Source organism: Xiphias gladius, chromosome 15 (assembly GCF_016859285.1).
Source record: "Xiphias gladius isolate SHS-SW01 ecotype Sanya breed wild chromosome 15, ASM1685928v1, whole genome shotgun sequence".
NCBI lineage: Eukaryota > Metazoa > Chordata > Actinopteri > Istiophoriformes > Xiphiidae > Xiphias > Xiphias gladius.
The window spans coordinates 27610369-27681070 of NC_053414.1; the positions used below are offsets into that span (position 1 = coordinate 27610369).

At 39.6% G+C, this 70702-nt stretch overlaps 5 protein-coding genes and 1 long non-coding RNA gene across 16 annotated transcripts; 3 read left to right on the forward strand and 3 right to left on the reverse strand.

Moving 5' to 3' along the window:
* Positions 1 to 9623: 9623 nt before the first annotated feature.
* si:ch73-109d9.3 (zinc finger protein 263) lies at positions 9624 to 16535 on the reverse strand. Of its 4 annotated transcripts, none has more exons than XM_040146479.1 (5): positions 16448 to 16535; positions 15540 to 15807; positions 15308 to 15450; positions 14968 to 15076; positions 9624 to 11378 (listed from the first exon to the last, which is right to left on the reverse strand). In XM_040146479.1, exons 2-5 carry the CDS (start codon positions 15787 to 15789, stop codon positions 10180 to 10182), a joined length of 1701 nt encoding a protein of 566 aa, XP_040002413.1. In that variant the 5' UTR covers positions 15790 to 15807; positions 16448 to 16535; the 3' UTR covers positions 9624 to 10179. The 4 variants fall into 4 exon arrangements, with proteins under 4 accessions (XP_040002413.1, XP_040002412.1, XP_040002409.1 ...); XM_040146478.1 differs by lacking the exon at positions 16448 to 16535 and adding an exon at positions 16272 to 16427; XM_040146475.1 differs by lacking the exon at positions 16448 to 16535 and adding an exon at positions 16272 to 16427 and having other exon boundaries at positions 15540 to 15818.
* Positions 16536 to 18081: 1546 nt separating this feature from the next.
* On the reverse strand, positions 18082 to 23018 carry si:ch73-109d9.2 (uncharacterized protein LOC565042 homolog). Of its 2 annotated transcripts, none has more exons than XM_040146481.1 (4): positions 22023 to 23018; positions 20887 to 21017; positions 20538 to 20637; positions 18082 to 19693 (listed from the first exon to the last, which is right to left on the reverse strand). In XM_040146481.1, the coding sequence occupies exons 1-4, from the start codon at positions 22285 to 22287 to the stop codon at positions 18528 to 18530; spliced, it is 1662 nt and encodes a 553-aa protein (XP_040002415.1). In that variant the 5' UTR covers positions 22288 to 23018; the 3' UTR covers positions 18082 to 18527. The 2 variants fall into 2 exon arrangements, with proteins under 2 accessions (XP_040002415.1, XP_040002414.1); XM_040146480.1 differs by having other exon boundaries at positions 18082 to 19699.
* A 2-nt stretch (positions 23019 to 23020) lies between these two features.
* On the forward strand, positions 23021 to 33379 carry LOC120800395 (mucin-6). Its single transcript, XM_040146470.1, has 4 exons — positions 23021 to 23441; positions 24999 to 25177; positions 25261 to 28068; positions 28915 to 33379. The coding sequence occupies exons 1-4, from the start codon at positions 23171 to 23173 to the stop codon at positions 30925 to 30927; spliced, it is 5271 nt and encodes a 1756-aa protein (XP_040002404.1). The 5' UTR covers positions 23021 to 23170; the 3' UTR covers positions 30928 to 33379.
* Positions 33380 to 34396: 1017 nt separating this feature from the next.
* On the reverse strand, positions 34397 to 57225 carry vwa11 (von Willebrand factor A domain containing 11). Of its 3 annotated transcripts, none has more exons than XM_040146473.1 (18): positions 57093 to 57225; positions 42357 to 42549; positions 42126 to 42262; positions 41854 to 41998; positions 41514 to 41607; positions 40889 to 41017; positions 39925 to 40111; positions 39676 to 39788; positions 39288 to 39400; positions 39040 to 39156; positions 38783 to 38956; positions 38527 to 38659; positions 38274 to 38426; positions 37922 to 38014; positions 37087 to 37358; positions 36716 to 36849; positions 35198 to 35357; positions 34397 to 35018 (listed from the first exon to the last, which is right to left on the reverse strand). In XM_040146473.1, exons 2-18 carry the CDS (start codon positions 42540 to 42542, stop codon positions 34638 to 34640), a joined length of 2721 nt encoding a protein of 906 aa, XP_040002407.1. In that variant the 5' UTR covers positions 42543 to 42549; positions 57093 to 57225; the 3' UTR covers positions 34397 to 34637. The 3 variants fall into 3 exon arrangements, with proteins under 3 accessions (XP_040002407.1, XP_040002405.1, XP_040002406.1); XM_040146471.1 differs by having other exon boundaries at positions 39676 to 39845; XM_040146472.1 differs by lacking the exon at positions 57093 to 57225 and adding an exon at positions 54943 to 55153 and having other exon boundaries at positions 39676 to 39845.
* Positions 36455 to 42303, forward strand: LOC120800401. Of its 5 annotated transcripts, none has more exons than XR_005708980.1 (5): positions 36455 to 36637; positions 36728 to 36878; positions 37171 to 37384; positions 41845 to 42028; positions 42179 to 42303. It is a non-coding gene; the product is annotated as an uncharacterized LOC120800401 (long non-coding RNA). The 5 variants fall into 5 exon arrangements; XR_005708982.1 differs by having other exon boundaries at positions 36780 to 36878; positions 37032 to 37384; XR_005708981.1 differs by having other exon boundaries at positions 36780 to 36878.
* On the forward strand, positions 50149 to 51552 carry LOC120800400 (prostaglandin D2 receptor 2). Its single transcript, XM_040146482.1, has one exon. The coding sequence runs from the start codon at positions 50158 to 50160 to the stop codon at positions 51550 to 51552; it is 1395 nt and encodes a 464-aa protein (XP_040002416.1). The 5' UTR covers positions 50149 to 50157.
* Positions 57226 to 70702: the final 13477 nt, after the last annotated feature.

A 70702-nucleotide genomic window follows, 5' to 3' on the forward strand; every position in this document is an offset into this window, starting at 1 on the left:
AAGCTCTTGGATGGATCACCATGAAATTTGGTACAGATATTCATAGTGTCCAGAGGAAGCACCCTAATGACTTTGATGATCTCCTGACTTTTCCTCTACTCCCACCAGCAGTCAAGTCAAGTCAAATTTCATGTATATAGCCCAATTTTAAAAATCACAAATTGGCCTCAAAGGGCTTAAAGGTCAGAAAGTATTTGTAAGTATTCAGACCCCTTCACTTTATTTTGTTGTAGATTTAATTTTAAATGGATAAAATTGCCATTTTTGCCCACCAATGTACACTCAATAACACATTATGACTAAGTGAAAACATGTTTTTAGAAATTTTTGCAAATTTATAAAAAATTTAAAAGCGAAATCTCTCTTACACAAAAGTATTCAGCCCCTTAATTCAGTCCTTTGTACAGTAGAAGCCTCTCTCGCAGCGATTACAACTTCATCTTGTCTTGGGTAAGTGTCTACAAGTTTTGCTCACCTGGATTTGTACAGTTAATTCCATTCTTCCTGGCTGATCCTCTCCAGCTCTGTCAGAATGGATGGGAAGTGTCTGTGAACTGCCATCTTACCACAGATTTTCTATGGTAAGTCTGGGCTTTGGCTGGGCCACTCAAGGACAGTCAGAGACTTGTTCCGAAGCCCCTCCCGCATTGTCTTGGCTGTCTGCTTCAGGTCATTGTAATGGTCGAAAGGGGAAGCAATGCCCCAGTCTCAGTCACGTGCACTCTGGAGCAGATTTTCTTCGAGGACCTCTCTGTATTTGACTGCATTCATCCTTCCCTCTATTCGAATCAGTCTCCGTATCCCTGCCGCTGAGAGGCATCCCCACAGCATGATGCTGTCACCACCATGCTTCACCGTATGGATGGTATTAGCCAGGTGATGAGCAGCACCTGATGTTCACCAGACATAATGTTTGGAGTTCAGCCCAAAGAGTTAAATTTTTGTGTCATCAGACCAGAGAATCTTTCTCCTCATGCTCTCAGTGTCCTTTAAATGTTGTCTGGCGAACTCCAAGCAGGCTGTCATATGCCTTTTACTCGAAAGTGGCTTCCGTCTAGTTGCGCTACCATAAAGTCCTGAATGATGGGTGCTGCTGAGATCGTTGTCCTTCCAGCAGGATCTCCCATGTTTGCCTGGTTACTCAGTTTGGCCGCATTGCCAACTCTAGGAAGAGTCCTAGTGGTTCCAAACTTTTAGTAAAATGTCTTCACAATTATTGGATGGATTGCCATGAAATTTTGTACAGACAATCATAAAAGATCAATTATAAAAGATCACTTTGTTGATCCCCTGACTTTTCATCTAGTTCCATCACCTGGTCTATTGTGGTTTGTCGAGTACTTTTGTTTGTGACCAAGCACCTGCAAAACTAATACATTGCACTTTATGTTTCTTGTTAATTAGCAAATGTTTGCACGCTAACATGCTAAAATAAGATGGTAAAAATTGTAACAACATCAGTTTAACAGATAAAAGCTGACATTAGCATTTAGCTCAAAGCACACTCTCACAGTAGACTGTAAGCTCTTAATCTTGTTGTGAAAACTTATAGTAAAATTATTATTGCTCACTTTTTTTTTAATTGAGTATTTCCATGGAATACAATAATAAACTATATTGTACAATAATAAGTTTGATAACGCACTGTTGTCGGTATGATGCATCTATCATTGTGTATTTGTTTAAGTTATGAAATTAGAATATTTTCTTTTTTTTTACATTTTCAATAAAAATGGGCTTTAATAGAGAAAAATTAATGCAAAATGTTGAAAGTATCTTAAATGGACACCTCACTTGGATGGAGGCTTTAATTAAAAAGCCGTGTGGTCAGTTGAAAAAAACAAAAGATTGTTGTTAGTGCTGAAAGGAACTAAGAAATGGAAAAGAATATTTTTTGCAATATTTGGACTATGGTTGGACTATTAAAGGGTTAAATAAAAAACTCATGTGCAAAAAGGCATAAATATTCTGTAGCTACACACACACCCACTCGTTTAGTGCGCATGCAAAGGATGGAAAGGACTTAAATCGACTCTCTGTAAGTGTAAATATATTTAAAAATCACTACGTGTTCAGTAAAGGCAGACAGAGAAGTGGTATTTCAGCTTCTTGACAACGAGACAGAGAAAGCGGTTAAACAGAATAATAAAACTGCTGCCTGATGACAGTGGCGACAGGAGCCACTGTGTATTTATGTGCCTACAGCTAAACGGGGGGAAAAAACAAGTTGAAATGGCACTTTTCAATGTTCTGAATCCTCATAGTGCTGCTGCTACCAGTTCAAGATAAGCAATCCTATGCCTTGCTGAAATTGTTGCACCACAGGAAAAGGGTGCAGTGGTGTGTTGCAACTTTGTGACAATTAAATGCCCTCCCCCCAGCAATAATTGTTCACACCAAGGGTTTACACGGCAATAGTGTGATGTGTGTGGAGGGGAAACATGTGGCGGTGTAGATCAAAGGGGGGGGGTGCGAGGGTCAAAGAGGTGAGAGTGAGAAAACATGTTGTATGAAACAAGGGAGGTGGGAGAATACGTGGGGGTGGGGTGGGGGCTGCACAAATGAAAATAAAGAGGGAAAAACAAGAAAGATCTAGAGATGAAATATAACAGGCCAACAACATGATGAAAACACAACATAAAAAGGGACTTTGAAAAAACAGACTCACAAACACAAACACAACGACACAGTCTATCCAGTCCATGGGTTATATTACGTTGATTGCTGATAGGCATTGACAAACACCTGCAATCAACGTTGGGCAGAGGAGGTTTTCAAAAGCAACATCAGACAATTAACAGAGTTCCAAAGACCAAAAGTAGTCAATGCCCAAATTGCCAGGGATTGATTAGTGAAACTGCATAATTAGTCAGTGTGAAGAAGAACTGTCTTGACTTTTTTCAAATGCACAAATACTGTGCACGTAACCACATAAAGAAATTGCATCAGCAAAGAGGAACAATGGTCAGTCACAAAATTACAGCCTGATGACTGCAGAATTGATCCACAACGTCTCTAGCAGTGTCACACTGCACTGTACTTGTGTCCAAGCCCAATGCGTAAAGATCCGTAAATCGGAAGTAAGAATAGAACCGAGTACTGCGAAATATAAACGGGACTAAACAAAGTAAACGATTATGTTAAAAGCTAAACAAAGCTTTTTGCATGATCTTTATGGTCAAAGAATTATATCCCACTACTCAAGATTCAAAATTTATATGACACCAATCCAAGGTGGATGAATTTGTTCTGTTATTTTTAAATAATATTATTCAGTGGTTGCGGTGCTGCTTTTAAATGACGACAGTGGTCAAATATTACCTCATCTCAACATTACCCAATCAAGGCTGACCCACCAACCCCCGCAAAGTCGGAAACTTGTGCAGTGCCAGACTCTTAGAACCCCAAAAGATTCATCATGTATCAATTGTTTATACAGAAATTGATCGTTGCAAAATTGTTTTGGAATTTGTATCGATATCAACTAAGATGGGTCCTGCGTTATTTATTACCAAATCTTGTGGCCCTGTCTTGCCCTGTGTCAAAAAATATTTTGAAGAACTTAAAACTGCAACAGTTGATTTTTTTTGTCCACTTGGAGACAATCTCATATTATCAACTTATAAAGTTGGTATGGTGGATCTGTTAGTAAACAATTGCCTATAGTGTGTGCAAACCCAAAAGATATGGAGAGACATTATCATTTATTTGAATGAATTTGTCATGTTTCAGGCCATCTGACAAAGGTAAGCCTCCTTTAAGATCTGTTTTGGCCTTCACCAAAATGGTTATCCTGAGGAAAAAAATACGGTGGCTCTTTATGCTCCACCGTGTCCACCAGCTAGTTGTGTTTGTGGGCCTGCTGTTTGGTGCTGTGCAGGTAGTGTACGGCTTTGGGAGCCCTGTGGCTGGAAACGAGGTTGACTAGAGTGGCGAGACTGAACCACGAAAACAGTAGATCTGTGGGCCAGAGAGCTAAAACGGTGAGCTGAAAGATGATAGCACTGAAGGCGACTGCAGAGTGTGGGGACAACGCGCTGTGGGGTCATCACTACTAGTAACATAGAAATATTGAATAGTGCAACTTTAAAGAAAAAAGCTAGCATTGTCAATAAATCCCACGAAAAGACCAAAACCAACCATGTGTTAGTCCATCTCTCAATACTTAGCTCATTCAGTCCAACTGAAGACATTAATCTTTAAAAACAGGTCACAATAGACAGTTTTTTTTTTTAAAGGATAAATAATTTCCTAAAACAGCTAGGCACTGTAGTTTTTATTAGACATCACTCAAACAGAACTCAAACTCTATTTTTGCTATGGATTAATACAGATTTGGTGCAGTACTAAGCATTTGTGGCAGCAAAATTGTGTATGTGGGAATGACTCAAAATAGAGTGCTGATTTTCATCATAATGAAGGAATATGACACTCGCAACGGTGTGGCTCCTTTATGTGTTCCCAATAGTTTTTGGCCAACAAAAGAACTCTTATGGCACAGAGGAATAAAACATACCAGGCTGTGTGAGTTGTTGATAGAAAGAAAATATAAAATACAGGCCTTCTCCAGTGTCTGTTTTCTAAATTCCAAATAAAGTTGTGTTTAATCAAAATGCCTCACACTAATTCACATGGGGCGACTTAGTATTCCAGCAGAGTTCTTGTTAGTTTCCGAATGTTTCTGGGTTTCTGTGCAAATTATTTAAGCTGCCATTTAAAGGCCACTGTGTGAAGAAAACTGGGTATATACAAAATGCAGAGTGGTGATTGGACTGTGTGAGTTTCTTGCCCCAGGGCCCCCATAACACTTGAAACTGGCCGTAAGGCCAATAACACTTTACATGCATACAATTGTCTAAATAGAAATGTTTACTTAATCTTTAATTAGACTGCCCAAAACATTCAAGGACAAAATGAAATCACAGGACTGCTGAGGAAAACACTGTGGACTCTCAGATTCCTTGCTAACAAGGCTCTAGCCTGACACTGTGCTGCTCTGGCCCATGCCAAAAGGTTCTCTGTTGAGAAGTGTATTATAAATCAGACATGTAAGGCAATTAAAATCACTGGTACAATACACGTTTAGCATGTGAGCAGAGTAGGAAAGGTAGATTTTCTTCTCACTTTTTCTGTCCAATGTTGCTGCAAGACCGATTATGTGTTTTCAGAGGCTTCTGCCTGACTTGAAGGACACACAAGCATCAAACTGTGAGATTGGCAGGGGGAAAAGTCCAGCACAGCTATTATTACACACACATACGGTGATGAAAGATGTGCATGGCTGTCCATTGACAATGACAGTGTGAGCCCCACTAGTATGCTGGACTCTCTTTCTCTCTCTTTCTCAATAGACACACTTGTGCGCAAATAGATAGATAAATAGGCTACAAATAAATTATTTTCTCATAAATGAGTCCCATTGTCAAGTGGGCGCTGTCAGTCCTGTTCTCTGAATACAGAAGTCCTTATTTTATGACCCGGGAAAATAATCACAGTGTATTGTGTCTTACCACCGGGGGTTCTCCTGAATGGCACTTGAGTTAAGAGTTTGAGGAGGAAACTCATAACTCGGAACATTGAGTTCTGGCTACTGAGAGTAATATTTACCAAAGAATGAAGCATACACTCAGACAAAATGCACCTGACCTTGTTGCTCCTTGGTCGAGACCTTGCAAACCAAGGTCAGCTCTCGCTCAGGGAAGCTTCTGTGTATACGACCCCTGGTCCTTGTGGTGCAAATGAAAGAGAAGGCCAAGAGCTGTTTGTAACATTGCAAGACCTCTATAATTAATGAAAAATCTAAAGGAAAAAATATATATAAATAAGCTGAATAACGGTTAAGAGTGCTACAGTGTAGATCTTCAGGGAATAATGTTGGTGATAATTCAAACATTTCTAGACAGTAGCTTTAATTGAATTAAAACATCAAGAAACACACCAAAATTTCAATCTCGGACTTTTCAGTATTATCATATAATGATATAATAATCCAACTTTACCCTCTACATGTAAGCCTTGCAGACCCATGTGCACAGTGTATAATCCTATTTAGCTAAGAAAAAACAGGAGATCTGCAGTCATAACAACTGGCCAACATCTTAATCCATTTTAATGTCAATCTGAAAATTGTCGTCAATTTCTGTGTGCAGTCAGAAAGACCAAAGGGTGCTGAGTTCTTTTCATAACTGACCAATCAGAGAATCTGAATGAAAGCAGCGCACCTAGCAACAGCATCAACTCCACCTCCTCGAAGACATGAAAAGTTTCATAAAGCAGAAAGCCTAAGTGAGGACCCTGTGATTTTCTCTGAATGTCCACGAATACAGCCCCTGTTCAGAGTATCTGAGCAGAAACAAGGGAAGTGGTGCAGACTTCATAGACACACTTACTCTTTCATACACTATAAAAAGAAGGTGAAGGTCAGTTAAACCTCCGTCTAAATGGATTTAGTAGACTTACAAAAAATGGGAAGAGAAGTTAGAATGAAGCACACATCAAAGCTCAATTTCTTCTGCCTGAGCTGCTTTTATGAAATATGAAGGTGTTATGAATAAGGCACACTACCCGTGCAACACTTGGCATAAATCTTCCACGGAGCACCTCATAGCCTGTTAAGCACAGAATTTAATATTGGAATTCTTTGACAAAAAAAAGAGAAAAGACGAAGCTTCTTTTAAAGAATAGCTATCAAGTCAAGCAAGAAGAGACATTATTTCCCAAGTCCAGTCAGGCACCGCTAATACTACTGATAGCCCCGTGAATTTAAAACACAGGAGGTAAAGAGGGTGACAATTCGGTGTCTTAGAAGGAATTTCCGTTAAAAACTGTAAAGAAACTGTAATTCTTTGTCTTCTTATTCAAAGAGGCATTATCCTTTGAAACCTGTTGTCTGCTTTCTTTCTCGTCTGCCTGTTTTCTCATTTTCCATTGCCTCTCCCAGCTCAGGGAGACGTTAATGGTCTCTGTAATGAAAGGCAGTGGCTAAAATACACTAAACAGTTCTGGGCTGCGAACGTTACATATTAAAAAACATATTAAAAAACAGTGGGAGTTATGAAGGCAACGCCAAAACAAACCTTGATTGCGAACGAATACACTAGAGGTTTTTTGAATGAGGGGGGGCTTTACAAGCACAAGATTTATGTCTTTTAGGGACTGTACAAAAATTATTAGGTGAGGAGGGGTTGACAGAAAAGGGGGGTGGCATTGTAATTTTTATTTTTGCTGAAAGGACATCAATCTAACTTTTTGGGGGAGAACAGGAGAGCGTTATTAATTTTTTTTTTTCTTGCCCCATATTTCATATTTTTTTATTTCATAATTTTATATTTGAGATTTTTATGTATAAAAATTAGATCAAATAGTTACATCAAGAAGACAGTTTTCCTGTGCACCACGGAGGTACATTTTGCCATACGCGGAGGGTATAGGCTGGGTTAACAATACTACAGCGCACAAGGCCTTCAGCACAGAGCTGTTGCCGGTTTCCGGTTCACCTCTTTTGTGGCTGTCCTGACAGTTCATTTAGCAGCTGAAAAACAGACTGACTGGAATTTCCCATAAGTCCTCCCAGCTAAATAACAAAATACCCTTTTTTGTCCATGCCCTCCAGAACGTCAAATAGAAACGCTTTCTGATCTGATGCCAATATCAGCAGAACGATGTCAGAGCCTTTCAAAGCCGTTACGAATCGCTGTTGAAAAATGTTTAAAAGAACAACGTGACTCACAGTCAGACATGGGAAACGAAAAGCAGTCTCATGTTAAGGTCCAATCCATCCACCTCAAACCTCTACTTATAGAACCTCGTTCTATTCTAACCTCGGACTCCTTAGCACCGGTCATAATTACTACAGCCTACTCAAGGATTTTGTCACTTTAACATAAACATATGGTTTTTTGTTGCCGTTTTCTGGAACTTGCTGAAACAGCTGTTTCTGCCCTCATTCGTTTTCTTACCATTTTGTCATGTTTGAAACATACTGTACACTGTAAATTTATATAAGCTCTTGCTTTTTTATAAAACAACATATTACATTCTGTACCCCCCCCACCATCCTACTAGTTTTCTTACAGCCCCTTAAGTGATGTAATGTGCAGCATGACACGAAGGAGGCAGGTAGAGGTTCAGTATCTTCCTCAGGGATACTTTAATAAGAGTTGCCCATTTGTACAAGCTTGTAACAATATCTCTGTTCCATGACTGCCCAGATCTATCAAGTCTCTTTTTGTGTATAACCATTTCCAATTGTTTTTTTTTTTAATTAAACAATCCAATTTAACAGCAGCTCAGCGCAACGCAGCTTTTAGGTAGGGCCAAAAGAAAAGCCAAACAGACCTACCCTTCAAACACAGTCTTGTTCAAGACAATACTGCTTACTTTTTTTAAAGTAATAAAACAGCTGCATATTCAACTAAGTAGGTATTTTCTCGTTTGCTCTTGATAACTTAGCTTGTCATTGGGTTCATACATCAAAAAAAAAGATATCATCTTGAACAGAAGCACTGCTTTAATCCACATTCTGTGTGTGTGTGTGTGTGTGTGTGTCTGTGTGTAGGTGTGAGAGAGAGAGAGAGAGAGACTCTGCTAGCTTTTTCTCACCTAGAAAATAAGATTAAAATGTTATCGGTTGTAGCACCGGCACAGTCCTGCTCTGATTCTAAGTAGAAATACAGCACATCAAGCTTCATCCCAGACATGAGATATGTAACACACAGGCTCAGGCACACAGATTGACTAAAACATTGTCTACAGACACTTGTAAAAATGGAAAAGCTACTCTAATGGAGCGGTTTTCTTTAAGATTACTCCACCATTCCACGAATACATTAGCAGCCAGTTGAGAGGACTACAAATTGTCTGAAAATCTCGTCTACGGTCCTGACATTTGGACGAAGTTTGGTGAAAGGCTGACACCAAGTGGTCATTTAAGGTATTACAGTATTGTTGTGAAACTTGACAGTGGGGTTGTTGTTTTTTTCTTTGCTAAAGCTGTACTTGAATAATCATTTTTATCAATCAGATTATAAATTCAGTCTTCACTCATGATACATCATCTAAGTACTTTCAGTTGTTCAAAAGGTGACATTTTCAGGATTTTGGTACAGAAATCTTTACGGAAACAAATCATACTCAAGTTATAACAAAAACCACATACTTAGATCATCAATTGTGCAAAAACATTAAAAAAATAAATAAAAACTCCTTGAAATCAAAATGATATTTTGTAACCTGCAGCGGACTCTAGAGACAAGTGACCTGGAGCCACATTTACTAAACTTTTGAGAATTATGATTAAGAGCTCTAAAGATTCTATTTAGGAGTAAAACAGCTCTTCGTTAAGTGTGAAGAATAAGACACATTTATCAAGCTACTTACTCTTACTTACAGTTAAGTGCCGAGAGTTCACACAAATAATCATATGTATTCTCAGGGCAGGAATAGTCAGTAATTTGTTTTTGTTTTTTCATTAGATTTGCTCATTGAATCATTTGCATATTTGTCAAAATTGTAAAATCTGTTTAAAAAAAAAAAAAAAAAAAAAAATGCCGATCAGTGACCAGGACCACTGACCAAGTCTGGCCCACTGTTCATAACTAAAAAATAAATAAATAAATCTGCATTTTGAATTTTTTAAAGATCATTTCATGTTTTTTTTATTCCTTAATGCCTCCAATAGCTATTATCAAGTGAAATTAACAACAATCTCATATATTTATACTAATAAATGCATCAATAGGAATAAAATCATATAAAAATTGTTGGATATAGAAACAAAAACACAACCAAAAAAGTACAAAAAGGGGGTTTAATATCCATGGTTGCTAAGTGCTTTTCTCTCACAGGCATGGTGCAATTGATATAATGAAAGAATATTAGTGTTCACTGAATGAATAGTCTTTTATTGACCAATAGTGACAACTGGCCTATCTCTGCGCATGATATATTTCAAAACACACGGCTTTAATAACATTAAAACACCTCCAGACGTTACTAGATGAACCTTTCTGGAATGCACAGAAGAACTTGGGACAATCACTTCAAGAGACAAGTACACAAGAAGCATTATTGCAATGCATCACATCAAGTGAACTGCACTGCAAAGTAAACACTGTAGCATCTTAATCTAAAAGAAACAAAACACACCAAATGTGTCTTTTTGTCACTGGCTGTCCGTCATCATACATCCAGATGGATCCTCTGGTGACGTTTCAGGTTACATTTCTGGGTGAAGCGTTTGCCACAAGCCAAGCAGCAGTACGGTCTCTCTCCGGTGTGGACGCGCCGGTGGGCTTTGAGGTTGCTCAGCTTGGTGAAGCTGCGGCCACAGAGGGAGCAACAGAAAGGCCGCTCACCTGTGTGAGTCTGCAGGTGAGCCTTCAGGTTGCTGGGGTGGGGAAAGCACTTTCCGCACTGGCCACAGCGCAGGAGGTGTCTGGGACCAGTGTGAGAGTCTGAATGGGGCACGGGGTTGGCATGATGAGAGTTTGCACACGGATGCTGGGATCTGATGCTGACCCACGGGGCACCAGTTCGGTTAAGTGCTGCAGCTTGTTTGTCGCCCAAATGAACTCGCTGGACAGAGAGTGGAGGAGGTGGAGCGGCTTTGGATGTGGAGGGGATTCTGTTGAGGGGATTTAAGTTTAAAACCTGAGAATGAGCTATAGACAGTGCTGCCGTGGTAGTGTTCGAGAGCGTGAGAGAGGTTTTTTTCATCGGTCGGTGGAGGTGCTGTATAGCAGCCTGCAATCTGAGACCTGTACCCACTTTGGAATGCAGCTTCATAACCTCCTGCACAGTGGCTTTCTGGGAATTGTGGTTCTGTTTGGGTGCCTCTGAACTCAGCCTGTGCTGTTTCACCGAGCATGAGAAAGATGCCAGCCCAGACTTTGGCATTTCTTTCTTTTCCATATGCTCACTTTCCTCACATCCGTCAGAATCAACAATAACTTCCTGCTTTATCGTCACACCCAACGCTGTGCTGTTTTGCAGTCTTGTCTTGGGGGATCCTGAGGTTGAAATCGGTTCTCTGCCTGGAGTAACCTGAGCGTGAACATCTGCTGTGACAGAGTCAGACAGTTCATGTTCTGCACGCTTTAGAGAACCTCTAGTTTTTGCTGAATCGTGATCCTTTTCAGTCCCAAGTCTGTGATTCTGCAGAAGTCCAGCCCAACTGGCGTCCATTTCCAAAGATGAGACATGAGATGTATCTGTAGCCATATGTGTTTCCTCCTGTCCTTCCGAAAAGCCATATGAAGCAGATATCTGTGGGCCTTGCTTGATGATATTCCTCAATAATTCCTCAGTGTTCTCTTGAGTCTGTTTTGGTTGTGCCTCGGTCATATCAGTAGCACTGTGTGATTCAAGTCCTGCTTCGCCTAGAAAATGAGTGGAAACGGGGGTTAATGACTTCAACATACTTTTTCAGAAGGTAGACTTTAAGCAAAAAAAAAAAAAAAAAAAAAAAGTTGGCTGCTTTCACAGTTAATGAGGTCAGCCCAAGAAATATCTGAATACGTAGCACTCCTTCTACTGAAATTGTTTTTGAACTAAATAAGCCTTCCTATGTACGAGGATTGATGAACTAATTCCATTTATTAGAAAAAGCTAAGTGTAAGTGTTTTGAAGTAACATAAATTTTAGAAATTGCTGGCATGAGAAGATATTAACCTTTCTATCCACAAGCCACAGCAGCAAACACATTCTAAGGTCTATTTGCTGCAGGGGGAAAAAGTGTAAAAATGTTAAATATTCCCACATGCAGGGGACAACAGGCACAATGGGACTTTTATAAAGTGGTATGAAATGAAAAACTGCACATCAATTCAATTTCATAGGAATTACGGAGAAAATAGTCACAAGGTGGATTTAATGTGGTTTAGTGCTGTTTGAATTAAAAAAAATTATATTTATTCTATGAGGCTGAATTGCAGTAAATGGATACTAAGTGAAAAAAATGTTTTAAACATTTGTATGTAATTATTTCTATGTTACCTTGAGGCAAAATGAAGGGCTTATCAAGGGTTCTCTTTAAATTCTAAGCTCATTAAAATGCATTTATATTGTTTTGAATCAGGTTTTTTGCTTTCAATTTTTTTTTCTGTTATATTTATGAAAGTGGTATATGCAGTACAGTTTCCTTTACACAAATATTAAGTCCCAACATAATAATTATATTATTATTATTAGTGGTAGCAGTAGCACCAAAAGTGGTGTTTGCAATCCATCATGTTTCATGTCCCTTCACCATAGATAGATACTGTAGCTAACTAGATGGACAGATAGAGAGATAGGTAAGTGGGTAGTTAGGTAGTCACTCTCATAAGAAACTGACATTAAAGTAAGGCCCAATCAGCCACTTACCCACCTACAACATATTATATCTTGGGATTTTTTTCTATATTCTAACTTTGTTCCATATATAGGGCCAGACAATTCATTCTCCATGTGCACAATCTACAGACAGCTGACAAATTAAAGGAAAAACTAGCATGAGCCGCCAGAACAGCTTCAATGCTCCTTGGCAATGATTCTCCAAGTCTCTGGAACTCTACTGGAGGGATGGACACCACTCTTCTAAAAGATATTCCCACATTTGGTGTTTCGATGATGGTGGTGGATGGCGCTTTCTAACACGTCTGTCCAAAATCTCCCACAGGTGTTCAGTTGGGTTGAGGCCCATAGCCCCCCCCCAAAGCATAACAGAGCCACCAGATCCCCTCACTGTAGGGGTCAGGCATTCAAGCCTGTACTGTCCTCTTGGTTTACGCCACACATGCACTTGGCCACTTGTCGAGAACATGGTGAAGGATGACTCATCTGACCATATCACTATTTTCCACATCTCTGTAGCCCAGTGCCGATGGTTCATGCACCACTGAACTCTCAAATGTGCATTCATCTTTGGAATGAGCGGGTTATGCACTACAACCCTACTATAATGACCCTCTCTATGTTATTGTTGATGGACTGTTGTTGCTGACACAGTCTGATCACGTCCTGCATTGACATTCTCACTCTCCTGAGGAAGAGTTGCTCTTCTGTTTTTCCTTACATATCACACTAATGTGCCAGGGATCACGGTCATCAAATGTGCGCAGGCGACCACAGTTTCCAACCCTATTTACTGACGTCGTTGCCATAGATCTAAATGCAGATGTCACTTTAGTCACTGTTCCTACTGGAACAGCAGCCAGCTGAGCAGTCTTTGTGACTGAAGCTCCTGCCATCCGTGTCCCACTATGAACACTCTTTCAAAGTCACTTAGATCTTTTCCTCTTGCCATCTCTACAAAAACCAGAATCAACTGGGTCTGCTCAGCATTTTCATACCTGCCAAGAGAACTACTCACAGGATTGCTAGAAAGACAAATAAAAAGCCCTGTTTGACTGCAAAAGACCTTAAGGAAGATTTAGCAGACTCTTGAGGGGTGGTTCACTGTTCTACTGTGCAGCAACACCTGTAGAAATATGCCCATCATGGAAGATTCATCAGAAGAAAAGCTTTCCTGTGTCTTCACCACAAAATTGAACGTCAGAAGTTTGCAAAGCAACATCTAAAGAAGCCTGGTGCATTTTGGAAACAAGTCTTGTGGACCGATGAAGTTAAAATAGAACCTTCTGGCCGCAATGAACAGATGTATGTTTGAAGGAAAAAGGGAGCAGAATTTCATGAAAAGAACAGTTCTCCAACTGTAAGCACGGGGATGGATCGATCATGCTTTGAGCTCGTGTTGCAACCATGGGCACGGGGAACATTTCACGGGTATAGGGAAGTGTGGATTCAATGAAAAAGCAGCAAATTCTGGGAGCAAACATCACACCATCTGTAAAAAAGCCGAAGATGAAAAGAGGATGGATTCTACAACAGGATATTGAGCCTAAACACACTTCAAAATCCACAATGGTCTACCTCAAGAGGCGCAAGCTGAAGGTTTTGCCATGGCTCTCACAGTCCCCGACCTAAACATCATCTAAAATCTGTGGATAGTTCTCAAAGGCACAGTGCATGCAAGATGGCCCAAAAATCTCACAGAACTAGAAGCCTTTAGCAAGAAAGAATGGGCAAAATTCCCCAAGAACTAAAAGACTCTTAGCTGCTACAAAAAGTGTTTACACGCTGTGACACTTGCCAGAGGGGTTGTTACTAAGTACTGACCATGCAGGCTGCCTAAGCTTTTGTTTTGGGCCCTTTTCCTTTTTTTGTTTTTTTGAAACTTTAAAAGATAGAAACGAAAAGTAATCTTGTTTAAAAATATTAAAGAAAAGGAAAATCGGTTAATCTTTTAGGCGCTAAACTGTTTACAGTCACAGAAATTTTGATGTGGGGTGCCCAAACTTTTTCATTCAAAAATATTCAGACTCCTTCCGCTTATTCACATTTTGTTATGTTTCAGCCTTATGCTGAAATAAAAAATATATATATATTTTTTCCCTCATCAATCTACTCAATATCCCGTAATGACAAAACGAAAAAAGAATTTTATAAATTTTGTTCTTTATTAAAAAGAAAAAACTGAAATATCATATTGACAGAGGTTTTCAGAGCCTTTACTATGACACTTAAATTTAGCTCAAGCAGCTCCCATTTCTCTCGTAGACTTATGAGGGACAAAATGAATTTAAACTATTTTGGCATAAGGCTACAACTTAACATTTTTAAGAAGTGAAGGGGTCTGAATACCTTCTGAATGCACAGTTAATGCAAACAGTTCCTACAGGTGCCCCAGCTTCTGTTGATTACATACAAACCCTCTGTCTGAGCAGCGTTGGAACAAACTGTGTTACTACACCCTCTGATGTATTAGTAGGAAAAATACCGTACTGCAGGAAGTTGGACTGTACATTGCTGTCAGAATGGGGAGAAAAAGGCAAGTAACAGAGGAAGACAGACTGGTTGGTCAGGGGTTCTTCCTACAGCAAGATAACGACCCAAAACTTTACCCAAATGACACTTCACAACACTCACCATCCAGAGTAACGCTCCAGCCTCCCAAATGCATGGATGAACAAGACGGCTTATTAACCTCTTCTTCCTTCACATCCACAGCAGGCATCAAATCCTCTTCTTCTGTTACCTGAACAGGGCATAGAGCACTTCATAGAATACCAAGGACATACTGCTGTTTCAGTTCAATTAGCTTTCAGAACAGATATCGTATGCACAATCTCTTTTACTACAAAAATGATCTTGCAACACTTGATACGTTTCCTTGAGAATCTAATTTATGAATATGTGAAAATAATTCTGATCTTATGTCTGCATGGCATACTTCTGTTCTCACATAGTCATACACATTGTGACCCACCTGTGGTTCCCTCTCAGGGCTGAGAGTAGCAGTAGGACAGTCTGCCTCCTGTGGTAGCTCTGATATGACTTCTTGTCTGTGGCTTTTTGTCCATCTTTCCACAGAACTGCCCTCTTGTTTCACACCACATCCACTCAACACATCTAGGAAAAAAAAAAAACGGATGTACTGTAATGACATAAGACATCCCCTGACCTATTTCAACACTCATCTTATGTGCATTTGTTCTTACCGTCATGCTGGTCTTTCGACCTCTCCTCTGCAGTGTCTGTGGACAGGTCTACATCCTTCTTAGCACAGTCAACACACCTTCTGCTCTTCCCTCCTTCTTTCCCCTCTTGGCCACTTAATTTCTTTTCAGTCCACTGCAGCTGCATCCTCAGAGACTCCACCTCCTGGCTCCTGCGCTTCACCTCCTCCAAGAAGCCGTCCTCCACTAGCCTGGTGACCTCATACATGGCTGTCTTTACCACAGTCTCCATCACATCCGAGAGCTGGGTCTGAAACGTGACTATAAGAGTGTCCAGGGCCGACATGACAAACTGTGCCAGTGTCCAGTGTCTGACAACTGTTACACAACGGAATTCCGCGTGTTTGCGTAGAAGGTTAAAAGTGTGAGACAAAGTTTTCTTCTTGGAAAATTCTACCACATGTTGTTTAGGTGGTACGCCATTATCGCAGAGCAGTCTAGTCTAGTCAACTACACTACATGTTGTTGTGGCTACTTCATGCAATGAACAATAAACAGGTATTCGTTAAATTATAAACGTTAAAGGGTTGACCCAACGGAACCCAACCTGATGTTTACTGACATGAATTACCTTCATGTCAACTCCAACTGTCTGCTGAACAGCTAATATGACTCCTTAGCTTAACGGTAGCATTCGTATGCTAACTAACGTTAACGGCATCAAACGGTCAACAAATCGTACACAACTACAAATGATATAAACCATTGTCCAACCTAACGTGTCGAACGTTTTCAGTGTGGGCGTGGGGGTTCAACAAGTAACGACTGCTCACCAAAGCAGATTATTATATGTATTTATCATTTAACCGAGCTAGCTAGCTTTTAAACAATCGCTTGTGATCCTTGTTTTTGCTCGTGACGTCACACTAGACGCAGTACGGTGGCCTTACCTGAAGTCTGTGAATAACAAAACGCGTTTTAATACAGTGAAACCCATAGGCTGCGCCAAGCACATTTTAACTTAAGCTCATCGTTCAGTATAGGAATGCATAGGAAGGCATTTTAGCTATTTTAGCTGTTATGGTACCACACTACCATTCTGTCTTACAATCAAATTTATTGACAGGAGGTAATTTTTCAAAACCCACACCTATGATTGACATAGAGATCAAATATTATTCTCCATTTCCTTTCGTCTAAGGTTTTTGATACTAAAAGTTTGTGACACCTTCCACATCAAAACTATGTCTGATGTGAGATTATCAAAAGTTTAACTTTGTACTTTATGATCCTCCCTCCTTGTGGAAATATATTAGATGAATTTAGATTACCAGTTTAGTAGTTTGAAAGGGACAGGGCACCAACACTCGATAGAAAAACTGTAGAGAAGGCAGACTTATTCCTGAGAGGGTAATTTTTTTTTTATCCAGCCTGGTTGGCCAAATAGCAATACTGAGGTTTTGACCCATGCTAGCTACTATATTTAGGAACAGTGTACAGTCACAGCCCAGTGTCTGGGGACCAACTAAAGTTAGGAGACCACAACCCTAATATGAAAACGCATTTTACATATTTTGTAGGAATCCGAAAAAGCCAGAAAAGAAATTAATACAACTGTGGAGGGAACATGATGATTGATGTGAGGCAACACACACATCATATACGTTGCTTTAATAGTAATTGGTTGTTGAATTAGAAATGTTCCTTTTATTCTCTAAGGGTCACTGAGCAAAAAGGATTTGACAGGATCAGTCCTATTTCTGAGATGATTGCTGCTTACATATAAAGGTCCTCCGCTAACACCCTTAGGAACCACCTCTTACACATTATCGCCACTCAACAATCTTCCATGCTTCTTTCAGCAACAGTCGGGTTCATGATAAACCTTCAATTGAGAAATCAACTTGAGTCAACTGAGTATTCATTATTTTGAAGGATTTCCTGTTTTATCTTCCAAACTCTTGATCAAGCTTACCCTGATGTGATGTCACTGTCACTTCCCTCATCTGCAACAAGGCTCAATGCTGGTTTGGCCTTGCTTCTCGCTTTGACCAAGAAAACTTGTCCCTCTCATCATAAGCATATGCTCCCCTATATTTCCTGATTTGCTGGTCCAAATAACCATATGCATCATATGTATTTCGTCTGAGTAAGAATACAAGCTTAATGCATTAAAATATAGTTGTACCAATAGTTTCTGTACTTGTATGACTTACATTGTGGGTCTCTGTAATATAGGAATTTTTCAAGAACCACTCTTTGACCTTTTGCGACATGGTCTTCACTTTATAGAACTTAATTTTAGACTATAAAAGCCCTAGACATTCATGGTATCCATTACTTATTGTTTCAAATTAAACCTATTCTCAGCACTGTATGGGCCATGTAAAGAGCTGTGTTGGAGTGACATTTACATTCAGTTCTATATCTTACAAGATTTTTCCTGATCAAGTGTAATGGTTTAATGACCAAAATCTAATTTTCTAATAAAGTTTAGTCCAAGAAAAAATAAGTACTATAAGTAAGTTAATTAAATAAAAAAATGTAATTAGAACGTGATAGAAATGCGATTAAAACTCATGAATTTGGCCTCATTTGTTTTATTTACAGAAAATAATCAGACATGGGAGAGTATCCAATGATAAAAGAATGAGACCAAAAAATCCAGCACATTATTTAGTTTCATTTTGAATCTGTAATGTAATCACATGGACATTGTTACTCAGCCTTTTAGCCAATTTTACATAAAGTGAGTAATTTTTCAGTAACAAAATATGTAGCAATAAATGGGTATTTGATGTTATTTTTGTCGTACATTTTTCATACCAACAAAATTCTTGAATGAAAATCAGAGGATGTACACTTGAAGAGAAGAAAAAAAATGATCTGACCAAAAAACATGACTTTGGTTTGGTGCAATGTTGATGAGAACCAACAGTGCTTCACAAATAAAAACATTCATTTTCAAACCTCCTACTACCACAAAGAATCTTAAATGATCTGATGCTCCTTCCCCAAACTTCCCTTGTTTTATAGGTCTGTCATGTGTTTGCGCTGATGTGATTTCAGATGATCCAGGCGTTTGAAGCTGAGGCCACAGACAGTGCAACAGTATGGTCTTTCCCCCGTGTGGGTACGCTGGTGAACCTTCAATATGTCTGCCCGGGTGAAGCTCTTATCACACATGGTGCACCGATGAGGTTTTTCCTGCGTGTGAATTCTCCGGTGCAACTTCAGATTCCAGAGACGGCTGAACTTGTTCCCACATACATTGCAGCAGTAAGGTTTGTCACCTGTTTGGCCACATTTATGTGTCTTTAGATCAGAGAAAGAAGGGAAACCTTTTCCACAGTGGCTGCAGAGGTTGAGCCCCTGCCCAGAGTGAATCCTCTGGTGGACTTTGAGGTTACAGGCTTGGGTGAAGGTCTTCCCGCACTGGGTGCAGGAGTATGGCGGCCCTTGTCCGGTGCCTTTATGTGTCTGCTTGTGAGCCTTGAGAGAGGCAGAATCCGGGAATGACATGGAGCACTGGTTACAAGTGTGTCTCCTCCCTCCTCTCCCTGCTGCCTGATGCTGCAACCGCTCTCCCAGGTTTAAGGTATCACTGTATGTATCAGAGGCCCCATACATATCCTCTGTACTGTCTAAAGATGGGTCAATTCGAATGCCCTGGCCACGGTAGTTCAATCTGCTGCCTGAATCACCAGACACGTGTTCAGGGTACAAGATGCTCGGGTCCTGTAGATACCCTTCCTCATTAATCAATAAACAGCTGAACTCTCCACTTACATCAATGTTAGTCCTTGAGGGTGAGCCTGCAGGTGGACTGACTGTACCCTTTCTATTCCGTGGGAAACCTGTTTGGTACGCTTGATTTTCAGCTCCTTCAGGTGCTTCCACATCCCCCTCATAGTGCCCCATGTAACTCAGATCCTCACCCATGTGAGATGGCGATGCTTGTAACCCATCTAAGTTACCCATTTCTATCATGCTGGCATCGCCATAGCCAGTCTTGTCAAAGCCGCCCAAGTCTTCCATACTATACCTGTTCTGGAAAAGTGGTTCAGATGGGTCACCTGAGTGTCCATGTTGGCCGGATTCTGGCCTGTGGTCAAAGCTAACCTCCCAGTTCACATGGCACTTTGGGATCTTGTTGTCAATGAAACGTCTACTGGGCCCCGGCAGACCTGATGTGTCTGTTTCTGACCAATGAAAAGAGAAAAATAAGAGCTATCGGTATATGGGTACAGAAAGAACAACGACACAACTATCATATGAAAACTGAAAATAATGATTGTAAAGCCAATGTTGAAAATGCGAATCACCTTGTGTATACAGTAATTTTCCAATTAACGAGTAACCTTGTAGTAATGATCTATGTCTGAGCTTATGTAGCAGTGTGTACATTGCTACGCTAAAATTATGAACAGATCACATCAAATTCCTGTAAAACCCTATGTGGATTAAGGGAGACTTTTATTTAGAAGGTTCCACTGTTATATTTCCTATTTTTCCTACACTTTATATAGTGTTGTTAAAATATTATCATCAGAGATGAGAGATTCGTCATCATGTTAAATGTGTAAACTTTCCTATAAAGTGTATAAATGGGAATGTTCTGTTTTAAGTCACTAAAACTGTTTAGCAACCATTTAATTTTAGAAACTGTACAAGTTGCACTTCTGCTAACTTTACTTCTTCTTTTCATTCTGGACTTCTGCCTCGGAGGAAATGCATTTTATTTGGCTCTATTTACGTTCTGTGCTTTTGCTATATATTTGACGTGAAGTGACTTTAAAGTATAGCATAGTATGGTTTCCCTCGCTTTAGTATAAGGCATATGTATAAAGTGAGGTACTGATATTTTTACATTTTGGAACTAAAAATTTTCTTTATTTTCATTTGTCCACTGTACAACATAATGCAGAGTTAGATCCATGACACTCAAATGTGACTGAAATTACTAAGCTAGCAAAATGCTTAAAATTCCTTTTGAAAAATAGTGATTCAAACTATTTCAGTATCTGCATACAGACTGACCATCTAAATTGACTCCCCATTCCTCTTGGGTTTCTGGCGTGATGCGAAGGGCTTCCTCCTTGAGCAGTCTATCCAACTTTTCACCTTGTACACCTGGAGACTGGCAGACAAGCAGAATGACAACATCAATAAAGGGAGTTTAACTCTACACACCTCAAGAGCAATCATAAGCTTGGCATTTGATCAACAGGCAGGTTTAATTTAAAGCCATAGCTTTTGAAAGAAGAAATTTACGGACATTATGTTAAAAAGACAACAATAAAAGGCCTCTGGCCCTGCTTACTAAATATTTTTAAACATTGTAACTTAAATTACTGAAACTCATATAATGTAATAAACTGTCCTCTACCTGTGTTGCCCTCGTGGCACTGTGGGCCTCTGGTTTTGCCTCTTCCAATTCATGATCAGGTGTCTCTACATCAGTGCCCTGAGAGCTATTAATCTCCTCTTGCAGCACACTCTCTTGTTTCAGACCTTTCTCTGTGACAAAAAGGGATGATGTTTTTCAATTGGAAAATATGACTGATCTATTCTGCATTTGAAGGATTAGGAAGGCACAGACGTTGTACGGTATGTTCCAAACTGTCAGTTTTTTGCCAAACCATGGCTAATTTAATACACTGCTTCCATCTGGTTTGTGAATGTTAGAGCACCTGCTTCTACAAGAGGGAAGTGCTTCACACTCATCATGAGAGCGATTTCAGTGGAGTATCACTTTAAGATATTTAAAGCTGTATTGATTATTTTTTGGTTACTTTTGGCTAAAGACAACAGTTTTCCTTATTTTATAGCCAATATGTTAGTAATTACTTACCTATTTACAAATCCAGCAGACACAGTAACATTATCATTAATTTTGGAGATGTGCTTTTGGCCACATGACAAATTTAAGTCAAATATTCATTTTTGCTGTTCTGGTCTCGACCAACACCTGATGAAAAATATGTGGCTCATTAGCCCCTAAATGCTTTCTTTTGTCCACCGCTAACTTTATTTCACTACTGTTCGTTGCTGGACAAGTAGCGTACAGTTGGCTTATCTCAGCTTGTTTGATCAAATCCACTTGGTGAGACTGAACCAAACAGTAACACCATAAAACCAAAATAATGAGCTGAGACATTTTAATTAAGGTGATTATTGTCTATGGGTTTGTCACTGTAAGCAACACCTCTCACGTTATGCATAGCAATTTGATCCATTGTTAATATAAGAATATTGACTGGAGAGTACCTTTGTAGACTTAATTTAACATTAAAAAATTTTCTAAAAATATTTCCAATTTTTTTTTCATGTTTAATCACTACAGATGATTCTCATGTATCACCAAACATTTCCTAATCTTCCCTCACAAAAAAGTGCTCAGCCAGGTTGGGCAATCAGGTGAATTTTGTAATGTCATCATAAGACAGCAGATGTGCATTTAGTCAACCATTTCACGTAATGAATGGTGGCTGAATATGGAAGAGTAAAACCAGACAGACTCACCTGTAGGTCTTGGTTTCTCCTCACCAGACACCCCGAATCTCCCGCAGTCAACGCACCTCCCCCTCCTGTCTCCCTCTCTTTCCTTGCGTCGACTCTCCGACCACTTCAGTCGCCTCTTCAGGGACTCGACCTGCTCCCTGCACCGTGTCACCTCTTCCAAAAAACTATCTTCCACCAGCCGGGTGATTTCATACATGGCAGCCTTGAAGACCGTTTCCATTACACCAGAAAGCTGGGACTGGAACGTGACTATAGTCTCGGCCATTATGACAATGCTGTGTTATAACTCTGGACGGAAGACGAAACTGAAGAGAAGGCAGCTTCCGACCGGCACTTTAAAGCCTTTCGTGGAGTGACATTTGTTGGCTACAGCCAATGTCGGTCTCTTTAAACTGGATTCGCCAGTTTCTTAAACTCGGCTCTCAATGTTAGGCAGGTTGTAGACGTATATTTTGATGGTCCCCGTTTACCGTGTGGTTAATTCCACCAAACCAAACCTAATGGTAAACAAACTGTAGAATCGAGTGTAACGCCAGTGTAAGCTAACTAGCCTGCTACCTTAGTTTTGATTACGACCACCATCCGAAAAGCAACAATAGGAAAAATAAAAATGCCATATTTAACATGCATACAGGTCTTGTTTAGTGCAAGATGGGTTTTGTAGCTCACGTAATGCGATGGTTTAGCTGAAATCTACCGTTACAAACTGTTTTCCGTTGAGCTATCGCATTTCCCCTGGATTCCGTAAACAACCGCACTTCCGTGATTTTAAATACGGGTCGTGAGATGGGACAATCTTAATAAATTCTGCTGAATGGTTTTCTGTTGAAGAATGACGCTTGGTTGGTCGAAAATTGTGCATTGGTAATTAGTCACTGACATAAGTACCACTTTATCGCTTCCTTACCAATTGAACATATATTTTTGAAAAACGGGTTAGGTTTTAAGTGGATCACCTGATATTTTGCTGAACTTCCTTATTTAGTTCAGTCGATGTGCGTCACACAAAGCAGAGAGCGCGTCTGTCCATGGGAAGGAGCCATGTTGAACCAGTTCCTAATACCATGTTTCAAATAACGCTACAGTAAATCTGCTGTCAGAAGTGGACTCACGGCGAAACTCGGACAAACGGTAAGACCATAGCAAAAATGTCAGCGGACGACTTTCAGACCAAATACGCTTCTGTCATGGAGAGCATGCTCAAGAGTGCCATCGCAGAGACCACCAAACTTTTCGAAACTATGGTCGACGACCTGAAGGCAGAAATATCCAGAATCAAGAAGGAGAACGAGGACCTCAAGACAAGATGCAGCCAGTTTGAGAATGGGAAAAGCCATGCGACCGATTACACCGGAGAAAGTGAGCCTCTTCCACGGCCAAGCGACGGCTCTGAGAAACGTGACACGGCGGTTCAATGTGGTGAGTTGCGATTCCTGATTAAATAATTCTGCCAAATACAAATATTTTTTTTTTTTGAACTAATGTACTTGTCTGTTGGTGCAATATGATGTTCTTAGACGGTATCCCCAGTGTCTCCGTGTCACACGGAACACACGCAGCGTACGGCAGTTCTTGTCTATTGATCTGTCAGTAGCTTAGCCCTAGCCCGGGCTTGTCTAAAACGAGGGAAACCATACTACGCTATCTTGGGAAGCGGAAGAGGTTAATAACGGTGTGTTCCAGCGATAATGTCAGGATGAGGTCTTGTGGTTGCACACATCACTAAGCCGTTGACAATTTGTGTTTCTACACAAGATCAACCGAAGAAAATACATAGTAACTTTATTACCATTCTGACTTGTTTTTATTTTTTAAGCCTTAGATTTACCACTGTACTGTCAGATCTACGTCGAGATAAGATGGAGTGAAGATGACGTGGATTAGAAAAGATGTAGAGCACAAATGGGTGATAGTGAAAACTCTTGGTGAAACGAGCATGAAGCATTAAAAGGAGTGCTATGTCAAACATCCTGTACATCTGGCATTAACACGTGTCTTGGGTGATTTGAGCGCAAGTGGGCAGGCGAGACACATCACGATTTTACGAATGTTGCTATCGTGCGTCTCAAAAGTGTCCAGCCGACCACTCGTGTTCAGATTTCTCTAGTTTTATTCGGACTGAATCTCTCGCCCAAATGGAGATCAGGTGTCTTGTTTCGCTTGCACTCCAACCACGGACGCCAGTGCTCCTCTCCATTTTTTTCCAGCCTTGGCACGGTGCACTGTCACCCAAAACAACCACCATGTCTTGTATTTCTTACATATTTTCCCGTCGCCTCCTTGCTGGGGACGCATCAGGACCGATTTATGTTTACACTACACAAGATATGTGGTCAAATGCATTCCAGACAACCTCGGTAAGGGGTGATCGAATCACAGTGTTTCTTGGTTATCCTTTAAACTTGTATTTAGCTCTGTCCACTTGTGATCCAGTCACCCGAAACGCATGTTAATGCCAGGTGTAAACAAGTGGACTCTAGCTGGATGATACAATTTAGCCGTTTGTGTTAAGTGTTATGAATTCTTACAAAATGTTACATTTCCGCCTTCCATATAATTCAATTAGGAATGAGGTCGGTTTTTTTCAGTAAAACTGATTTTGGCATATATGTATTTAATGTCGAATTAATCATGTATCGAAGCATTGTCTGTAATGTGCTGCACAAATCATTATAGTATTGGGTCTTGAGTGGTCCTCTGACTCCCTATTTCTTCCAATGAAGCCACTTAATATGTCAGAAAACGTCACAGAATCTTGTTGTAATCTTGTTATGTATATGTGTATATGTATGTGTTTGTGTGTGTGTGTGTGTCTATATATCTATATATCTATATATATATATATATATATATATATATATATATATATATATATGAGAGCAAACTGCATTTTGGGATGATTTGAAGTTTGAATTATAACCACTTTTTGAAGGACATTAGTTTGAAAAATCACCAGTTATGTTTTTATGTTCACAGACCTTGTTCCTTTTCGAACCATGCGAGTGGAACAGTGTCAGCCATTGAGAAATTCATCACTGCAAAACCAACATAAACAATGCAGTTATGAGGAGATGGAGTACGGTTTGCATGAGCACAACTATGAGACCCATGGGGAGGGAAATTCTCAAATGGCATTTATACTTGTGAAACAGGAGGTACGTGTATATCTTAGCAGTAGACAAATTTTTTCTCTTGTTTATATCATCTTGACATCGAAATGTTTTTCACTCCTCTACAGGAAGCTTATGATGATGATTCTTTGCGGCCTATCTTGAAGCAGGAGGAGGTTGAACCCACTGATGTCTGTGGCCAAGTCTCTTGTGGAACTCAAAATGAAGGGCCTCTCATTAACATGGAATGTTCAACTAGAGAAGTGCCTGAAAAAGTTGAAGAGACACAGGTGGCTGTGGAACTACCCTTTTTGGGAATGAATAGTGATTTACAAGGAGCCCAGAACCAATCATCTGAACCAGAGCATTCACTGTTCATCTCATTAAGTGCAATAAAACGTGACACGGAAGACGCGACAGAGGGAGAACTTGTAATATCTGAAGAACAACCATTGGTGACTGCTCAGCAACAGTCAGTGGTTGAACCCCTTGAAAAAGAGCAACCATCAATCGTCCCCCAACAATGTCAAAGAGAGGGAGAAACATCAGTAAATGAACAAACTGATGTTACTCTGCAACAATATGCAGATGTGCGTTGTACTGAAGAAAAGTTAGAGGCCACATCACAAAACAAAGAAATAGCCTGTGAAGAACTAAAAAGTGGCATGGCAGAAGATGAGGCTAGTTCCCATCCAGTACACCATAGAAGAGGAAAGCCGCCAAAGAAAGTTAAACATCTACAGCAGCCAGTGAAAGAAATACTTGAGTTACCATGTGCTGATGTTACAACTGAGCAAGAGGTGGTAAATTCCCTTTCAGTAAGAGCTGAAGAGCTTGAGGTCTCTTCTGCAGTTGACACAGTGAAAACCACTGTATCTGAGTCTCTGCAAATATTTCCAGGTAAGCCTAAAAAGACTTCATCCATTATCACTCCATCGGTCCAGGAGAGAGCAAACAATGCTTTAGGAGATGTGGAGAACAGTAAGGTTGTTTTGCCTGTTTCAGTAGCATCTTTGACTAGAGGATGTTCCTCTGAAAAGGAAGAACCACCTGCCTCTCAACAGCTTTCCATGGAAATGGAATCTCCATCCACTGAAGTTTCATCTGCAACTGAAACACTAAACTCTGCACCAGCAGGGTCACCACAAGCACCATCAGTTCAGCTCAGAGCATGCTGCACCTCAGTAACTCTTCAGGATGCAATGCTACTTGTTGAAGCAATGAATCAGCCAACAATGGAAAATACAATCTCCTCTCCAAAAAGAATGGCAGCACCACTCCAAACACAATGTTCTCCCTGTGTGGGTACCTTACAAACTGTGGACCAGGTCCCAGCTGAGCAGCAGACACCACTGCTACCTACTGAAACTCTTGAAGCCGCAGGCAGTCTACCCATAGCAGGGCTGTCCACAGCAGAATCAACAGTAAAGACACTTAGCGCCAATTGTCATGTTATAGAATCCACTCCAACCAATGAAGCTCAGGTCCACTTGAAGGCCGTCATACCAAAACGGCAACATGCGGTCATTCCATCCAATACTGCTACACCACCAATGCGATCATTAACTGTTGCAACTCAAACAAGTGCACAGTCACAGCAGCACCTTCCCAATCCTCTGATAACATCGGTAGCACCATGTAAACCGAGTAACGCCTTACCTCATAAAATAATTGTTGTGCCAAGATCAGTACCCTCATCAATGCCTCATACAATTGCGGCACTTTCACAAACCCAGGTTCCTACTTTTGTGTCAAAGGTTGTTGCTGCAAAGAATAATAGTTTACGTCCCGCTTCTACTTCTGTAAGCTTACCCCTTGGAACAACTTCCTTTTCTTCTGACCCTCAGAAAACAATATATGTTACCTCCAGGAAGTTGCTTCCTGTTGTCCCTTCACAATTGACCGCCACCTCAACAGACCAGAAGTCACGGATTCTACCACACCCAAAAATAACAATTATAATTCCAAGACAGGTGTCAGCTGTGGCATCAAGGACACATCAGTCACAGACAATTGTTCTTACAACAAACCAGGAGTCAGCTGAACCAGCTGCTGCTGTTACAGTGTCATCGTCACAGTTGATTTCTTCGTCACAGGAGTTGGATGCACAAACCACATCAAATGAAGTGGCTACAATATCATCTCAAAAGAGGGATAATACAACTGACAACTTGGAATCTCCCAAACAAACTGCCTTTTTTTCTGGAACAACGGATGCATCTACAGAAACTTGTACGAGTTTAAAAATATCAGTTCCAACTGGGCTAGTGCCAGCCTGTGTGTCTCCATTGGAACAAAAACTCTCTGCAGTGGTCAGATTAACAAGGCTGCCATATTCAGTATCAACCGAAGAGTCAGTGTTAGTCTCAAGAGTGCTTTCAAATGCATGTTCTCAAACTCAGTCCGTTTTGAAAGACTGTACCACAGAAGAGAAACCATCATCTCTGGTCATATCAACACACCCATCAGAGATACCAGTGGTATCCACTGACATTTGTCACAGTTTGAAAGAAACATCAGTTTCTGTGTCTGTAAATAGCTCTCAGATGTCAGAAGAGCAAAATAATATTCAAGAGATGGCATTGTTATCCTCTGAAACATGCACCATTTTGGAGGAGTCATATATCAGCGGGTATGTGCAGCCATCTACACAACCCAAGGTTTCAGCACCAGTGTTGGAGAAATCATCAGTCGCCGTCAGCACAACGGAACCTTCAGCTGTTGAACTTACTTCTAATTTGCAGGAAATAATCAGAAATGCAGTGCAAGATTGCGCACTGCCTAATGATCCACCTACAGCAGAGAAACAATCAGCTGCCCTCATACAGCTAACACCCATCACGTCCAAGGACAAAACTGATCCTCATTTACAGATGACTAAAATCCAGTTCCTGGCGCAGCTGGCAGTGTCACCTATAGTTCATGCCCCGAAAAAGGTAATATTCTGGTAAATACTCCTCAGTCTTTTTAGCGATATGTTTGCCACTGGGATAAAATAATTTTTGCGATGGTTACCACAAATTCAGGCAGCCTGTACTTTGCGTAATGAAGAATAGGGCTGCAGCTAAGATTATTTTTAAAATGTGATTACTCTGACGTTTATCTTTTCGATTACTCGATTACAAAATAGTGAAAAAATGCCAATTAAAACTTCACAGAGCTGAAGATGACATTTTCAAATGTCTTTTTCTATCTGAACAAAACTTCAAAACTCAAACTTATTCAATTTACAATAATATATGACAAAGCAGCAAATCTTCCTATTTGATAAACTGGAACATTAGAAACCACGGAATTTTTGCATTATTTTTGCTTGATAAATGACTGAAATGATTAATAGAGTACCAAAGTAGTTGCAGATTATTTTTCTCTTTATTGACTAATCAATTAATCAGCTAATCATTTCAAATCTAATGAAAAATAATGAACCAGAAAAGGGTTTTTTTTTTGTTTGTTTTTTTAAACTCACCTTTGTGATAGGAATGTATACCTCACTGGCTAGGCTGTTAAATTAAAATCTTTATGCAATTTTCAAATGATTAAGTTGTTTTCAAACAATCCAACAAACTTTCATAGTATTGAAACTGAGTGAGTGAGTCAGGGATATGTATTATTAAAATTTATAGATCATATTGGCAGCATTAATTTTTCAAGTAGCATTGATGGGAATGATCATTTGCATGACTGCATTATCCTTCATATTTAACTGGAACTCCTGAAAAAATGTTGTGGTTGCTCTGTAATGTATTTTTTGCTAAATTCTATTCTTGCCTTTTTTGTAGGCCTCCTCTAATGACTTTGCGGATACCAGGGCTTCTAGTGCAGAAACCGGCACCAGTGGCAAGAAAAGGTTACAGAAAAACTCCCTTGTGGCCCGACTCCAAAGTCACCTCAAAACTCACGTGCAAACCAGAAGAACTAAAACAAGTCCAGAACCTTGCACAGAAACAGAGAATACTGTTATAAACCCTAAGAAACCTAGATTAGAGAATGACGGTCCAAACGATAAAAACACAACCAGTGAGCCTATTCCCATTAGCCTGAAAAAGCCAGGTGTGGTTGAAGATGTTACATCTCTTAATAAGACTACCGATGACCCCATTCACAATAGTCCTACGAGAACTAGACAATGTAAAGATGCTTTCAGACCCAAGAGGAGTGTTAGTGCACCAACTAGGAGGTCAAAGGCTACTAGTCAGTCCACTCCTGTGAATCCTAGGAGGTGTAATTCAGGTAGAGATGGTGCAGGCTCTAAAAATATTAAATCCACTTCTGTTAGTCCTCGAAGGTCTAAATCAACTAAAGATGGCGCTAGCCCTAAAAAGACTAAAAATGGTGCTAGCCTTAAAAATACAAAATCCACTTCTGTGAGCCCTAAGAGGTCTAGTTTGACTAGAGATGGTGCTAGCCTTAAACAAACTAAATCCATTACTGTGAGTCCTAAAAGGTCTAGTTCAACTAGAGAACGTGCTACACTCAAAAAGACTGAATCCTCTGCTTTTATTCTTGGGACTTCTAGTTTAAGGGAACGCGGTACATGCCTTAAAATGTCTACCAGTGAATTGATTTCTGTCATCCGTAGGAGGTCTACTCCCCGTCCAGACGGTTCGAGCACTAATCAGATTAAAAGGGAATCCAGTTCTTTAAGTCCTAGGAGGAGAACCACAGGTAGAGCTATCGCTAAAACAAAGAGCGAAACTGGTTCGACGAGTGGTAGGTGGCCTAAATTGGCTAAAGATGGCGTCAGTCCTAGAAAGACTGGGGAATCCACTCCTACTAAGAAGCCCAAATTAATTCAAGACAGTGCTGGTCCTAAAAAGAATTTAAGAGTTTTGAATGCTAAAAAGTTAGCTAAAGCAACAGCCAAAACAATAGGTAAAATTAAAAATTCCAATCAATCCAAACTGCAGGATGGATCTAAAACAAACCAGTTAGCAGAGATCCAAGCCAGCTGTGAGGCTGTGAAAAAATATACGGCTAAAGCTGTGTGGATCCCTCCCAGAATGCCAGCCAGTAAAACAGCGTTAGCAGGGGGAAAGAGGTCATCACTGTTACCAGTGAAGAAAGAGACGAGATCCTCAATATCCCAGAATCATACAGTAGTTTACCCCCCTAGTGTTTCTCTCCACCCCATACCTGTCAAAGCACCACCTATTATATCACCATTACAGCCTTTGTCGGTCATTGGTGGGCGTCTGCTAAAGAATCAGTGTGGGGAGTGTGGCCGCATACTCAGCAGCAGTGCTGCCCTTGAGAGCCATGTCAGTCTCCATACAGGACGCCGACCCTTTTCGTGCACGCTCTGTGGAAAGAGCTTCCCAGACTCCAAAGGTTTAAAACGGCATGGCCGGGTGCACCGCAATGGTAGGATCCATATCTGCCAGCAGTGTGGGAAGGGCTTCGTCTACCGTTTTGGCCTCACCAAACACCTCCGGATGGTGCACAGCAGGATTAAACCTTTTGTCTGCCAGATATGTAACAAAGGATTCTTCACAAAGCGAGATGTGGAAGCCCACATACGGATCCACACTGGAGAGAAACCATTCCACTGTAACCTCTGTGAAAAGAAATTCACAAGGAGAGTAGAACTAAATGTACATTTGAGGTGGCATAACGGAGAGAAGAGACACTGGTGCCCATTCTGCGGAAAAGGATTTTTAGATTTAAATAACCTGAAAAGACATAAGTATATCCACACAGGGGAGAAACCCCATTCCTGCCCACACTGCTCTAAGCACTTCACACAGTCAGGTCACCTGAAAAAGCATGTTAAAAATGTACATAAATTCCAGTGAGACAGGGATACAGACGATGCCACCCTGTTCCACTAAGAATGATAATTTTTATAATGAGAGATATTACGTCTTGTAATATGAGAATATATAAGGGATTTTTTGGGTTTTGCTTTGACGCAGTGTTTTTGTAAAAGAAATCCAAATGGAGAGTTTCCCTTGTTGTGTTGTTTATTAGAGGATGATGTCTTTTATTGTAGGTTTATAAATGCTTAAAGGAATAGTTCAACATTTTGGGAAATACTTATGCGCTTTCTTGCCGAGAGGCAGACATATCACTGTCATGTTTGTCTGTGACGTATGGAGCTGGAGCCAAAAGGCGATTAGCTTAGCAAAGACTGAAAGCAGCACATCTAAAGCTAATAAATGAACATGAATCTCATTTGTTTTAATTGTGAAAAACACAATATGTGGTGGTAACAGGTTTGCATCTCTGCTGGATGCCAGGCAACCTCACAGTGAAGATAATACTGGGAAACCATTGTGCCTGGCTCTTGTTTTACAAGACACTGTTGCAGTACACATGTTATTTGGTGATCCTTAGATGTGTTGGTAGGCACATTTTTGAGCTTTGGACAGAGAAGGGTCTTTAACCTAAGATGAGCTAATCGTCTCCCAGCTCCAGCTCCGCATTTAACATTAAGATATGAGAATGGTCTCTCCCAGCAAGAAAACAAAAGTGCGTCTGAGTAAATTGAAAAGTGGAGACTTGAATGACGATGATGTCTTACATCTCTCAGTAAAATAATTTCTTAAACTGAGGTTTGTTACTAAGGATATGTGTGTGTAAAAACAGCATTTTTTTTTTTTCTTTTATTGACTAATGAAAATTTATATTAATTTATTTGAACTAATAATTCCTTCCTTTTTTTTTGTTTTGTTTTTTTTTTTGTTTTATTGAAAAGGTGATATCACAAGACTTTTTAGATAACACAAGACCCAGCTTTAAAACACTGTATCTCTTACTAGAGAAAAATACTAGTGTTAATCTGACACCAACCTCGAGTAGCCTCTGTAATGTAAATGAAACCCTAAGCCTCTGAAACTAAAAATGGTCGAATATACCTAATATTTGAATATTTCACAGCTGTTACTGTGAGTTTGGGAACAATTAGTAAATGTTTGAAAAAAAATTTGAATTGTAAGTAGGTATTTAACTGTAAAAATGTCAATAGTTTGAGTTGTTTTTATAATTTAGATTACTCATATTGCTGTTTCTTTCGTTACATTGCTTTTCATTGCTGTTGTTACAAAAATAGCAATAAGGGTTAATTGTACTGCTGGTGCAATAACTTACCACCTCAAAAAAAGGTTATAAAGGTGCATTTACACTGGACTGAAGCATATTTTCATGTACAAATTTGACCACTGGAATGTTTTTTGCGGTCTATTTAATTCATGCCAATGAATCTGACTGTACAGTCATAGTGTGTCCACTTATGTATCTTTGTGCCTCAGACCAGACTCTGATTTACAACTTACCTGGAGCTGCAGACTGTCATTTTTCTCCTCACCTTCTGTACAGTCATGAAATGGAGGCATATAGTTCATATCACTCAAGTTGATATATTTTCAGTTTTGAGCAGACACACATTGGTCTCAGTTCATGTCGCCTTGAATAAATTCTTATCTGGTTATGTTTACATTAATTTGAGTGTGTTTGTTTGCCTTTAATTTTGGCTTTATGTTCAGTCTAAAAACACATTAAGAGGATGGGTCACTGTCCCATAAGTAGCACTAGGGTACAGCCTTAGCAGTGCTGTGTTGATAGAGCAAATTCAAAGTCTGACCAAAGATGGAATAAACATTATTTTCTAGTTGTGTCAGATTGCACAAAAGACGGTTTAGATGTCTGTCAAATGTTAAATGTCCTTTTTGTCTGAAAGACATGTTAAAGCTTGTTTCCCATTTTCTCAAAGTGCTAACTACATTCAAACAGTTGTTAAACAACACTAATCCATCCATCCTCTTATAATTCTAAAGCCTATTTAAGAAACTTCAAATATTATGGATTTATGTTGATTTGACCTTGATCATAAAGATGTATATTTTCTTGGTCCTGTCATTTGAGGAAACAGGTGATAAATGTAGAGAGGTCCAACTAATCCGCTTCTTTGCGCTTTTCTGTCAGAAAACATTTGATTTATTTTTTTTATTTTTTTTAATGATTTTTGATGTTGATCAACTTTGTCATTTTTCTTCTGTAAGGACATTGCAAATTCAGATCATTTATATTTCCACAAAGACTTTCTATAAGCTGTGATTAGATTTTATGAAACATGTAGAATTTAGATTAGTGTAGAATAATGCCCTGCAGTTAATGTGTCACAAACTAACCAACTAACACCAGTACTTTGTGTCAGTATTATTACAGTTCAGGTAATACCTTGAGATAAGGAGATTGTGGGCAAGCACATCAAAAGTGTTAAAGGGGTTGTTACCCCCAAAGTCACACAAAACACATAGGTACAGCCTTAGCAGTGCTGTGTTGATAGAGCAAATTTTGTATTTTCTAATCCATCCATCCTTTAATTCTAAAGCCTATTTAAGAAACTTCAAATATTATGGATTTATGTTGATTTGACCTTGATCATAAAAACAGGTGATAAATGTAGACTTTTCTGTCAGAAAACATTGATTTATTTTTTTTTTTTTTTTTTTTTGATGTTCTGTAAGGACATTGCAAATTCAGATCATTTATATTTCACAAAAGACTTTCTATAAGCTGTGATTAGATTTTATGAAACATGTAGAATTTAGATTAGTGTAGAATAATGCCCTGCAGTTAATGTGTCACAAACTAACCAACTAACACCAGTACTTTGTGTCAGTATTATTACAGTTCAGGTAATACCTTGAGATAAGGAGATTGTGGGCAAGCACATCAAAAGTGTTAAAGGGGTTGTTACCCCCAAAGTCACACAAAACACATTCTTGAGATTTCTGCCACCCTTCTAGTAGAATGGAGGTGAGGTGAATGTTGTTTAATAAAAATTACATTAGAAAACACTCCACAGCAGTGTGTTTTTGCAGACACAATGGTGGTCACAGACTGATTTTGTCTCTAAAAATTGTTGTAAATGAGGCATGTCCAATACATGAAAACTGATTGTTCTTATATATCATTCTTTTAATCCTATAGTAATTCTCACTTTACAGCACTTTCTCGATGTCTCTTCAAATCTGAAGAGACAATTTGAAGAGACTGTGTTTTTAAATGTGATTAAAAAGGGAGAATAATCTTGCTTCATCCTCAGATTATGCACTGATTTTTTTCCTGAAAGTATTACATCTATTCTAGCACCTTACAAGAAAAGTTACAGGCATGTCATTTTGCATTTAAATGGGTAAAAATTGCTCTCTGCTGCCACAGACCACATGTGCAGGCAACCAAAGATCCCAAAAAAGATCTTTCTTGTCAAAACTAAAACGTGTTACAGACACTAGAAAAATATTCGATCATGCTTTATAACTGAAGGGTTTTTTTTTTATTGAAAGCATTTTATTTCAGACAACTTATGCATACATTCATCATCCATCGTCCTTAATCAGTGCATTTTATTTAAGCAGGATAGATGACCATAACATGACCATCACCAGTAAAAAGTTTCACTCCGTAGCAGAGGAATATTGTTTTAAATCATTTAGAATTATAAACAATGTATCCAATACCTGATGCAACGTACAGACATGAGCAACCTAACCTATGCCCTTCAGGGCCTCTCTAGAAAGGCAGACAGCAGCAGGCACAACCATAGTGGTAGCGACAAGATTAAGGCAGGAGGGCCACCTGAACGAACAATTGAGTGATAGCATTTTCCCACATTGCCAACTTTATCTAAAGCCACAAACTCAACAATCTGTGAGCAGCAGGAAGCGTTGTAGTTCGCCTGGATGATGGGAGCACTCAGGGAGGTGTGTGACAGGGTTCCATTACCCTGTCGCAGGGAGATGCTCTCTATCCCTGTGCCGTTTCCGTCAGTAAGGTTGGCTGAGAGCTCCCACTGGAAAGGTCCACACTGAGACACATCTTTGGGGCAATCATCAGCCAGCACACTGACCACTTCACACAAAGGCTGAACAAAATCTGTAATCTGGACGGAGAACAGAAAAGAAAGGTGGGAAATTTCTGCATGAATCAAAGCAAAGGAAAATTTAGATCTGTAGGATACTTGGATAACTTTTAAAGAAGTGCATTTGTTCTATGGCTATGGTGAAAATTTTATTCATTTATTCACTCTTTCCATCTATAATCCAGGATGTGTGTGATTACCTTGGTAACAACAGACATTCTCAGAATGACGTAATTGGTGTCGACACCATTGGAGGATTTGGCTTCCAAAGTCAGAGTGACGTCAGTGCCTGATGGTGTATCGGCAGGTGATGTAATAGTCAACGTAGCATTTGTGTATTGTCCAGTTGTCAAGGTGAGGCTGTTGAGACAAGAGAGATGAATACCCTTCTTGGTTACAGGAACTGAATTGTGTGCAATCTATACAATTAATTTTGATTAAATTTAAAAATAGTAGAGGGTGAGTATTTATTGTGGTAGGCAGCTTGTGGTTAAGTAATGCCTTTGGGTGGATTAATAACACGTGACTCGCCCTAATCTTTGCTCCAATTGGTGGTTGAGGTTGCACATGTTCCTCCACACAGATGTAACTTTCCCCAAAAAACTAACAATGAGTGTGACTCGGCGTGGGGTCAACATAGCACCGACACAATACTGGGTTAACTGGATTCCAGTACCAATGAGTTGTTGTGACCCAGTGTTGGTCTTGGGGAGTTGGGTCACTGGATCAACACAACCCCTTATCTTGGGTGGTTTTCTACCCAATGTTGAGTCAGTTTTGACCCAGTGATTTTTAGTGTACAGGAACATAGAGATAAGACAACAAGAGATACTTTGACATTTTGGGAAATATACTTGTTCAATTCCACTTCCATATATAGTATTCACGGCATTTGTAAGGCTACAGCCAGCAACCGGTTATCTTAGCACAAAGACTGGAATAGGGGGAAGCAGCTAGCTAGCATGGCTCAGTCCAATGGTAGAGAGAAATCTGCCTACCAGCACCTCTAAAGAGCACTTATTAACACATTATATATCATTTGTGAAATCCACACAAAAATAGAAGTGTAAAAGGGATAGTTCACCATTTTATGGACAGTTTTGTGTGAGACTATTTCTTGGCCAGGACCAGTAACTTCTTGAAGTCTTTGCTGACTGTCTGGTAAATGCTCAGAGCCAAAAAATAATATGGTACGTAACCCTGTGTTTACACATTGGTTTTTGTGTGGGTTGAACAAACGGTATCACGATCTGCCCCTCTGAGTGACTTCATCCCTGGATTATTTCTTGTTTTATATTGAATACACCTTCCTTGTGCATCTGTTTGTTGTTTCACTTCCTGCCCTTGTGTGTTTCCCACCTTTCTGATTACCTGCCGTTTTCCATCCTCCCACCAGATGTCTCTAGACCTTTTTCTGGTTCCACTTACTCACCTATTTTCACTTGTAATCAACTAGCTTTCCTTGTTGTCTGTACCTGAATACCTGCCTGCCATCTTGTCAACCTGTCTGACTGTAAGCGTGTTTTAGCTTATTTAAAGCTGCTTCACTGCATTAGTCTGCCTGTGTGTCTGTTTGGGTCCACCTTGCCTGTGCTGCTTCCATCATCTGTGACAAATAGGATCTAGCTGTAGAGGTGCTGGTAGGTGGATTTTGCTACTGTTGGATAGAAGCTAGGCCAGGCTAAGTGTGGTTATGTTTTTTTGTTGCTTGCCCTCACCTGGTTGGGTAGGACATGGGGAAGTTTCTGTCATTTCTGGCGCTGATGAAGTACTGACCACCAGAACCCTGGGTCATTACACTGAAGGGGAACCTGAAGGCTCTTCCTGGCTCCACACGGTTGTCCACTTCAACCTAGAGAGAAAATGGTGCAAAAGAAACAGGTGAACAGGTGCAATGTCTCTTATACTCCACAAAAAGAATTCTGCAAAAGCAGTAATATTCTTCCATTTGTTATACTAAATAAACTGGATTTATATTTGTTTTAGATACAGGTATTCCTTTTTTCTAACCCCATGATTTCTGTCATCCATCAGACAAAAGTTGCATGACTGGGTACACATGTTGTGAGGAAGACGTGAAGCGACAAACCTGGAAGTTCACTTTGGAGACGGACATCTGGGTTGTAGACTGCCTCTGAAATTCACTGTTTGACACTTTGTCTGTTCCTTCCAGAATGACCAAAAACTCCCCCTTAGGGACCACATCAGCAGTCACCAGGATGTCTCCGTTGCCCATGTCAGTCATTGTGCTGTTGCTCATAGCATCAGGACCAGACACGGATACAAGGCTGACTTTTCCAACAGTCACTGAGGACGGACCTTTCCTTCCGATTACTGAAAGCATCATGGTGACTGGCTGGCCTGGGTTTCCAGAGTAGAGAAGCAAGGTAGGATGAAGAACGAGAGGGAAACTCATTTTTATAGCTGAAAGTGGTTGGTTGGTTCAGGAGTAAATGCTGTATAATTTTGGCATGAGTGGTGGAAAGAAGCCTTGGTGTTTCATCATTTAGTTAAATGTGTGATTGGTCCATGCAATCCCTTTTTGTAGAAAAAAAAACCAAGATGAGAGAGAAGATGGTAAGACAACTTGTAGAGTAAAGGGGAACTGCAGAGGGGAGCAGTCACTTAACATAGACCTTTTTTAGAAGTCTAATTGCTTTTTACCAATAGATGATGTAATGCAGAGACCACATAGTGGGCACCTGCCTCAGACAACACATGTAGGGCAATAAATTACACTGATTTAACTTTTTAATGTCTAGCTATCACATATCTCAGATAATAATTTTAAATGTTTGTTTGATATCATGACTATGATATACTATTTAAACAATGAGAACTTGATCCATGATTTGGGGTGGTGGGGGGGGGGTGTACAGAATATACTGCTGTTGTATGGTAAAATTGATTATATTGCATGTTACCTGTATGCGGATGCCCACTAAGTACTGCATAACCGGGGTGAGGTCCCTCGAATCGTTCCACAAAGTTATAGATAAACGTAATCGTACTCTGGCCTGAAAACACAAGCGCACACACTTACAGTAAATACAGATACACACTAAGAACTCAGTGAATCCCCAAAAAACTCTGGAAATTCTGAGTCTAGAAGAAGTATTAGTCTTCAAACTTCGCATGGACAGGAAGCAGTGGGAATAAATATGCCAGTGATAAACACTTTAATCTGCAAATCAAGCTATGTGTAAGAAGATATAATTTCAACAGTGCTATTATGCAGAAAGTGCATGTGTAATTAACAAATATGCCGTATCTGACCTGTGACTTTGAGAGTGTATGGTTCGTTGGATTTGATGTTGATCTGCCAGGTTCCTGTCTGCTTGTCAGCATTGAGATACATTCTCCTCAGGTTGCCCACAGTCTTAATGGTCCCTAGTTTACCATTGGCTTCAGTGTTGGTCTGGCTCACACCTGTTCAGCAAGCGTCATCGCAACAATGTTCTCAGCAAGAGAGAGAGACATTCAACAAGTCTCAAACTGGTGCAACATTACATTGAGACTGGCGAGCTACCTGCAGGGTTGGTCAGTGTAAAAGTAATGGATGGTCCTGTGACGTATATAGTGACGTTATGAAGAGATTCGTCCAACACGAAGGAGAAAGTCTCTTCCTTCCCAGGGTTTCCTGCTTGCTGAAGGACGGTCACCTAAGGCAAAATGGAGAGCGGGGTGGATGAATGATTTCTTTCCCCCATGCTGGTTCAACCACTGAAGGCCTGCTACACGCTTTAGCTTATACTGGATGAACTAGTTGAACTGCAGAGTCCTACCAGAGCTGAAGTAGAGGTGTCGAGGATGATATCTGTGGCCTCAGGCAGCTGTCTCTTGGACACCTGGATGGCCTGGCCTCCAGAGGCCAGAGCCAGGTCCTTGTAGTCTTCAAAGGAAGCAGCTCTGACGGAACGGCGTCTCCTCCTCCCGGCCTCAGTAAGAAAGAATAACACCTGTGGGGATTACACCCCCAGTTTTTCAAGTTACAGTCACATAAATAGACTGAACGTTAGTCATCACTGGTGTCAGTATTTACCGTTGACTTGGTGCTGCTGATGAGAGCAAGAATCGTGTCCTTGAGGGCGATGTCTTTGGCTGGAGCATCAGTGAAAACATAGATATGGGAGGAGGCTGGGGCACCAGTGAGAGCCAGCTGGAGAAATAAAATAAGGATCGGTTCATTCTGAATCACCAGTCTTTCAGAGATCCATTAAAAATATCTGAATTTTTGCTCAATTAATCACCATCTTAGTTATAATATTACAATAATCATAGCTTTAGTACCTGAAGTCCTGACAGACACATCTCAGGGGTATCACCCCCTCCTTTTGCTTTAAGTTTAGAGATTTCTTTTTTCATCTTTTCTGGGTCTGTTGTCCTGATCATAGGTCCAAAACCTACATTTAAAAAAAAAAAAAAAAAAAAAAATTTAAAGAAAAAACACATTTTTTCCACTTTTAACCCTACAGAACCACTGACTGCAGATTTTAGAATATGAACCACAATTTTCTTGATCTACTGTAAAACAGATCATACACTTAAAATATATGACTAGGATTACAGCTATACCGTCAAGCATTACATATATAACATGCTATGGCCTTATCCCATTGTAAAGTGTCTAACACTAATGGTTTCCTAAACATGACTAGTAGGGTAGAGGAGTTCATACTGGGGTCATTGAAGGGCACCAGGATGTACTCAGAAGGCTCATCCTGTGTTCCTTTTTTGGTGTCAATGATTTTGTTAACAACTGCCCTGGCTTCATTGATGTCGTCAGACATACTGCCAGTTGTGTCAATAACAAAGCACAGGACAGATGAGCGAGCAATCCCCATCATTCTGTGTGTGAGAGAGAGAGAATGTTTGTTTTTATTCTTCCAAATGCTTTCTTTCATTAATGCATTAATGACCACCATACCTCAGAAAGTCACTGTCCCCAGCAGCTAACCGGATGTCCTCCAGTAGCTGAAGGCTTGCAGCTGTGGCTGCATTCACAGCAGCATTGTGGAGGGCCATGTTGTCAGGGCGACGCTCATCTTTGTTGATACCACCACGAGGAACTGTTGTGACAGTCAGGTCAGCTGCACCGCCATGGCTACATTTACCTGGCACAGGACAGGAGGGTTAGGTCAAACTGGGTCATTTATAGTGCACTTAGGCCTGTCAAGTGTTCTTTTATCGATAGATTGCAATGCCTTATGGATGACTGGAGGTATTTATTACTGGTTTATTAGTGTTGCATGTGGATTTAGATGCCTTATTAAAACCCAATAAATACTGGGGGAACTTGAATGTCTGAGTAACAGAAGTGATGTATGTTAATTATTGGTTAACCATAATATTTAGATTCCCTGTAGAGTTTAAAAGGAATAGTTTGAAATTGTGGGTAATGTGCATATTCGTCAAAAGTCAGGTAAAAAGATTGATACCACTCTCATATCTGTACAATAAATATGAACCTGCAATGAGCAGTAAGTTACCATGCATTGCATAAAGACTGCAAACAGGGAAACAGCTAGCCTAGCCTAGTCCAAAGGTAACAAAGCTCACTGGTTAACAGATATGAAAAAAATGTATTGTAGGTTGTTTTTGTTTTTTGTGCCAACTTTAAAAAAAAAAAGTGTAAAAACTGGCGATCACAGGGAGTAACTGTAAGAAGTGACTGCTACATATTAATGGGACAGATAAGAGACAAATATAACAATTCAACTGACCCCCTTCTGATCAGTTAATGTAGTGGACTTTGATGACTAGGCATCAGCACACATAGTAGTGGTAACTTGTCAGTGACTATGGGCCTCTTAGCCTTCTGTTCCTTTGACTGTGAATGAATTTGGCCTATGTATTTGAATATGGTTTGGAGATGAGGTTGTCACTGATACCTTTAGGCTTGGCAGAAGAAATGATTCCCATGTAGCCTGATGTAAGTTTCTTCTCTTGAAGGATGTTTGGGAGGATGGGATTGGGGCATATTCCACTTGCACAGTCACTGCAGGTGGCAGTGTTGACATCTACACAAGCAAAGTGCAAATAAGATATTGGATAAGTAATACCTCTAACTCCAGACCAAGGTTTCTGTGCATCGCTTGATTTCATAACTTGCCAGCTGATGTTTGTCAGTATATCTTACAATAATCCACAAAAACCTGTGTGGCTGGGAGTGTTTTATTTTTCATAACCACTGAGTGGATTATTCCCCTTAGATTTTCCAAAAGTAAAATTTTTGTTGTTTGTAATTCTTGAAATGATGTTTACTAGTAAAATCATTAGAAAAGCCAGGTAAACGCACAGTAGGTAATACTTTAGTTTAATTCTAATTTAATTTTGAACAGATTGGACTACTGTGTCGTTATCTGAAAATATTGCACACCCACCAGCCAATCAGAATTGAGCGCTCTCCATGGCCATGGTGTAATGTCTACTTTATGACACTCTACTCAACCCCCAGAAATGTATGCATAGTTCTCCTAAAGGGTATGATAAATACACAAATGCTCATACACATACCTGCCAGGTTCTCCAGTGGCAGATCTAGGCGTATGAGGTTGTTGTATGGCTCAGTGTGTCCCAGCTCCACCCAGTTACTGTGGCTGTAGAAGTCCTGACAATACATGGAAACACACACATTAACATTTTTATACATACACATGGGCAGAATTCATATTCAGTATTTAAACACAGTAAAGTCAACATTTTAAATATTTTCTTCCTTTTGTAATCGCCCCCCCCCAACTTATTCTCCGCCTCCTTTAACCTTGATCATTCTGTCTTCAAGTCTGTAACTGTTTGTTATACCGGTTCCTTTTTCTGATTTTTCTTTTTTTAACTTCATGTCTAGTTGTCTCACCTGCAGTGTATGAAGGACTCTGCCCAGTGTTTCTCTGGCCACCCGGAAGTTCTCTCCGCGAATGTTGGCCTTAATGGCCACCATGCCCTCCGTAATTAGCCAACGTCCCTCCAGGAAGGTCTCTGAGTTGAAGTGGTACGGAGCACTGAAAGAATTTTTCATAAGTAATAACTTGGTAAGTGTTCAGGCAAATCATAAAAACTTTGCATCACACACTGTCCCATTACTTTATTGCTTTTTAATAACTGTTTTTGTTTCAATCTTTCTCCCACCTGTTGGAAAAGTCACGGTCTAACAATCCATTCTGGGTGTATATTTCTTGAAGAGCAGAGTGAAAATTGGCACCTGACACCTCTCCTGTTGCTGTGGGTCCTAGACAGGCCTGAACCAGCTCCTCAGGAGAAGAACCCTGGAAGCAGAAAAGACTGATTCCCTTAAAAATGGAGGGGTGTGGGGTTTTTTTTTTTTTTTGGTTTTTTTAAAATAAATATATTCCATCCTACCATGGGGTTGAACTCATGACCAGCTGCCTCAGCCACTGCCCGACATGTCTCTGTCACTTTTTGCAATAGAGCTGTTCCTGTAATGCTGACATGAGTCGACGTCCCACCCCCGATGGGTAAAAAGGCTACAGTGGGCCCTGCCAACAGGGCCAAGCCCAGCAGGGCTGTTCCCAGCATGGAGGTCATGATTAATCTACAGGGACAAAATAAATGACTCCTTATCAATTATCAGGATGGTTAGAGGACAAATCCTGGAAAATTACTGTTAATTAATGTGGTTCAATTGACCTATCTTCTGACTGTGTATGCTCATTTTGGCAAATGCTTCTGGAGGATACATTGGGGTCCAAAAGTCTAAGACCACTTAAATGGTCTCAGACTTTTGGACCCCACTGTACATAAGAACACAGGAAAAGGAAAATGCTCAGGAACAGATCGTTATGAGAATTTTTAATGATCAGCCACAATACAAAATATGTAAAGGAGAAGGTGAAAGAAGTTCAAATCATTCCATACAGCATATGCTGATTTTTAAAATTCTTTCAAATACTCTGGTGCTTTTTACAGAAATTAAGATTTTCTATTTTAAACCCAGGCAGATGGTGGCAGGTTAAGTTCAGTACATTAAACTAAGTCCATATGTAAAGACACACATTTAGCCCACGATTGTGTCACTCCCAACCAGACGTACTATTGCACTTTTATTTTGTCTTTTATTTGCTAGTCACACAAATTTCTAAAAACTGATTATGCAACTACTGAACTTAAAGCCATCTGGACAATGGGTTCCAACTCTCATAAAGCAGTATTTGCAACAAAATGCAGAATTTCATCAAATAAAACTGCAACAAACAATGGAATAAGGTGTTAATATACCAAAAAGAAAAACAACTTAAAGGTGTGTACAGTCCTGTACATAACATAGTTTAAATGAAAACTTTATTTTTAATATACTAACTATATATATATATTTTTTTATTATTATTTGATTCCCTTTCCCTTTAAAAAAAAATCTTTTTTTAAAATCAATTTCTAAGTCTACAAAAATATCAAATATTTAAAATTATTTTGCTTGAGAAGAAACACTTAAGGTAATTCGCAATGTCAGTACCTTATCAATTAAATTAACAAAATTGAACTTTGAAATACAATTTTACCTTGATGTTTCTCTGATATGATGACTTCAGTGAAAGTGTAACATGCAGCCCACTACCCCTCTACAGCTAAATATATACAATACGAGTCGTATGTGTATAATGGAGGGTGGAGACTTGAACATGTAAGAAGGAACCAACGTGTGCGTTTGTGTGCGCACATGTGTGCATGCTAACTTCCTCGTCACATTATTGGTCAAAAACAACTGAAATCAGATAGCAATGTGGTGATAATATTTTTATTGCATAAACAAAGGTGAGGCAAGTTAACTTCTTGCAATCCTCCCAGCATTCCCCACATTTTCTCAGTATCGTTTTTTCCTTATCTTTACTGCCAAAGACTTGTGTATTGGCATATACTATAAATAAAATTCAAACTTGTGAGTTTGTTTGTTCCTTCTCTCTCCATCATAAATACCACACAAGAGTTAACAAAATTTCTTGGGAGCATAGGTATAAAATTTACTTCACAAATTATAGATGAGTAAATTAGGTTCACAGCTTTAGTTTCTTGTTTTCATATCTTGCCAAATTACAAATGTTTCACTGAAATTATGAAGGTACAATCATCTTGATGTGATAGGCGCTGATTGCTTCTGGAAGTATGATGCCAGGTCTCACCTGGTTGATATGACATAACACAAATAAATTACTTTTCCTTTAAGTCGCACTAGCTTATCTCCTAGTGTTATACTTAAAAACATAAAATGAGGTTATGATAAACAGGGCAAAAAGTGTTTTATTGCAGCCGCCCAGAAGGTGTAGTTCCTTACAACATTCCTGAAAAAAGCCTGGTGCCTTGCCTTAAAACTCTTTTGATATGTACATATCAAAGGAATTTTAAGTCAGTCTTAAGTAACCTGACCTCCAGCTGTACCTTGCCCCATCTCCCCCCAGATCTACAGGTCCAAAGAGCACCAAGGAAGGAAAGAGAGTGCAGTGGTAAAGAGAGCAGGCCTATTGTGAGTGGCTGAAAAGGGCAGAAAAATGATTTATGTTGAAAATTTAATTAAAGTGAAAATGAAGGATGGAACAAGGAAAAAAAAGCAGAAGATGAAATAACAAAGAAGTGTAAGAAAATAGTATTGTATGAAACAGTATACAATTAAACCTGAAATTTTGGGAAAATATCTAAATGACTTTTACAGTCTTACCATGAGATAAATAGCTACTAATTTCATCTCTGTGCAATTTCATTTAGACGTACCTCTGTGAAGTGTATAGCCTAGCTTGGCACAAAGAATGAAAGCAAGGGCAGCTGGCATTACCCTAACTATGTCAAAGATGCATTTCATCACCTCCAAAGCTGTCTTACTTACACAATTAAAATAAAATAAAAAACACGTAATAATAGCAATCATTACGGGACCCTTCCGGTCATTGCTGAACCTATGGCTGTACACAGTATCTTAGAAGTTTTGACTGTGATCAGCTCCACACAAACTCATAACACTGATTCCTAACTGGACGCGATGCGGATGAGTGAGCAAGTGAACATCAGATTGTTTCGATTTTTCCCACCGAAGATGTCCTAACCTGCTCATGAGTCAATGAACAGGCTGAGCGACATGTCACTTGTTCGAAAAAAACGCTCTATTTCTGTGAAAGTTTCGCACACTTGCTCCACCTGCAATCTATTTTCATATCATGTTTTAATTTTAAATCTGCATTGGCTAGGTGGTAGCCAATAGTCAGGTAAGAAAACTGTTCTAACGGTAGCCTACCTGACAGTAACTAACAGTTAATCAACATCACTCTTTATTACAGCCTATATAAGGAGTCTATATAAAATATACCAGTGTACAAATCACAAAAAAATAACCATTCTGGTTAAGCAGATGATTAAATTTTGCTCATTTCCCGAGAGAGAATTCACAGAATTCACACAAGCAGAGTAAAAAACATCTCATCCCATCCTCTAACATGCTCCAATTGCTAGACACTTTTTCTGACATTGTTACGCATTTGATCTTCTGTATGTTAGAAAGAGTTGTAAGTCCGAATGAAATCCAGCTGGATTTTGGATAGATTGGTGACTAATTTGCTCATTTACAATCTGAAATGTGAATTTAAGACAGGTTTGTTTTTAGTTTGTTGTTTTATTATCAAATTGATATAGCATAGTTGATAAAGCACAGTTGTTAGCAATTTACACATCCTGCAGACACAGAGCAACATAAGAATTTTTTTGTGTTGTGTTTGTGTCCACCTGATGAATGTAAGTCCAATATTAACTCTTCTTTTAGCTCTGTTTCGTCTCTACCAACTCCTGAGGGAAATATATCTGGCTCCTTAGCTTCTAAATTCTTCACAATGTTCAACAGCTAGCTTAATCTGCTAACTTAATCTGTCTGCTGTTTGGTGCTAAGCAGGAAAAGTGGGTTTCAAGAGCTTTTTCATTGAAAATAGCTGCCTGCTGCTGGAAAGGAGGTTGATGAGAGCACTGAGAATCAAATGGTAAAGTTGAGAGCCTCTCCAACCAAAACAATTAGCTTATAGTTGCTAAAATGCTTCCTTAAGATCAGGGGAGCTGTGGATTATGATGATAATTCTCTGTGGGTTCGTCACAACGAGTCACATTTTTCACATACACAGTAATTTTTTCAATTGTTTTTAAAATATATTGATGGGTACAGATTTAATCACAATCATAAACTACATCGATGAGTCGTCTTTTGCCGACTACCATGTAGTAAAATCTGTCAGCTATACAAGATGTCTGGAAATGGATATTTGAGTTTTCAAACAAATGTGAGATAACCGGTGGAGCCCAAATGAAGCCGTCATGTTTGTACCTAAATTGGGTGCACTGGTCAAAAACTGTAATAAATTTTAATCAGCCAAAGGATCCTCTCAGGAAGAATCCATATTCCTTATTAACAATGAGAAATGTAGCTACACAAGTACTGTGCTTAAGTCAAAATTTGAGCTATTTGAACTGAAGTTTTTCCTTTTTATGCTTTTTTTTACTTTTCAGAGGGCAATATTGTACCATTTACACCACTTAAACTTACAATTTCACATATAAGGAATTAACTTACAAACCATGATGCACTGTTATATTGTATCCTCAATCAGCTACAACAGAAAAATGCTGCTAAGACATTAATACACCAGTAATAATAAGCTACTAATTTAATACACAATAGTAATACTCACAGTTTTATTTTTGTGAAATTTGCTAATAATATTTATGTACTTACACTTAAGGGAATGTTCTATGAGGGATTTTCACTTGTAATGTAGTATTTTTATATTGCATATTGCTACTTTTATTTATGTAAAGCATTTGAATACTTCCTCCACAACTGCTCATTAGCACTATTGTTGAGCCTTGAAAGCAAAGAACTCTGAACTGCTTCAGTGGAGCTGTGCAGTACCCTACAGATAAACACTGTTCAAGTAACACATAGTGACAGGGAATCATCATCTTTGACCTCCCCTGTACTAGAAACACACAAAACTGGCATACTGATGGAGAGAAGTGTTTTAGCAGTGTTCACCAGCAGATGGTGACAGAGACATTTGTAACCACGAAGCAACACGCAGTTCTACCGTCACACTTTGCTCTAATAGATACAATGAGCTACCAAGTAAATAGTATGCGAATGTTGTTGTTCTAGTTGAAAACAGATCACGACTATTTGTTTAACGACACAAAGGATGTCTGTGTGGGAAAATTTCCATATATAGACTGCACTTTGTTGATGCAGTTTATCATCATGGAAATTACAGCACAGACTGAGGTGTCGGGAACAAGTTCACACAAGTCCAGGTTTGGCATGATGACGTAGGACAGACAAAAAAATTTGTCACACGTCATATTTCACTGACCCAATCTATCAGCATATACAGAACTGGAGGGATGAGTGTCTGTAACAGTAAGACAAAGAGGAAGAAAGCAAAATTTTGACTTTTGTCTCTTCTCTGTGGGTGTTACCTTACATCGAGGTGAGTGTTACCTAAACTTGTAAATGAATTCAGTTCACAGTATTATGATGTTTGAATGTGGTTGTGATCACATCAGCACGAAGTCTGAAGCTTTTGAGAAACTATAATTATTGCTCTAGTCATCAGCATGTTATAATGATGACTGTTATGGTTTTGATCTTCCTCTTGCCTTAAGGCGCTGTTCGTGTTTTTTTTAAACATTTTATTATACAATATACTATTATACATTACAAATCTTATACAGTTCTCATTGTTATTCATATTTTGTTGTTGTTGTAGGCCTAAAAGCACCCAAAAAGCAGAGCGGCTAAAACAGAGCAATTACAGAGTTAAACACAAGTAGAGATAGAGAGCCAACTGCAATTTTAATGTAAATTCCAACAGTAAGTGCGCTTCTACACATGGAAACATGTACAGTTGGCCAGGCACTAAAGTTAGCAAACTGAGCCATCGTACACAACTCAGTGTTCATGAAATTCCATTTCTAAAAAGGAAGTATTAATGAAAATAAAAATGAACATTTAACAGTGTGGTGCTTGGAGCAGCAGTTGTGCTCCTGAGTGGCTCAGATTGACCTTTATTCCTTCTCTACTGTATGGTCAGTGTTTCCCACAACCATCTCCTTCTCAGGTTGTGGTTATTCACGTTCTCAGTGTTTAATTTTAAAGGCAGCTGTCACACCAAGACATTTACAACTCAAAATTTTTTTAAACAAAATCCACTGATTTATGACTATATATGTAATTTACACTTGAGGGGGAAGCAGTGACATCAGCATTGTGTCATGGATATATTGGCCCACATGTTTGTATTCAGGTGCAGACACAGTGCTGTGTTCACCTCATCTAGGCAGTCAGTGTAAGGGGATGTCACTAAGTAAGTGACCATGGCTGTATGTAAGAATAGATGTAACATTTAATTTAAAGAGTCAAATTTTTATTCTACAGTATTTAGTGATAACTAGATGCTCCACGTGTAAGCATGTCCTTGCAATTAACTTTAAAACGTACCCCTATATGAACCTGTTTTGATGCTATCATATCACCTGATAATGTGCTGTGTAGGTCAGCTGAAACAACAGGCATATATCTCCATATTAGCTTCGCTAACGTTAGCTCACGTTAGTGCTGCTAACATGCTACTGTAAGTAAATACCAGTAAATCCTCCAACCTAAACGGCCATATAGATCGTTTGTCCCTACCCTCGGATACGACCATTGGGAGCTTACTTGTGACATGTTTACTGAACGTTTGCCGTCATGGTCACAATAATAAACAGGAGGTTAAGGCTGTGGAACGTCACAGTTCGGTAAGGTTTAGGCACAATACCTACTTGGTTAGGTTTAGGGAAAATTCGTGGTTTGGGTTAGAATAAGTACATCCATAAAGTTGGAGGACCTTCATTGTCATGGTTACAATAGTAAACAAGTGGTTAAGGTTGGGGAACGGTCATGACTAAAAGAGACAACACTGACTATTGGTTTCACGTGGGAAATAAAAAGTGGCTACCTCTGTTAAAGTATCGCCACCTGACTTCCTGACATAATTACTACTGCCGCTAGAGGTCGCCTAACAATACAATGTAACTATGAGTTGTAATGAACTGCTTGCACACACTACCTATAGTTTAATTTTTTTTACAGGACAGTCTCACAGATACACTTGCCACTTTTATCAACTCAACTTCTGTTGTTTAAAGTTCTCCTCTTGTCACATGTTACGCTCCCTAGTACTGGTGCCAGAATCCAACAAAACGTTACTGGTTCTCTATTTTTTATGCGGCGGGTGAGCTTAGTTGAGCTAAGCATTATTATACCAGCAGAGTACAAAGTATTCTCGTTCTTGTCTTGTTCTTTAGTGTTGTGTGTCTCAGAACAAGAGTTCAGAGGTTTTTTTCTCAGTTAACGGGACTTGCAGCAATGAAAACAGTGTGACATACAGTCACTACCAACCATGCAACCCACCAGGTCAGTCTTCATAATTCTGGCGACTTACCCGCTAATCAGTGCTGCCAGCTTCAAATCTAATGCCAACTAAGCTAATGCTTATAACCAATAGCCTTGCTATTATATTAGTTCATTCCTGACTTATTATTTCCTTAGTGACAAGCAGATTTTCGTTTCATCCCTCACTCTTTGGAGACACTCTGGGGTGCTTTGCATTGGGTGACAGGGCATTGATAGGTTTTTCACTCTTAACAGATATGGCATGCCCATATCTAAGCACTACATTCCCAGACTGTACTGCTTAACCAATTAATTATGTGTTTAGACCACAGCAACAAGCTTTGACATGTTTTTATCAAAAAGACAGACAGACAAAAAGATTTCTTTTCATTTGATTTTCACTGATTTTCACTTGGTTTTCCAAAGAAACAAAAGAAACACAGTACACCCATATATTATAGTGTTTTTAGTGTATTGTGTCAGATAAGGGCGCACAACTAATTGCTGGTATGTGAAACAGTTTCCACCTGAAAAGTCTCAATTGCATGTGTAACCCAAGGACAGCTGTTATGTTAGTGTGTCATTATGCAACTTGAAAGGCTGTACTATAATGTTCAAGAGTATTCGTCATCTGTAATCATGTCAGTCATGTTGTTGTTTTAATTTTTGTGATTACCTTACCAGTACCTCTGATCAGTTCTCCATCTGTGTCATCACTGTTTTTTTGGGGGGGGGGTTTTCAGAGCACGAATGTCAAACACAACCAAGGGAGATCTCCTCTGCCCCCTGCTGCAGGACATGCAGAGGCACAGCCTCAACAACAACAGAGAGGCCAATTGGGCAGTGGTTTGCATCCACGGTCTGGTTTCCTGCCTGGGGATTTTGGAGAATGCCCTGATCTTGTGGGTGGTTGGCTTCCGCCTGCGGCATCGCACCGTAGCCTCTGTCTGGGTGCTCAACCTGGCCATGTCTGACTTCCTGGCCACCCTGACACTTCCCTTTTTCACCTCTTACCTTTACTACTCCCACAGCTGGGAGCTCGGCAACCCACTCTGCAAAACACAGGCTTCCATCTTCTTCTTAAACATGTTTGTGTCTGCCTTCCTGCTGGCAGCCATTTCACTGGACCGATTACTTCTGGTCGTCAAGCCAGTGTGGAGCCAGAATCATCGGTCAGTGGCAGGAGCTTGGAAGGTGTGTGTATTGGGTTGGCTATGGGCAGCAATTAATACATTGCCTTACACTGTATTCCGTTCAGTTACTAAGAGATCGGATGGGGGTAATTTGTGCTATCATAATTTTGCCTTGATTTTATCCTCTCAAGCCACTCTGGAGAGAGATTGCAAAGTGAGGCAGGCAGCAACAGCCGTCTCCAAGTTGCTGCTAGCATTCCTCTTTCCCCTGGTGGTGATTGCAGGGAGCTACATCCAAATAGGTCTCAACCTGAGGAACAGGAGCAAGAGGAGGAAGCAGAGCACCACCAGACTAACTAATGCAGTGACTGTGTCAAACAAAGACAGAGCTTCAGGAACTACAAATACCCCTACAACCACAAAAAATTCTAGTATCTTTCTCAAGCCTCTGGCCTCTAATCCATTTTTAACCTTGACACCTACTACCTTGTCCACCACCACCTCCAATCAGACTAATCAGGGCCAGCTCTCCCAGAGCTTCATTAAAATGGTGACATTTGTGATTGCAGCATTTGCACTGTGCTGGGCTCCATATCACATTTTCTGCACGATTGAACTGACAGCCCAGCACTGGAGGAACAATCTTAACTTAGTGGAAGTGGGGCTGCCCCTAGCTACAACCATTGCATTCTTGAATCCAGTGTTGAACCCCATTCTGTATACCTTCAGTTGCCCGCACTTCTGTGTGAGAATACGACAAAGTCTGGGAGCAGTGTTTGACGGACTGGTCGAAGAGGACGGAGGGTTGCCGATGGTCCCTGGGAGGAATATAAAAGCTCACATTTGGCGGAAAAGCAGTCGAGATATGAGCCTTGCAACACCAGGACCACCAAAGGGTTCATTTTCAATCCATAATTCACCTGACATCCACCCCACCTTTCCACCACCTTTGGCCTCTGAAGACATTGAAGACAGTCATATGGAGAGTACAGGACAAGAATCAAAAAATTAGATGGAGCATAGCTGTGGTACTACTGGATTTTTAGCTTTATGTTTGAGTCGGTGGAATTCTTGATTTATCTTTAACTGTGTCACATATGTCTTGGTTCACATGTACTTTAGGCTTAATTCAATAGAAGTCCTCTGACCTAACGCATAATAGCTGTGGCCACCACAAAAAGTATTTGTGACAGGAAGTAGTAGTATGGTTTAATACAGTATTTCTAGCCTTGCTAGTGGCATGGCTCTAAGGATAGTAATGTTGATCTGTCAATCGGTTGGGCCCCCAGTTTGGTCTGGACTAAAATATCTTAACAACTAGACGATTGATTGCCACGAAATTTTGTACAGACATTTGTGTTGCCAAGAAGATGAATTGTACTGACTTTGTTGATTCCCTGACTTTTCCTCTAGAGGGTTGCTCTAGGTGCTATGCAAATTCTGACCACCAGAGAGCAGTATAGCACTAATTTCATAAGAAGACATGAAATTATATGGTAGGGTTGTGCTTTTCAGGTCATGTAATCCAGGAAAACTTCAAATCTGAACTGCTGAACGTGTGACCACCTTTCTGAGTGATTGGATTTGATCATATCTGATATCCATTTTGATTGACTGTCTCATCACCGCCACCGCAATTGTCCGGTTCCATTGCACTCAGTCAGACACACGCACCCACGCACAAACACAGGGTGAAGTGTAATGTAGGCCACAGCAATGTGGGATTACCATGAAGGTAGTTGTAATTTGGAGAGAATATTGGAGAGTGAAGATCCAAAATATAAAAACAGCAAAGGATTACATCTAACAGGTCAGACTGATAAAGTTCTATTTTCCTCTAAACCATTCAGTTCCAGCAGATTATCTCTCTCCTTTCCCCCTTTCTATTCATCCATTTCTATTTGCCTCTTGTCTCCCTTGTCTCTTTTAATTGATATAGCGAACTAAAGGAAAGACAAAGGAAGAGGAAATTAAGGAAATAAAAGTGTCACCAGAGGTTGACATGCATCATGTGTACATTTCACTGAAATGTTTGAAAATTGGCAAAGTAAAACATATGGATTATAGAACAAGAATATGTTGAAAATGTTTTGAAAGGATCTTTTAAGGGACTGTACAGTAATTATTAGCTGGGAGGTAGTGGGTCAGGATTAGGTGATAGCTCATAGGGTCAATTTGTCAGTTTTGACAAACAGAATAAACTGCATCTTTATGGGTATAAATGATTATTTATAGACAAAAAGTGTCATATAAAGGGAGCCTATTATATAACTCAAGTTCAAGCATGACACGTTATGCCAAGTAACAACTGATCATTTAGCAGCTCTTTGATAAAAAAAAAATATTTTTTTTTTTATGCCTGCAATTGCAAATTCCATGTCTAGTATACGATTTTTTTGGCTATGTAAAAATTGCTGAGTTGAACCACTCTAAAACTGTATTTTGACATGTTGTGGAAGTTGTTGCAGTTTTTTCATCTTAAGGAGATGATCTAAAGAAAATAATAACTCTGGAGCAGGTGTTGGCTTTTTAGAAAAGTGAAACATAAGATTTAGTCCCCCACACCGATAATTTTCATACAGTTCCTAAGTAATGGAGTGATGTGTGCACGGAATGGGTTAGAAGTTCCAAAGGACAAGCATCTGAGACAAGGCCAACAAACCTATGCGATTGAACTAAATAGTCGTAAGGTTACATGGTGTAATTCAGAAAACCTCTCCAAAGAGAGGTTATTAGGTTACTGACAACTGCTCAACTGCAGAAAAGACAAAAGCACCTTGATAAGATAAAACATAATCAAACAGCAGGAGAACAGTGACACTACTGACAACATAAGATGATGAAAACAATAGAGCCAGAGAAAGCACTGTGTAAAACAGTTTGTACAGATGAGAGCTAAGGAAAGAATGAAAGAGAGAGTAGGGGGAGGGAGGGTTGCTAAGTATTGCTTTAAAGGGGTTTAATGCACTGCTACAGTACTTATAGCTGACAGATGCTAGCTAGAGAATTAAAGCCAAATCGCACATCAGTGATTTTCTTTTGGCCATCATGTACTAAGTACACACTCATGCATTCACACATATGGTACAAAGAAGAAGAATATGCATTTGTTATAAACAAAAATGTTTTGTTCTGCACATCAGTGATGGAGAGTAACTCAGTTTACTCGAGTACTGCACAGTTTTGAGGTACTTGTATTTTAATTGAGTACAAGTACCTCAAAACTCCCACTAAATTAATTCTGCTACTTTATTCTTCCATATTCTAATATTTCATAAAGAAATCTCATACCTTTTACTCTATTTCATTTACTTTACAGCTGCAATTGTTTACTACTTTGCCAATTAAGATTTTACATTTAAAACACAAAAAAAATGTATGTCTCACATTTTCATTGTTAAAGATTAATCCAGTGGTTTGAAACATTGTGGTTTCGTGACTCCTAATAAAAGTAGTGTGCAGTTGGGGCCCCTTGTCTTCCTCCAGATGTCTATAAGTTGTTGGTAGTTCCAACGCCCTCTTATCTCCCCTGATGGTTTCATTTAAATAACTGGCCCAACGAGGTTAATGTATCCAATTTTTCCGAGAAAACAGCAACACTAGAGATGTTTTCAATGAACACAGTTTTGTGTAGTAGAACTCAACCTAGGGGTCCCCTAGGTTGAGAACCACTGGACCAAGCAACCTAACTGTATATAAAATAGTTAAGACAAACTCCACCTCGAGCAGCTACAACAGTAAAATACTGCTTACATACTGATGTCTCAGTTTTAATATTCTAATATTGTCATATATAATAATATATCAGTCACAGGGGCATTTTACTGTAGACGCACTAGTTCTGCTTTTGGTAATTTAAGTATATTATGCTGATACTGTTCCTTTACGTAAGCAGAATTTGCATTTTAATATTAAGAACTTATACTGTGTAGTGGAGTATTTTGAAACTGTGTTAATACATCAATGCAAATTTAGCCAAACATATATAGTAAAACATAGCAGGCTGTGTACACACAACTATGTTCATATATTATAATGTTTAATTGTGTATATAGAAAGAAAGATCTAATAAAGTTATGAACATCTATTACGTTTGTTCTGTAACTTCTGACTGCAAGTATTTTACTGGTTGATATCTTTGACTTAGAGTTTAATAGACCCCAGAATCCCAAACTTAACAAACTGGTTGATACGTGTATGTGGTTTTAATATAAAGTTACTCAGAATTAATATCACACCATTGACTAATGTCCATTTAAACAGAATTTTTTATTCAGTTAAACAGAGGTAAATGTGTGAAGAAAACTAACATCTACATATTAAATGTATTGATATAAGATCACTTTAAGCTGGAGAAAGTAATAAATCAACTTCTTGTTATAAATGTCAGTATTGTACTCACCCCTGGTTTCCCAGGTAAGACCAGGATTTGTTCTTCAAGTTTGTGACGAAATTCCAGTAAAACAGGGGTTGTTTGCTGTCAGATAATAAACATAGTCGTGGACGTTCTGGAGCTGAAACCTCAACTAGTTAATTCTTTTCTTTTCATATAACATACCCGAGGGCAAGATTTGCTCTTTGTGAGCAGCTTTTTAATGCTGGCAAGATTGCTATAGTGCCTTGTTACAGCACATTCAGCCATGTGCTAATTTGTTTGTTGCTGTGATTTCTTAAATACATGGTTGTAAAGGAAGTGGGAGTGAATGTGGTCAGTACATTGTCGTTTTCTACTAACTGAACTTTTGGATAAACAGTTATACAGGACTACATTATGCTATTGCAAATAGATGTTTCAGTTATTGGCATCCGTTCTGCAACTGTTGTACAACTTTCGGAGTGCTACTTATGGATTCTTGAGTTTCTCAAGAATCAGTAGATATAATCACTTGGGTTGATTTGATAAGTGTATTAACCTGTGGAAGTTTTATTGCCTATGACTTCACCTTTTAATTTGTAAAAGGGAAAATGTTTTATTTGTTCTTTTGAAAGTAGTCTCTCTGACAACTTTCAGCGAGTACTAAGCTTTTCATGAATTTGTAGTTCCTGATTTTTTCTTTAGTAACTGTCTGTACCCAAACTGGAATTTTTTTACCTTATTGTGAAATGTCACTGCTAAGGCTGATTAAGTAAAACTTCAATAGTTCCGCCAAGACAATGATGAGCAGAGTCTGAGACTTCCTCAAATTTTCACTGTGCAGAGGGTTTAGGTAAAGTGAACCATTGTAACTTTTGCTAAAGAAAAGCCGTGGCCACAAAAGTGACCTTTGCTGCATGTCACCCCCCTCGATCTCAGATGATGTGAGGAATTGGCCAGATAGTAGCAAAATTTCACCTGCTCCAAAGTAAACCAACATAACTGAATGAAATTGAAATTATGATACTGACTGCAATTGAATTGATATTGGGAAATTACTTTGCCCTAATTGTTCTTAACCTAAAGCTGTTTTGGTTTAAAGTATTGACACGCGCTGCTGCCAAATCTTCGAACCAGAAGATACAACATTAAAAACACATGGAATCCAGGGCTTCCCTGGTGTCTTATGTTTCCTGTCTCACTCAACACTACCGCTATACTGTAAAACGGTGAAATGGCAAAAATCATCATCATTATCATCTTAAAATTAACATACAGAATCCAAGTTCTAATATCAAACAGTACATTCAAACCTAAAAAACTATAAGAACAATTTATTGTACTTGGCAAACTGGAAAATCTGCCCTGCATTCTTACCCATTGTGTAAATGAGCTTTGAAAGGTCTTATTGTGTGTGTATAACCTAACCAACAACTCTAACCTATATTTGAGCCCATCATCATAAAGCCAGGGGGAAAAAGCTAATGTTAAGAAAATATGGAACAGGGAAAACACTGAAAGAGGATGCAGCTAAGTGCTTTACAACAATAGATATACGGTATTAAAGGTGGGCAGTGCAATTGTAAAATATTTGTGTTGCCAAACTGTAGATTGTCACAGCCAACATTTTGATTTATCATAGTAGAGTGCAGGTGTTACTAATAACATTACCAATACCTCGGTTCCATTTAGTGTTCTAGTAAGCTGTAGAGTTGCTGTAAAACAGAGGCAGTCCTCAAATTTTTGAGGGTCCTATTGTTCTATTGTTACCAGCCACATCCCCTCATTAAATTTTGACAGGTCCTGTTGATATATTGTTATCAACCTAAGCCCTGTTTGATACACACACACACACACACACACACACACACACTCTCACACACACACACACTCACACAACCCCACCACCACTCCCACCAACAAACCAACAAACTTTTCTCACGCAAACACACTTCCCCCTCCCTTTCAGTCCCCTCTCCCTCCGAGCAAGTGGTGTGAAAGTATATCAGTAGAAAAGCATCTTATTCCTTATACCTGTAATGTCACTTTTGTTCTTACTGACCGATTAAAATAAAATCAAAAAAATCATTGCCGCCTTGAGAGCGTGAATTTGATTCAACCGATGAGCAGATGGGTGGGTGAGGCGCTCTGAAAGCTCTGCGTCCTCATCAAGGGTAGAAAAACCAGCGACAACTCACCATGCGTACCGGACCCGCCGCCTCCACGTGGCTCATTGGCGAGACGCCTGTGACAATCTACAACAACCAAGTGACAATGCTCGGCGACGCTCAACCGAACACTCCCGGGAAAAGCGCGATGTACCTGCGTGGTGCCCAGACGCCCCTGTCACACACAACCCCACACGCCAGCACCCCCCACCAACGAACCAAGAAACTTTCTCACACGCGCACTTCAACCTCCACTTCCAGTCCCCCCCTCCCTCCCAGCAAGTGGTGTGACAGTGTAGAAGGGCGTCCTCCTTCTTTCCTTAAGTTGCCAGCCGTCACAGAGGGAAGCACCTGAAAAGACAAAAAGAAGCGTCTTAATTTAAAAATTCTCTCAGACACTCAACCACAACCACACACTCCCCCCCTCCATGTTTTTCCCCTCTCCCAGCACAGAGGTGTGAGGGTATATCGGTAGAAAAGCATCTTATTCCTTATACCTTTAAAGTCGCTTTTGTTTTTGTGGCTGATCACAAGCCAGTGCATGCTCGGGAAAGTAGAGCCGACACCTACTTTCTTATTCATATATTTCGCTACCTGTTAATCTACAAAGAATATGCAAGGTATAAAATGTCCCATCTCCTAAGAATCCCTCATAGAATTCACTATAGACGGGCTGAGACACAGACTTCATGAGTGGTAGTATGGAGACTTTAATCCCCATATTTCGCCTGTTTCTCTATTTCCTTTTAAAAATAGAAAGATTTAAATCTAGCATTCATATATTATAGAAATTAGAGTCCGCGCGGAGATTCATCCTCCTCCAGCCAACGCACCTCCGTTTGACGGAGCGGACTATTCTTTTCTCTAATACAAGATTTCTTAAATACCATATCGATGCGCGAAAGGTATTGCTGTGAGGTAGTAATACACATTCATAAAATTTTTTTTCTGTTTTTCATAAACAGATCCTCAACCGTCATCTTCATCCACGCGCCAGGCCTGTGACACAGCCACGTAGACCTGTTAGATCAAACGGACAGGCATCCGTTGCGAAGAGACTGGTCAGAGGTAGGTTCTGTATAAATACATATATGTACATGTGTTTAAACATAATCTATAAGGTAACCTAAATCACCAAAGCTGTCATGTAAAAGCTAAATATATAATTATCACACACACACAAACACACGCACACATGGACGCACACACAGATTTTAATTGACAATTCTTCTCATTCTCTTCAAACATAGTGGCAGCGCAAAGGAGACATCTGATTCACCAGCCTAACCCAGGAGTGCAACCCATTCAAGGACCTTCCCCTTGTGAAAGAGCTGCGATCCTTGGTGTGAGCCAGAATCTTTCTTGTGCTGTGTTAAGGCGGTGTGACATTTTCACGCGTATCACGAGTTGGACTCGAGTGCTTTTTTTGATCAGTGTCAGTCAGATGTAGTACTGCTTCAATTAGAGATAGCCGCTGAAAGGCTCAACCATTACACGCGCTTTTAGGATAGAATTAGATGTTACCGCAATCGTAGATGAAAATTCCCCCATCCTGACCTTTTTAAAGAAGCAAATGTGTTATGTAGAAAACTATTTTCAATCTATAGAAGATGCTCGCATAAATCGACCACCATCGTCCACCCGCTCACTTCAAAATGAATCCGTCTCTGCAACGCCGAGGTCATTTGGTGCAGGAAGGTGAGCTAACTCCAACCCACTCCTCCCCCCTCCTCCCCTTCCTCCGGTAAAAATCAGAGTGAGCAGGTAGAACCAAGTCCGCGCTCATTTTAACAATATGCAAATAGGAAGGTTGTTAAATTTCCCCCCTGCTGGAAAATGTGCCTGATCATGCTTCATTTTTCTCCAACGTCATGGAAAACCTTCACGATCTGGCTGGCTGGGCCTTTTCGGATTTGATGCAGATGGAGTTGATAGGCAAAAACACGCAAAGCAACATCTCTGTCACCATTAACAACGAAGATGACACCGTCTTGTCAGCTTTTTCAAGGCTTACTAGATCGTTTAATACAACATGTCTCTTATGACGGACGCTAGTGTAGAATTAGTTGTTCAGGTGGTACGGAATCGCAGAGGCAGCATTAAATGGAAGGTGGAAAAACTTTGGACAGTGAAATGCTAAAGGTGAAAAAACGCCATCTGTATGTCATAGACAATATGAGAAACCAGTAGACATTACTTCTCTGGGCCCCTTTGTTAACTGCAACTTTAGGTCACCCTACCATTATTTACAGAGACTTTGATGATCCCCAAAAGTACTTTGGCTTAATTAGAGTGGTCGTCTCCCCGCCTCCTGGGTTCTTTTTCCCCAATTTACCTTATAAAACATCTTGAGGTAAATTAGTGTTCACCGTCTGCTGTACCTGTACTCAAATCAATAATCAGAAGGGTCCCTGCAGACAGGGCGATGAGGCTAGAGTGCTGATGGTTGTCTGGGTCACCGTCGAATTGAACAAGGCCTTGGAGCTGGGGTACAGAGTAGCCAAGATCACAGAGGTGTGGCACTTTGATAGGAGTAGCGATTCCATTTTTGAATGCATGCACACTTTTCTGAAAGGTAAGCAGGAAGCATCGGGGTATCCCCCTGAGGCAACAGATCCCGAGAGCAGAGAGAAATAGATCAGAGACTACCAAATCAATCAGGGCATTCTGTTAGACACTGACCAAATGAGGTGAATCCCGCTAAGAGACAAGTTTCTAAACTGTGTCTCAACAGCTTCTCGGAAAAGATTGCGCAGCGTAATAATCTGTCTCAGACCACCCTCGTCAGTGAAACCGAAGAATTATTCAGCTTCATGTTTTTGGGGAAATAAAAAGTTAAGTACTCTGACTTCCTCAACGACAGAACCGCTATGGTTCAATGGAGCTACGACAATCGCTGCATTGTGCATCCTAGCAGGGTGAATAACGTGTTCATAGCCACATTCACCACCGTTTATGCGCATTTGAAGTTGTACGGTTATCTGGAGCAGTTACAAGAGAATGTTCTCTATACAGATACTGACAGCTTGATCTATGTGGTAAAAAATGGGCAGATTCCCCTGAAATTGGGTAATTATTTGGCGGATTTGATGGACGAGCTGGGGAGTGACATCATTCAGGAATTTGCAGCTGCGGGTCCCAAGAGTTATGCCTACCAGACCAGAAACCAAAAAAAAGTAGTGCTGCGTGTTAAAGGTATCACTCTAACCCAGGAATGCTGTGACAGGGTCAATTTTGACAGCGTCAGAGAGCTGGGGGAGGGTTACCCGGCTGACTCTAAAGAGAGTGTGATTGAGACCCTGCAGCACATCGTCAGGCGCAATAAAAAGGGCTTTCTGTTGAAAAACTCGACATTTCCTGAAAAGGTTTAGAGTGGTGTACGACAAGAGACGTCTCTTTGCCGACGGTACAACTCTACCCTTTGGCTATTAGGTTAGACTAAAAATTTTAATGTGCATTTTTCATGTCTGATTGCGGGACCCAGCGGATGTCGAAAGACCTATTTTTTTTTTAAATGTACTGGAAAACTGTGAACATGTGATGGAGACAGTACCTGACAACAATTTATTGATTTATACTTCTTTTCAACCCATGTATGCTGAACTGCAGAGCCCATCATCATAAAGCCCCCTGGCTTTATGATGATGGGCTCAACTATAAGTTAGAGTTGTTGGTTAGGTTACACACACACAATAAGACCTTTCAAAGCTCATTTACCCAATGGGTAAGAATGCAGGGCAGATTTTCCAATTTGCCAAGTACAGTAAATTGTTCTTATAGTTTTTTAGGTTTGAATGTACTGTTTGATATTAGAACTTGGATTCTGTGTGTTAATTTTAAGATGATAATGATGATGATTTTTGCCATTTCACCGTTTTACAGTATAGCGGTAGTGTTGAGTGAGACAGGAAACATAAGACACCAGGGAAGCCCTGGATTCCATGTGTTTTTAATGTTGTATCTTCTGGTTCGAGAATTGGCAGCAGCGAGTGTCAATACTTTAAACCAAAACAGCTTTAGGTTAAGAACAATTAGGGCAAAGTCATTTCCCAATATCAATTCAATTGCAGTCAGTATCATCATTTCAATTTCATTCAGTTATGTTGGTTTACTTTGGAGCAGGTGAAATTTTGCTACTATCTGGCCAATTCCTCACATCATCTGAGATCGAGGGGGGTGACATGCAGCAAAGGTCCCCTGGATGGAAACTTATGCTGGCTAACGTTAGCTAATGTTAGCAAACTAGCATCAGTCAGTTTGCCGACTTTATGACTCCTCTCTACTTGTGCTGCTGTTACACAATTATCAAATACTGTCACTTGTGACCACAGCTTCTCTTTAGCAAAAGTTACATAGGTTCAGGGACAGGGGACTGAAAAGGAGGGGGGAGTGTGTGCGTGTGTCTTTGTGTGTGTGTGTGAGGAAGGTCAAGAAAGGTCAACAGGGGTGTGGTTGGTAACAACAGAACAATAGGACCTCTCAAAATTTGATGAGAAGCGGGGTATTACTTTCTCTGCCATGGATTCTGCTATGAGGAGGACTTTGTTTTTATTTTTTCTTAGGCCTACAGTCTACACTTCACACTTCCATCCTCCTGGTTTATCTGGATTGTTCAAACCTTCCTGCTGGCTCTTGTTTTGCTGCACCCATCCCTCCTCGCTTTATCCTCTTATCTTATTCTTTTACTGTTAAAAGTTCCTGCCCTACCTATTCTTTTAAGAGTAATACAAGTCTATACTAAATCGATCTATACTAAACATCTTAGAAGAGCGTCCCCGAGCAGGAGTATCATACACCGTTGGCCATCATACTGTACATGTAGAGGTGTGTTACATGCATGTTCGTACGTGCCATATGGTGAATGTAATAAACAATGGGAAGTACTAGAAAGTGCAGTGGATTGAGGACAGGCTTACATCTGCATTGGTACAGACAAGATCAGAGAGAGAGAGAGAGAGAGGAAATAAATACAGGATTACTGGAAAATGTCACATACGTGGACAGAAAATAGTGTCAGGCTCAAAAAAGACACTGTGCACAACTGTCACTGACACACTGACAAAATATTTGATTTTTTTGTACTTGACTTTATTTTTTAACTATTAAAAATGTTTTTTCCCTGGGAAACCCTGGAAAAACACACACACATTAAATGACTTATTGATTAATACTAAGAGTTTCAAAATACAAAAGCTCAACATGTCTCCTTAATGTACCTAAATGTGTATGCCTGTGTGAGTTAGCATCTGTGTGACAGTGATATCCACATGTAGAGAAACCAGTGAAGACATGGTTACAGGCCGACAGATGAAAAAGTGAATGATGGATGTAGATCCAGGAGGAGGGATAAAAGAGATAGAGAGAGTCGGATGAGAGAAGGAGGAGCAACAACAGTAGGAGATATGCCCCAGATTATCAACCAGTGTCAGATGCTCTAGAGATAGATAAAGAGGAGGGGTGGACAAGAGCGTGACAGGAGAGAGAGAAAGAGAAAGACGACCTGCATGCAAGCTGGGCTGCAAAGATGACTGACGTGAAAAGCGTATCATCCGTGGAGGTCCCAGAAGGGAACTTAATGAAGAAGGTCAGTGGATGTAAATGCCAAAATTGGACTTTAAAATGTCCTAAATCCTGCGACTGTTCCACTTAAAAACTCAAGATGATATTCTGTAGTAACACAGGGTTTGTCATCTGAGGCCTGGCTGGCATGGTCCTACTTTCTAACCAAATTATTTTTTATTTTTACTTATTTAAACACAGTATCAATTTAGAGGAATACTGCATGTGTCAGAAAGTATTCCATTAAAGTTTCCATCAATGACAATGTTTTTCTGAGACTGTCAACTTTTCCAGTTTCTACCATATAGGAACTTCTCTGAGCTGGTACGTAATAAAGGATATATTAAATGCTAAATTCTAGCTGTGTAAATGCTATTTGACCTAGAGTGGATGTTTGAGGGTCTTTTCTCTTAGTCTTATCTGTGCTGCAGGAGCTTTTTTTACCTCAACCTTTTTCCAATCAGTCCAGTCATTCATGGAATTTTGATGCATTCAATCTTTAAGTGTGCAATGAGTTAAATAAATTTCAGTTCATTCATCCGTTCACTAATTTATCAATTTGTTCATAAAATCTACTGCATGAATAGTCATCTCTAACTCAGTTCTCTTTCCTTTAACTTTCTTTTTTTTTCTGTCCATCCGTTATTTTATGTGTGATAACTTTTCTTCACATGCATTTCAACCTCTAACGTATGTTCATCCTGCGTTCTCCAGGGTTCCATCAAAAAGAAGATTGAGTCATTGAGGCGATGGAGTTCGGCCAGTATGAAGAGGCCTCCAAAGCCAAAGGCCAAGACCCTGAGTCTGTCCTCCCCTGTGGGAGACCCGGAGGACCTCTCGCTGCAAGAGGGAGACAGGAGGAAGCTGCGACCCATCGTTGACTCCGTCTTTGGGCAGGTAGGATACTGAACTGAGCATTACAGCCCAGGTGTCTACTGTCTGACAATGCACATCTAGAAAAAACACAACAAGACAAACTGCTTGTCAGTAAATGAATGAATGAGTGACTGACCATCTAGAGTCTCTGTCTGAGCGCATCTCACTGCTACAGTGAGTTTAAACAGCTATGAGCGCATTTGAGGAAATGAGACCATTTTTTGGCCTGTGAATAAAACTTAAATCAAGCAAGATATCAAAGTCTTGCTTGATTTAAAGGTGCCCTGTGGAGATGTTGACCAGTAGCAGTCATATGGAGCCATGTTTTGATGAGTGGGCCTCCCTTTGACCATATCTATTGGCTCACACAAGACGCACTCACTGGGACACATACAGTACTTCTGCGACCTCTTTCATGCTGTTCCACTGATTGACAGTTGGTGACAGTTGGCAACGTGCCACGAAAGGAATGGGGAAAAGACCGCAAGCTAATTTGCCTAATTTAGAAGCTGATGTCTGATGTCTTCATTTGTTTAGAAGAAAACTCCACAGGGTACCTTTAAAAAATTTTTATCCAGTTGCTTTTCATAAAATTAAGATCAGTTCATGCGTATAACAAAATACAAACTAAGTGTGTTTTTTAAGGATTTAGGATTTTCCTTTATTACATTCTTTTCTTATGTCTTCATAAGAAATTAGCTTCTATGGAAGTGCTAAATATGAGAATGTAAGAACATGACACCCCTAAATACAATAACATTGTTTTCTTAGATGTAGCACAGTAACCTACAATTTTTATATCAAAAATAAAAATAAAAACCAGTTATGGACAGAGCAGGGCTATCCATAGTGTCCTGACAATATTCCTGTGACCCTGTGTGTGATCATGTAGGAAAGAAAATAGCAGGAAGGATTATTTTTTCATTTCAAGTCAAAATCATGTGAAGAGGGAGGAGATGAACACATAATTAGATTTCTCATAGGCTGATGGAACAAGCCTATTTCTGAGGTCTTTGCCTCAGATATAGGTAATCACCTGACAGAGATAAACCACAGGCCAGTGGAAAACATGTAGACTCAAGCTAAATAAAACAGTGAAAGACAGTGTAGAAGTCAGAAAGTAAAAAAAAGCAGAAAGGGGAAGTTAATTGTAAATGAGAGTCAGAGTGAGACACAAGGGCAGAATAATCACTCTCTGAGTAGATCATCAGAGCTTCGGCCTCTCAGACTGATTTGAAACCCTGACCTCTGACCTTCCATAGGGCTTATAAGCATACTGTACATAGTCTTTGTCTGTGGGAAGTGTGTTCAAAATGCAAATCAGAGCAAGAAACAGATGGGGTAACCAGAGCGGTTAGGACGCTTTTTTTTTTTTTTTTTTTTCAAAGACTATAAGTTTGGATACAAAGACAGTGTTATAAATGGAAGATCGTCTCCATCGATCGTGTTTGTAGCGTCTGATTTGAATCTGTTGTTCTGTTATGGTGGTTGTATGCATGTGTACAGGTGTATACACATGCCGTTGTGTAAATGTCTGAATGTGTGTATTTAAATGGACTCTGTCAGAACTTGATCTGTAGTGCAACTTTGCATACAGCAGCCTGAAGGCAAACTGCTGTAATGCTTAAAACTGCTTTAACACTTGAGTCTCACTGGTTTGGGCCAGATTTTAGTCATGTACGTACATGTAGTTCAAAGGCTCACAACAGCAACTGTTCGTAATTCATCCCAAAGGTGTCTGCGTCACCACCTGTGGCTCCAAGCAGCTCCTGGGGTACAGGTTTGTGGTTTTTCCTTGGGAAAACAAAAAAAAAAAAAGGCATTGTTTTTCATTTTCAGATTGACTGACTGAACTCTATATTCAGTTTTTTTAAAAACTGGAGCATGGTGTCTTTTCTTAGGTTCTCCAGAATTTAAAAAAAAAAAACAAGAACCAAAGGCAAATCAGTTTATTTAACAGTCTGTTTAAATCTGTTATCATGTAAGTTGCACTCGTTAGCAAGGCCAGCTAGCTAGCTTACTATCTCGAGTAGTAACGGAGCTTTATTCTTACAAAACCAAGCAGCATATCATTAGGTAACTACATTATGATGCTGGGCTGCTGGCTACATTAGGAAAAAATACCCCCTGTTCATAGCACATTTACTGTGTAATATTTCCCCACTGGTCCTGGATACAAAGGTTGAAACTCAAACCTTTTGGAAAAAAAATACATAGGTAAGCAGCCAAAGGTTTGAATGAAATAACATTTTGATCTTCCTTTTTTTTTTCTCATCATACTTATAATACTGGGACTAACAAGGTCGAGGCTGCAATTCAAGAACAATGTGGCTTCTACATGGAGCACCAGTGAGGATGCTGGCTTTCTGCCTGGGACATGTAGCTTTAGCCTCAGTCTTTTAGCGTGATTTCTTGTATGTAACCATCAAGTGCATATTTAAGTCCCCTTTACAAGATTAGTAAAAGTGAGCAAGTCAATTGAACAGTCAATTCGGGATCACGATTTTCAAAAACTCAAAATTTGTTCACAGTCACAAGACATTCATCACGGTTCCACTGAAAAGAAAAGGAGGCCCTGCTCTTTTTTTTTATTTTCTCTTTTTTTATCCTCCAGTTGTCATTGCCCAGATGAGTCATCCATACACCCAGCAGCAGATGGAGTGAATGATGAGAACCTGAAGGAAGGGAGGGGTGGGGTGAGGGCTGCAGAGCGGTGGATGGCTGGATGTCATCAAGCAATAGCTAAGAGATTGATTGTGATGTAAAGGGAGATTAGAGCTTGAACGAGTGAGACGACAAAACTCAAGTCAGTAAGACACAAATCATCCATCCTACATGAGAAGGAATACACTTGAGGCACAAATTGCTTTCTAGTCAAATGTAATGTTCTGTGACAAACATACAATTTTGTCGGATAAAGAACATCAAACTGTAAATGAATGAGTCAGTCAGTGTCAGTGAGAGATTTACTCAGTTTTAAAGTTGAGACTCATGCCACACAGTCATCTGCGTGCTAATCCACACTTTATACAAGTTTAATTACTCTGCTTTATTTTTTACTATCAAAGACAAAACATGGCTTATAAGTCAGTTTGTTTTTATTGCAAACTGGGACGTCACTCTAGGGTGTAGGCAGAGCTTGGTTGTTGGATGATACTGGATGGATACTGTTACTGTTAACTAAAAATCTTAAAATATTTTCACCATGGTGTCACCTGTTCAATCCTCTTTTCTCTCCTTTTCTGTCTGTGATTCTTTCTCTCTTTTATCTGTAATGTGCGTTAGCGTAACCCGCTCATTTTGACATTTCAGACCCCCTCTTGCTGTACCCGACCGCTAAATGTCTTCATTACGTTTTCCAGCTTCTGCCTATTATCTGATTCATTCTGTGAACAGTCACCTTATGCATGCTGCAGCCTCCTGTCCAAATGTTAGAGATAAACTGGTGCATCCTTGGCTGCCCTCAGTATAATATAATCCATTATATGTTGGTGAATTTATTTACTGGAGCATTTGGGAGGTTCTTTGTAATTATTGAGGTTAGGAAATAGTGTATTACATGAACATGTATTTATCAAGTGTTTGATGTCATCTGGTTATCTGATAAATAAGTCCCCTGAAATTCTCCAATGAAAAAGGTTTAAATGCAAAATAAATAAATTAAATTAAATTTTAAATAATAAAAACCAGACATAAACCCCAATCTTTAATCTAGCCAGTATCATAAGAAATTTTTCACAACTGGCGTTAAAGGGTGTAAGCTGTAACAAACAAGACATAAAGATGTCAGCCTCCCTTAGCAGCAAATAAATAAGTTGTTATATTATCTAGACGTGCATGTAAAGACTCTTCTAGCATGCGTTGAGACCAAAAACAGCCCTGCTTAAAAAGAAGACAAGGGGCTGCGTAGGTGGGGGCATGTTGTTTAAGGTACTGTTAAGACAATTAAATATGTTTGAGTGACAAAATGCGTTTAAAGGCTTATCAGATGCCAAGACACTGGACAGCCATTTATAATTCTCTAAGACAGTACTACACAATGCTGGAAAGTTATTTATTCATTAAGTAATCATTTTTTGTGATGATGGCGGGGTAAAGAGTGATAGGAATTAGACTGGCCATTGCAGCACCTTGTCAGCTGATGTCACGCTGCATTAAAACAAAAGTTAAGCCTGGTTCATCTCTTTTTTGCCGGGCACCTTGTGTTAGCAGCCCCACTGCTGGACTGGTACCTTTCAAATTTATGAGGGCTGTCTTATTTCACGCAGAGCCAAAGTTGGTCTGAATGTGCCCTAAGATTTCTTTTTTACTAAAATTATTTTTAGCAAAAATTTTTTAGTTGACAGTGAAGAGGCCGACAGGTAACAAACATAGAGGAGTGTGACATTCCCTGGTCCTGCAAAAAAATTTAATTTCAATTAAACTGTATTTTTACAAAGACAAAATAACTCTTGAAGAAAGAAAATTGGTTTCTCTGTGAGATGGCTATACCTAGTCTTTAAAATGCTGCTTACATTTGCACTAGGGACCATTCGTCAGAATGTTTTAATTTACTGCAACTTTACTAAAGTTACATTTTTAATGCTTGACTGGAAATTTAATTTTTTTACATTTTGGAATGGCTACTTTCACTGAAGCAAAGGGCTGAATACTTCTTGCACTGCTGAAAATGTGCTCCTCTCACGGTCTTTGTGGCTCTAGGAACCATTGTCTGTGCCTGGCTAATAGTTTGGCTACCTGCTCTCTTATGAGATTAGACAGGCTGGTTTGACGCATTACAGCTGCAATACTGTCTGATCAGTAAATAGTATCACAGTGTCTAAAGTGTGCTCATAGAGTGCTGTTGGACAAGGACAATTGTAAATAATTACAGTAGTCCACACAATTTTGGTTGTTGCTATTAGTTATTCTCAGTGTCATTCCTTGGTGCCAAAAGTAATCAAAATCCGCAAAATCTCTTGATCCAAAGAAAGATGTGGCAGTCAAGTTCTGTGGGAAACCTTGTATAGACTTGTGTAACAAGCTCTATTCTCACCTATAAAAGACAGAGCACTATTGTTTTATTTAAAACAGCAAACTCAAACTCAATGTATTAAAAGGAAAACAACTATCATTTAGAAACTGTTCTGTAGAGAATATATTACCATGAGTTTTAGCTCACCACTAAAAAGATCCAGGAGAACTGAATTAGCTGTTATATTTCAGAAAATCTTATTCTCCAATAGTAAACCAAGGTATAGAGGACATCATTTAGTTTTTAACTGCCAGGGAAGTGTGCAAACTTCCATAAGAAAATGAATAAGAAAAATCATTTTTCTCCTTGCACATGCAAAATAATCAGCACAAATGTAATAGATACATGAACATACAGTATAATAAAGCCCTGAAGGTATGAGATGCGTCTTAGATTTCATCGATATTCTTCATACATCAGGCACTGGCATGTCACATAAAGAATTTAAGATTGTCATACAGTCTGCAGATGTGTTAAATCTGGAAAACCAACCCGATGAAGGATCCTTTGTACAACAGACCATTAAACGTCCAAAAATCTAGGGGTCTTGTGTGGCTTTAAAATTAACTAGTGCAGAGCCCGTTCAAAACGTGCTTGTTAACTAATTAAATAACAATGTTAAATATTTTATTCATGAATCTAATCATTATCTAATTTCCACATCACTGCTGTGTTATGATATTAATAATAATAATAGACCCTGTTTGTCCAGAAAATACTGGACCTCAAGTTCAAAAGGACTGCTGTGACACTTACACTTACATACCTGTTTATTAAGTACACCGAGATAAAACTAATGCAGTATAATACAACAGGCCTGCCTTCGTGTTCAGTTTTTATTGAATCTGTTTGAAAGAGGGTGTTGATTTATTTTACTGGTCATCTTGGAGGCTGGAATTTGTGGTGCTTCTGAACTGTACTGGGTTATACTGAAACCTAATTCCTATAAATGGGATTGACAAAATATTAGGAACACCTCTCACAATACGGTCTGTTTTTATAATTAATGTCATAACACAGCAGTAACGTGGACATTAGATGATCATAAAATGATTGAATAAAATTTCGAACTATTAATGAGATAAAAAGCACATTTTGAAAATACACTGCACTAGTTCTACTACTAAATGGAGAAATCTCTGTCTGTCTGTCCTTCAGTTTTTTCCAATCGACTTCAGATTTCCCGCCGTATTGTCGAGGACCCAAGGAAGTGCAGTGTGGACTGCAAAGGTTTTTTGGATGAGCGGTTCTTTTGAAACATAAAAAGAGAAACATTAAATGACAGTTGGCCGACACATCCACGTAATCACTGATTAGGACAACGGTGCATCTCAAAGATGGCTGTTCCCGATCGAGACACGGATTCCTCCGGAAACCTTGAACCTTCAAGCCTTAACAGTTAATGCAAACAGTTCCTACAGGTGCCCCAACTTCTGTTGAGTTCTTACAAACCCTCTGTCTGTACAAAGGCAGTGTTGGAACAAACTGTGTTACTACTGTACTGCAGGAAGTTGGACTGTATATTGCTGTCAGAATGGGGAGAAAAAGGCAAGTAACAGAGGAAGACAGACTGGTTGGTCAGGGGTTCTTCCTACAGCAAGATAATGACCCAAAACATTATAAGAACTAGAAGGTGGCTTCACATGATGGAAGACCACCACAGTCTCCAGACTTAAACCCCAGGGAGCTGGTTTGGGATGAACCGGAAAGAAGGTGAAAGCAAAGCAGCCTGCAAGTGCAACACATTCCCGGGAACTTCTGCAACAGTGTTGGGATGAACTCTCTGAACAAGATTTCATTTCCACTGTAAAAAGAGCAGCACGAGTGTGTTCGGCAGCTGGATTAGTCAAAGATTGTGGTTTTATTTCGTTCAACAAGATTCCATGATTCATTGTTTTTATAATCTCCATTTGTTTTGTTTTTTCTATGTATTCATTTCAGAAACAATGAGACATTGAATTCTGTAAATTTAATAACAGCTGGAAAATTAAGGTGTTATAACTTCGTCCAGTTGTGTATATGTAGATTTTATAGAAGCAAAAGTATATCAAGCTCTGAACCTTTATCCTTTACATAAACATAAACATAAGAATCGTCATCTACATTTTAGAGCTTTTAAAAAATAAATATATTCATTTCAATTTTCAGAAAATACCTTTTTCTATTGCTGTAATCAGAAAACATCAGATCA

Coding starts and splice junctions, on each gene's coding strand:
- LOC120800400 (XM_040146482.1), top strand. CDS start 50,158: ATGTCAAACACAACCAAGGGAGATCTCCTCTGCCCCCTGCTGCAGGAC.
- vwa11 (XM_040146471.1), bottom strand. CDS start 42,542: ATGACCTCCATGCTGGGAACAGCCCTGCTGGGCTTGGCCCTGTTGGCA. Junction 38,015..38,273: donor ATACACTCTCAAAGTCACAG/GTCAGATACGGC, acceptor TTGTGTTTTCAG/GCCAGAGTACGATTACGTTT. Junction 35,019..35,197: donor GAATGTCTGTTGTTACCAAG/GTAATCACACAC, acceptor TTCTCCGTCCAG/ATTACAGATTTTGTTCAGCC.
- LOC120800395 (XM_040146470.1), top strand. CDS start 23,171: ATGTCAGCGGACGACTTTCAGACCAAATACGCTTCTGTCATGGAGAGC. Junction 23,442..24,998: donor TGACACGGCGGTTCAATGTG/GTGAGTTGCGAT, acceptor TTATGTTCACAG/ACCTTGTTCCTTTTCGAACC. Junction 28,069..28,914: donor TAGTTCATGCCCCGAAAAAG/GTAATATTCTGG, acceptor CCTTTTTTGTAG/GCCTCCTCTAATGACTTTGC.
- si:ch73-109d9.3 (XM_040146474.1), bottom strand. CDS start 15,843: ATGTCGGCCCTGGACACTCTTATAGTCACGTTTCAGACCCAGCTCTCG. Junction 15,451..15,539: donor GTCGAAAGACCAGCATGACG/GTAAGAACAAAT, acceptor TTTTTTTCCTAG/ATGTGTTGAGTGGATGTGGT. Junction 15,077..15,307: donor GCCCTGAGAGGGAACCACAG/GTGGGTCACAAT, acceptor TGCCCTGTTCAG/GTAACAGAAGAAGAGGATTT.
- si:ch73-109d9.2 (XM_040146480.1), bottom strand. CDS start 22,287: ATGGCCGAGACTATAGTCACGTTCCAGTCCCAGCTTTCTGGTGTAATG. Junction 21,018..22,022: donor GGAGAAACCAAGACCTACAG/GTGAGTCTGTCT, acceptor TTTTTGTCACAG/AGAAAGGTCTGAAACAAGAG. Junction 20,638..20,886: donor GTGCCACGAGGGCAACACAG/GTAGAGGACAGT, acceptor CTTGTCTGCCAG/TCTCCAGGTGTACAAGGTGA.